The following is a 72,089-nucleotide window of genomic DNA, read 5'->3' on the forward strand; positions in this document are numbered from 1 at the left end:
TTGTATGGAATCAGAAGAGACCCCGAATCACTAAGGAACTATTGAAAAACAAAAATAAAACTGGCAGCATCACATTACCTGATTTCAAGCTTTACTACAAAGCTGTGATCACCAAGACAGCATGGTACTGGCATAAAAACAGACACATAGACCAGTGGAACAGAGTAGAGAGCCCAAATATGGACCCTCAACTCTATGGTCAAATAATCTTTGACAAAACAGGAAAAAATATACAGTGGAAAAAAGACAGTCTCTTAAATAAATGGTGCTGGGAAAACTGGACAGCTATATGTAGAAGAATGAAACTCGACCATTCTCTTACACCATACACAAAAATAAACTCAAAATGGAAAAAAGACCTCAACGTGAGACAGGAATCCATTAGAATCCTAGAGGAGAATATAAGCAGTAACCTCTTCGATATCAGCCACAGCAACTTCTTTCAAGATATGTCTCCAAAGGCAAAGGAAACAAAAGCAAAGATGAACTTTTGGGACTTCATCAAAATCAAAAGCTTCTGCACAGCAAAGGAAACAGTCAACAAAACAAAGAAGCAACCCACATAATGGGAGAAGATATCTGCAAATGACAGTACAGACAAAAGGTTGATATCCAGGATCTATAAAGAACTCCTCAAACTCAACACACACAAAACAGACAATCATATAAAAAAATGGGCAGAAGACATGAACAGACACTTCTCCAATGAAGACATACAAATGGCTATCAGACACATGAAAAAATGTTCATCATCACTAGCCATCAGGGAGATTCAAACTAAAACCACATTGAGATATCACCTTACACCAGTTAGAATACCAAAATTAGCAAGACAGGAAACAACATGTGTTGTTGGAGAAAGGGGATGTGGAGAAAGGGGAACCCTCTTACACTGTTGGTAGGAATGCAAGTTGGTGCAGCCACTTTAGAGAACAGTGTGGAGATTCCTCAAGAGATTAAAAATAGAGCTTCCCTATGGCCCTGCAATTGCACTACTGGGTATTTACCCCAAAGATACAGATGTAGTGAAAAGAAGGGCCATCTGTTCCCCAATGTTTATAGCAGCAATGGCCACGGTCACCAAACTGTGGGAAGAACCAAGATGCCCTTCAACGGACGAATGGATAAGGAAGATGTGGTCCATATACACTATGGAGTATTATGCCTCCATCAGAAAGGATGAATACACATCTTTTGTAGCAACACGGATGGGACTGGAAGAGATTATGCTGAGTGAAATAAGTCAAACAGAGAGAGTCAATTATCATATGGTTTCACTTATTTGTGGAGCATAACAAATAGCGTGGAGGACAAGGGGAGTTAGAGAGGAGAAGGGAGTTGAGGGAAATTGGAAGGGGAGGTGAACCATGAGAGACTATGGACTCTGAAAAACAATCTGAGGGTTTTGAAGGGGTGGGGGGTGGGAGTTTGGGGTAACCAGGTGGTGGGTATTGGAGAGAGCACGGATTTCATGGAGCACTGGGTGTGGTGCAAAAAACAATGAATACTGTTACGCTGAAAATAGATTAAAAATTTTTTTAAAAATGGAATATTATTGAACCAAAAAGAAAAAAAGAAATCTTGTCATTTGTAATATAACAGATGAATTTAGAGAATATTGTGCTAAGCAAAATAAGTCAGTCAGAGAAAGACAAATAGCACATGATTTCACCCTTAGGTGAATTTAAGAAACAAAACAAATGAGTAAAGAAAAAAGAAAGAAAGAAACCAAGAGACAGACCCCTGCCTAAAGAGAACAAACTGATCGTTACCAGGGAAGGAGGTGAGGATGGGTGAAACAGGTGGTGGGGATTAAAGAGCACACTTGTCCTGAGCTGTGTAACATATAGAATTGCTGAGTCACTATATTGTACACCTGAAATTAATATATGACTGTACTCTAACTATGATAAAAATAAAATAAAAAGCTTAGTTTTAAAAAATGTAAGAGGCTCAAAATACACAAAATTTAAAGATCATGTAAAAAAGTAACCTTCTAGGAGGAAAACATGGAGCATGTAGTTTTATTGAAGCCAAGAAGGCAGTGACAGCCGTGTCCAAGGAAGCTAAGTGTCCAGGTTCAATGGTGGAACAGAATGATAACTGGAATCGGCCACATGCAGAGTGAAGCTAGGAAATCTACAAATGTTGGAGTGGATCAAAGAACAAATCCTAGTGAACAATGGAAACTTTAAAACTGAAGACATTTGAATAGCAAAAGACACCATTAAACTTTGATGAGGAAAGAGAGTGGTTGCTGTACTTACAAGCATATATGAGCTCAAGGTGCTTTTTACTTAGTACTGACCTAATACTGGCTAAGGTTTATGAAGGGCTTCCTATATGCCAGATGCCGTGCTAAGTGCTTTTCCACGCAGTGACACATATGAATATCACAATGAGCCTGTGAGTTAGGTACTACTATTTCTATTTTATATCTGAGGAAGAGTTTGTCACTTGTCCATGACACAGAACACATGAGGACAAAATTAGCCTTTTTAATCAAAGAGGCTCTTTTTCTGTAAAAACAGAACAGAGAACAAGTTGGGTCCAGAGGCAAGTATGGACTAAGAAAAATGTGAGCTTTGGTTCATGAAATTGCCACTTCTCTAAGGGGGACATCACTTACACTGGTCTCCTCACTGGGCTGTCACAGGAGTAGTTCAAGGAGCTACTCACAGGAGTTCAAGTCTTGGACATTCCAACTTCTGTAGCTCTGCTGACAAAGTTCCTGATCTCATCTGCTTTAAAATTTGAGCACTTTCTACACTTGTTTTTAGTTGCAAACTCCAAAGAGCCTTGGACTGCCAGGCTCACAAGGACCCCTCTCTGCTGGGAAGCCTCCACACTTAGCGCCCTAACATAGCCCTGTGTCACTGCACAGTCTATGGCTCTCCTTTACTAGCTTTATGAGTGTCGAGTTCTTTTTTCCACTGAACATATTAATGCTTCTTCAGAATAAGCAAAAATTATTATTTTTATTAGAAGTTATCGTGAATCTAATATGCAAAGAATATATTTGTTTTCTGAAATAACCTGCATCTACTGAAATTTATTTTATAGCTACGGTGACTTTATTTTCAGTATAAAATTGGCATAGGCAGCTAACACATAGCGGTATATTTGGAAGGATAATGGACATAATCAAGGTTGCACGGTTTTCATATTTCTATTTATACCTGCATGTCAGCTAAAGTAACGCAAACTTTACTTCCAGAACATGATTATAAGCATTGTGTAATTATGGTCTCTACATAAAACAAAGTATAATTTTCATATCCAAAATGTACTGTATTGTATTTTTTTCTGCCTATTGACTTCCTAAATCTAAGTGTTTTTATTTATCCCTTCTCTCTGAAACATATTTAAATTCACTTTTTACAAGAAGCTAACATTTTTTTAGAAAAATAGAACAAAGAAAAACGTAAAGAATGCAAATAAGCTACCCAAAACTATTATTTGTTTTCAGACTCAGTTTAACACAGTTGTGATATTCTTCAGATTCTGGGCAGTAAGGAAAGCATGATGATTTATATGATGAAGTATTTTTTCTTAGGAATTAAATTTGGAAAAGAAAGAAGATGAAATGGACTTTTTATTTTTCATTATTTTCCTAAATATGAAAATTCAGCCTTCTAGAAAGGCACGATTTTCACTCAATCTAGATCAAATTAATTTACTCCTCCTACTTGGGGGAGAACTCTATATTGATTTGGTGTGTGAGCTTCCTTTCTTCATTACATGTGCCCAGCCTGGAAACGCAGAGACCATGACGATGGAGCAGAGACAGTAAGTAGGTAGGAGGGTAATTTTAATGCCTGTCCCCTTCCAAAAAATCGTAACAAATATTACGTCTTCATTTAGAGTAATTCCCACAGGTTTCTTTTTTCAAACTGAGGTTCCTAGAATACTGAGGACCATGCTGCAAGTGGTTTGGTAGAAAATAAATAAGCCTCTGAATTTCTCATTTGAGAGGCATCTGATGAAGCCCCAGCTCATCTGAGGGCCTCTCCTTTCCTTCTCTGGGGAGAACAGCAGGCAGCGATCGCTGCGGAAAAAGTACAAGCTGTGCTATCACCCGCAGCCATTCAGGACAGGAGCTCTGAAGAGCATTTAATCGCCCAGCTGATTAAAAGTCATGAGGCCTTCACCTACCAAGAGATGGTGTGTTCTTGAAAAGGGAGAACGCGATGCGTTTGACGATGGTCATGACACTGGAGGAGTAGTTAGAGCCCTCATTCCTCCCCTCAGAAAAGCCTGGGGAAGCCTCTCCGGGGCTCTGGGTGTGCTCTCCCCAGTCTCCTCACCAGCAGGACTCCATTAGGGCAAGGCTGCTCTTCTCAACCACCACCAAGAACAGAAAACATGTCCGTTACTCTACCGAGATGATGTGGAAATACCATAAAGGAAAAATCCAGCTGGCAGAAAATATCCTTAATCCAAGACTCCTTTTCAGACTACTTTTCAAACAAGGGCAGTGTTGTTCATCAGCTACTGACACAGTCCCTGCTGCCCAGATGTAAATCCTACCACCGCTGTCTGGTTCTGGGGACACCTGAGCAAGGTATCGTTTTTCTTGGTGAGTTTATCTTTAAAACAAGATAAAATAGAAACCTATCCCATAGGTACATTGGAGATCTGTATGGTTGGCCAATGTCAAAACAGAATGGTATCTAGCAAAATGTAAGCGTTCAGTTACTGAGAGTAACATTCATATATGGAAAGGATTCATCAATGGGGAAAGCCATTCTTGACTTCTAGAAGTATGCGTCATTTCAAAGAAAGGGAATGTGTTACCTGATATGATTTTGGACATGTTAAGTCTGGAAATGCTTTAGTTTACCAAGGCTCCATCTTATTCAGCTTTGATTAATTTGCTAACACCATAGCCTGGCCTTTTACAAGTGAAAGCAGATTTCCCACTTTTCCTGTGGTATCTTACGCATATCTAAGAATAATAGAATTTCCTTGTGGCCTAAAGATGTTGCTGGTATTTGCAGCACAGAGGTAGGGAAGAAAATAACCCAGATGGTTGTTAGAGATATACTTAGGGCTCAGCTTCATTTAATTTACTAAGTCACCAAGTGTTTTCCTGCTACAGATTAGTTTGTTTGCCCTTGTAATTTTCACTTATTAGTGTGAAGAATATGTCATTAGTGGAAAGGATGATTTATGATGATAATAGGCAGAGTAATTAATATGCATACATAGTATAAAGTAAATATTTGAGGCATTCTTACCATCTCAATCAACCTTACAGAAACAAAGCATAATAGTCATTTAATTAGTTTCATCCATGACTCTGATTATAGCCACATGATACACTGTAACAAAAAAGTCCAAGTGTTCACTTTAGAATTGGGGAAAATATTAAGTCTAAAACTTGCTAACTTGCTCAAGAAGGTGACTTCTGTTTTCGACTGTGTCTTATTGCTTATTATGATAAATATGACAAATGAAAGAAGCTTGCTACCCCACTGAATTCTTTCAAAGTTTTCTACAAGTTACAAGAGAATGCAGAAGGCTTTGTCAACTGAAATGTTTAGCTCAGCAATTTAAAATCGTTTGTGCTGGCTTGTAGATTACAGTGCTAGCTTTGAAAGGAGAGAAGTAGTGTTCTGTTTTCCAGCAGCTCTTCAGTTTTTAGATGCCAAATTTAAACAAATTTCAAATTGCCCCATGAGAGTTTAGGATTAGTTCTAGGTAAGAACTTCCCTGAGAATTAGATGGTTAAGTAGGAGACATTCTTCCTATATTCATTGTTTAATGTTCCCACCCATTCCCTTTCTTGCTTTTTCTTTAAGCCCCCCCCCCCCAGAGTGTCCCCCACCCCATGGAGATCTGTTCTCTATCATCAGAGAGTCCCCTTCCAGACTTGGAGTCCCACATGTGGCTGTTGTGTCCCCCCCTGCATGTAGCTCACCATCTCCCCCTAACCCATCCTGTTCCTCCTCCTCCTCCTGTGCCTGAGGGTGTGGACCCTCCCACTCACCAAGTGCACCCTGGAAGCATCTCTCCTCAGAGTCACTTTCCCAGCCTGTTCCATGCTGCAGCACACACAACCCTTTAGAACTCACACTCCATTATAAATGGTAACCAGAGAGGAAACAGAAGGTCCCCAGGTCTCCAGGATCCCCTCCTCTCAGGGCAATGGCTATTCTGACTTCTAACACAACAGACAACTTTGTGTGATTTTTAGACTAGATATAAATAGAATCATGAAATTTGTGTATTCTTTGTGTTTTGATATTCTTCTCTCCACATTACATGTGTGAGATCCATCCATGTTGTTCAGCATGGTTTGTTTCTTCATTGGAACATGGTATTATTGTAAGACTATGCCATTTATGGACAATTGCTTTCTTTCTTATTTGGCTGCGATTAGTGCTAAGAAAATAATTATGTATTTCAGTGAACATACATATGCACTTCTTTTAGATATCCTGGTATCTTAAGAATTGCTGGTTCATAAAGAATATATATTTCAGACAACCCCAATGTAGCAACTTTTTCTGCCAACAGGTCCTGTCCCTATGCTTTAATAAGCCACCATTTCATACCAAAGATATCTCAAGAATTCTTTCTCGGTCATTGGCTCCGGACTCCACCCCACTGACCGTTAGTTATATTCTAAAACTTCATCATTTGGCAGCTGAACATGGGGCTCTGAGTCCTTACACCTGGATGCTGAGCTTTGGTGCAAAATTGGATGGATCCACTCTTTGTTTATTACTTCTTGGTTTACCTTTGAATTTGGCAGAGCACAACTTGAAGCAAGGCTTAAAAGAGTACGTGACCACCAAGCTAGCACTACAAGAAATATTAAGGTGTAGGGGGGTATTTCTATAAAAGAATAAAGAACCCAAGAGTGACAGAGAGGAGAAATTTACAGAGACAATCTATAGAAACAAGGACTTCACAGGCAACATGATGTCAATAAAAACATATTTTTCAATAATCACTCTCAATGTGAACGGCATAAATGCTCCGATAAAACAGCACAGGGTTGCAGACTGGACCAAACGACAGGACCCATCATATGTTGTCTACAAAAGACACATTTGGAACCTAAAGATATATACAGACTGAAAGTGAAGGGATGAAGTACTATCTTCCATGCCAATGGGCCTCAAAAGAAAGCTGGGGTAATGATTCTCATATCAGATAAATGAGATTTTAAGCTAAAGACTGTAGTCAGAGATACAGAAGGACACTAAATCATACTTAAAGGGTCTATCCACCAAGAAGATCTAAAAATTTAAATATTTATGCCCCCAATATGGGAGTAGCTAACTACATAAGTCAGCTGTTAATAAAAATAAAGAGTCATATTGATATGAATACATTAATTGTAAAGGACCTTAACACACCACTAATAGATCATCTAAGCAGAAAATCAATAAAGAAACAAGAACTCTGAATGAAACATTGGACCAGATGGGCCTCACAGAAATATACAGAACATTCCACCCTAAAACAACAGAATATTCATTCTTCTCAAGTGCACATGGAACATTCTCCAGAATATACTGGGTCACAAATCAGGGATCAACTGATACCAAAAGATTGAGATTATTCCCTGTATATTCTCAGATCACAGTGCTTTGAAACTGGAGCTCAACCAAGGAAAAGTTTGGAAGGAATTCAAATACCTGGAAGCTAAAGACCACCTTGCTTAAGAATGCTTGGATCAACCAGGAAATCAAAGAAGGACTTAAAAAATTCATGGATACCAATGAGAATGAAGACACATTTGTTCAAAACCTATGGGATATGGCAAAGGCAGTCCTAAGGGGGGGAATACATAGCCATCCAAGCCTCACTCAAAAAAAAAATTGAAAAATCCCAGAACACCAGCTCTCTTTACATCTTAAAGAACTGGAAAGTCAACAACAAATTAACAAAACCTCATGCACAAGAAGGGGAAAAATCAATATTAGAGCAGACATCATTGAATTAGAAACTAGAGATACAGTAGAATACATCAACAAAACTAGAAGCTGGTTCTTTGAAAGAATGATAAGATCAACAAACTACTGGCCAAACTAATCCAAAAGAAAAGAGAGAGGACCCAAATTAATAAAATTATGAATGAAAGGGGGGAGATCATGACTAACATGAAGGAAATAGGAACAACCATCAGAAATTATTATCAACAGTTATATGGCAATAGGTTAAGTAACCTAGAAGAAATGAATGCATTCTTGGAAACCTATAAACTTCCAAGACTGAACCAGGAACCTGAATAGACTAATATATAGTAATGAATTGAAGTAGTGATCAAAATCCTCCCAAAAACAAAAGACCAAGACCAAGATCTGACCGTTTCCTTGGGGAATTCTACCAAACATTCAAAGAAAAATAATACCTATTCCCCTGAAGCTGCTTCAAAAAATAGGAACAGAAGGAAAACTTCCAGACTCTTTTTATGAAGCCAGCATTACCCTAATCCCCAAACCAGGCAAAGACCCCATCAAAAAGGAGAATTTCAGACCAATATCCCTGATGAAGATGGAGGCCAAGATTCTCAACAAGATTCTAGCTAATAGGATCCAACAGTACATTAAAAAGATTCACCACAGAGGGCATCTGGGTGGCTTAGTGGGTTAAAGCCTCTGCCTTCAGCTCAGGTCATGATCTCAGGGTCCTGGGATCGAGCCCCACATCGGACTCTCTGCTCAGCAGGGAGCCTGCTTCCTCCCCTCTCTCTCTCTCTTTCTGTCTACTTCTGATCTCTGACAAATAAATAAATAAATAATCTTAAAAAAAACCAAAACCCACCAAAAAAAAAAAAAAAAAAAGATTCGCCACCATGACCAGGTGGGGTTTATCCCTGGGTTGCAAGGTGGTTCAAGGTGGTTCAACATTTGCAAATCACTCAATGTGACAGAACAAATCAATAAGAGAAGAGAGAAGAACCACATGGCCTTCTCAATTGATGCAGAAAAAGAATTTGTCAGAATACAGCATCCATTCCTGATTTAAATGATTCAAAGTATACAGATAGAGGGAGCATTCCTAAACTTCATAATATCTATCTATGAAAAAGCCACAGCAAATATCATTCTCAATGAGGAAAAGCTGACAACCTTCCCTTTGAGATCAGGAACACGACAAAGATGCCCACTCTCGCTACTGTTCAACATAGTACTAAAAGTCCTAGCAAAAGCAATCAGACAACAAAAAGAAATAAAAGGCATCCAAATTGACAATGAAGAAGTCAAACTCCCTCTCTTCACAGGTGACATGATACTTTATATGGAAAACCCAAAGACTCCACCTCCAAGCTACTAGAACTCATACAGCAAGTCAGTAATGTGGCAGGATACAAAATCAATGTGCAGAAGTCAGTTGCTTTCTTATACACTGACAATGAAAATATAGAAAGGGAAATGAGAGAATTGATTTCATATACTATAGCACCAAAAACCATAAGGTGCCTGGGAATAAACCTAACCAAAGAGGTAAAGGATCTGTACTCAACGAACTACAAAACACTCATGAAAGAAATTGAAGACACAAAAAGATGGAAAAGCATTCCATGCTCATGGATCAGGAGAACAAACATTGTTAAAATGTCTATACTGCCTAGAGCCATCTATACTTTCAATGCCATCCCGATCAAAATTCCACCAGCATATTTCAAAGAGCTGGGCCAAACAATCCTAAAATTTGTATGGAACCAGAAAAGACCCTGAATTGCTAAGGAAATGTTGAAGAAGAAAAACAAAACTGGGGCATCGCGTTGCCTGATTTCAAGCTTTACTACAAAGCTGTGATCACCAAGACAGCATGGTAGTGGCACAGAAACAAACACACAGACCAGTGAAACAGAGTAGACAGCCCAGTTATGGACCCACAACTCTATGGTCAAATAATCTTTGACAAAGGAGGAAAAATATATAGTGGAAAAAGATAGTCTCTTTGAAAAATGGTGGTGGGAAAATTGGACAGGTATATGTGGAAGAATGAAACATGACCATTCTCTTACACCACGCACACATATAAACTCAAAATGGATAAAAGACCTCAACATGAGGCAGGAATCTATCAAAATCCTGGAGAACCTAGGTAGTAACCTCTTCAACATTGGCCACAGCAATTTCTTTCAACACATGTCTCCAAAGGTGAAGGAAACGAAAGCAAAAATGAACTTTTGGGACTTCATCACGAACAAAAGCTTCTGCACAGCAAAGGAAACAGTCGACAAAACAAAGAGGCAAACCATGGAATGGGAGAAGATATTCACAAATGACACTACAGGCAAAGGGATAATATCCAAGATCTATAAAGAACCCCTAAAACTCAATACCCCCAAAACAGATAATCATGTCAAAAAATGGGCAGAAGACATGAACAGACACGTCTCCAAAGGAGGCATATAAATAGCTAACAGACACATGAAAAAATGTTCATCATTATTAGCCATCAGGAAGATTCAAATCAAAACCACACTGAGATACCACCCTATACCAGTTAGAATGTCCAATTCTACTTCTCTTCTTTTAGACTTTCAGGTGATTATCTCATAATATTTCACTGACAACCATTAAATTGGGCCTATTTCAATGTATTAATTGACTCTTAGGTATTTTCCTTTGTGAAATGTGTATTCAATTTTTTAAAATTTTTTATTTTGAAACATTTGTCTTTTTCAGACCGATTTTTAGGAATTATGTATTCATTTAAGTCATTGAATATGCATTTTTCAAATATTTCCTTCAACTGTGTGATTTCGATTTTTATTTACTCAATGGTAACTTTCAACAGTTCTTAATTTTAAGGCAATCTAATTTATATTTTTCCCATTATAGTATGTTTTGAGTTCTACTTAAGAAAATGTTGTTATCTGAAGGACATGAAGATATTTTCCCATGTGCACCTCTAAAATTTTTATTACATCTACCCTTCAAAATAAATCAATGCTCAGTGTAGATTTTTTTCTTTTTTTGTGGTGTGAAGGTGGATTAATGTTCATTTTTCAGGAGGGTCATGAATTAAATGACCATTTTAGTGGGTCTGATTCAGACTCTATTTCATGTGTATATTTATCTGCCCTTGACCCACAGCACACTGTTTTAATTACTATAGCTTTATAATCAGCCTTGACATATGGTAGGGCAGGTACTCTTGTTTTGGTCTTTTCAGAGTCCTCTTGAATGTTTTTGGACTTTTGTATCTATAGGTTCTTTAGGATGAGTTTATAGATTTCCACCAAAAAGGGGGGTTAGGGAAGAAAACAGTGCTGAGATTGGGGTTGGGATTGGTTTGAATCTTTAGATAATTTAGAGAAAATTGATGTCTTTATAATACTGAAGCTTCTAATCTATGGACATTGCAACATCCTTTCTTTACTTAGATTTTCTTCAATTTCTTTCAATTACAATTGCAGTGTTTTTAGATTTGGACTTTCTGTATAAAGTATTTTGATGTTTTCCCAAATAGCATCACTTTTAAAATTAGACTATTTCTTTGTTACTGACAAATGTTTTCTTTTTCTTTCTTTTCTTTTTTTTTTTTTGACTTTGTATCTAACTCCTTGTAAATTTTATCAATTCTACTTTAAGAAACCTCAAATTCTAATTGTTTTTCTCTCCAAACTTTCAGTGATTGCAAAAGGCTTTACTCGTCTCTATCATTAGTCACAATCACCTGCTGTGGCCAAACTCGAAGTTTTAGTTTCTTGCCCTGTGCCAAGACTTATCATTTGCCCCAGGGAAAGAACTACCCCAAGCTCATCTCTCTGAGTCACATAGTCCCTTAGAATCTCAACACCTTAAAATCTTCTTTGCTTCAGCAGCCCTGATTTAAATAGATTATTTTTGTACCATTTTTTTTTTTTTAATTTTGGTGAGACTATCAGTCTGACACCATTTACTCTTCTAGTTAGAGTCAGAAACCCTGCTTTGCCAAATCTTGATATGTGTGTGTGTGTGTGTGTGTGTGTGTGTGTGTGTGTGTGTTATCATTTGCTTGATACTGGTATGGTAATTTCCATCAGATTCAATTTTGAGCATACTGGGCCATTCAACGTGAGATGAAATAGGCAAATATACTGCTGACTACTGCCAAAAAAGAAAAAAAAAAATAAAGTAAAACATGAAACATAAAGAAACACAAAGAAAAATTATAGCTGCATGTTTCAATGATCATCTGAGACTCAGGAGCATATGAGAGGGTAAGGTCAAAGCATTAGATAGATTTGCTCAAAAACAGCCCTGAAGACGAACAAATTGCAGAGTATTAAATGGATGCATTTCATAGTCCCTTTGAGTGGTTGTTATCCTGTAGTCAAGACTGTATTGTAGCTGATGCTGACTCACTAGTTTTGTTTTGGGCTTTTTTAATCTACACAGTGCCAGAAAAATCTCGCAATCTAAAACTGTGCTGAAACAAAAATGGGTTGCCTCTATTTTTTTTTTTGTCTTATGAAATTATACCAACATTATGGAACATTAGTCCTGCAAGGGATAATAAAGGTCACAAGCTCTGTATCCCTTTTATGGATATAATGAAATTCAGAACAAAGAACATTAAATAATTTATTAAATATCATATATTATTTAGTGGTAGAATCAGAGCTGCAACCAAATTTTCTGATTCCTGGCTCACGATATTAGCCTTCTACAATGAAGATTCACTTCAAATAACAATGTGACATGTAACAACACCATTTTTAGGTTATGTACACCTATTTTCCCCCTTTGGTTTAAATCTAAACTCTGACTGTTCACCAGGACTTAGTCTGCCTCCTTCATGTTTTCTGTTCACTCATTTCATTTTTGTGTATATAAAAAAGTTAAAAGCAGAGAACTTAATTCTTTAGGTAGATGGTGGGAACTGCTATGGAAGAATACTTCAGAAAGAAAAAAGTTGGTGAACTTTGTGTAGACTCCCTGGTGTGTAAGTGCAGAGGGGAAATGCCACAGGAAAAAAACAATTGCAACCATAGTCCTATTTGTAAATTCTGCTCTGAGATGCAGCATGAGTAGGCAATATTTAGACTGCCTCTCCTTCATTGCTTTTCCTTCTAAAACATAAATACATACATGTTTGTAGCAAAATATTATGTTGAGATTTTTATCAGCTAAAATGTATTAACGGTGTCATTATTTAATGAGAAAATAAATCAGAGTACAAGATTTCCACCAAAGTAAAATACTCTTACATGTGCCAAAAATCCTTTTTTGTGAGTTTTCAAATTGCTACAATATCATATTTGAAATCCACATGACACAACTATATTCTAGTTAAAAAACAAAGTTATCTTGTTATATAAATGATATTGTACTACCTTAGACTGCACTTTACTGGGCCATGTTATTTATAATAAGATTCATTTGGTGAAAGAAAAAAACTGAAGTCAGGGGAAAAAAGGTAATGTAGCTTGAAGCATCAATCAGATTATTTATAATAAAGTTAGGATGGTCTTAAATCAAGCTGGAAAATGAATTGTCATTTTAGTGAATCTTGAACTCTGTTCAATGTTATAGTCATGTGATTTTTCATACTAAATGGACTATGATATGATTGTCTTCTGAAATATTGAATGAGGGTAGGAATCAGAAATATTTTTCAAGTTAGATAGATATCTGTATTGTTGATTAGGGAGACAGATATAGATTATATAAAACAGTATTAATGGTATTCACAAATATCTAGGTATTTCTTACTGTGGTATTAAAATCAAAGATACCTTATTATTACTAGTCCTATAACAAGCTGATGGATTGTTATAATTTAAAAGCTGGAGTTATTATAACAAGTTATTTTCTGTTTATGTTCTCTGCCTTTCCTTGATTTTGAAAATACTTTAATCATCTAGTACTTTAGCTAAATAACATTCTTATAACACTGTTCAATTTTCATTATTTCTATTTCAGATGGCAATCTGCTTAGGATTATTTTTGTTAACGTTTGCTTTTGCTTAATTACTGAACTACCTATGTATAAGGCCAAATGTAAGGATACTGAAAAATGACACCCCCTAAAAAATACACCATATTGTGCAGAAATGCTATATCATAGGTTTTCTTATGAAAACAGAGTTTTCAGATTTTAATAATCACAAAAGTTATAGGAAATCTACCTTGCATTAGTTTACAACCGGACACTTTTACATAACTCATATTATGGTTTTGGACCTTAAATAAGTTGATGATATCTGGAACACTTTATTGGTATGTAAAAGGCTAGTCACTTTGATTCTGATGTAGGTTCTGATAGGTTGAAACAGTCTTGCAAAGTACAGAAAGGCAAATTATACACACACATACATACACCTAGTATAATGGAAGGAGTTTATGTTTCAGATTTGGACAGACCAAGTATTAGCAACTATTTTAGCCATTTCCCAATCCTGTAGACTCAAATTATGACTATTTTCCCTCCTAGGGTTGGTACTGTGCTCTGAATTGTCACTGCATTCTAGATAGTTCACCAATTGTGCTATGTAAATATACCTGTATTTTTTTTTTTACAACATATTAATAACCTAACATGAAGTCTCAGAACAGAATACCTTGACACCTGTCTAAGCATACAATAAATCTCTACAAAACTAACTTAACTGAGTTAAGGATGCAACTAGTATCATGGAGTACCTAGTCCCAGCTAGAACTATACTTTCTAAAGTCATCTTACTGTACATTTATAGAAAACGTTTCATGTCGCTGTTATTTTTATTTTGGTTATGTAGTGAGGATCATAAGTGCTAAAATCCTAAGAAAATTCACACTCTGAAAACTGGTTGGAAAGGTACAAATAGCTGGTCTAGCTGAATCCAAAGTACATGTTCTTTCCATTATATTATACTAATTAGTATTTGAATAGCATGTTCCAGTTCTCGGTATGAAGATGCTTTTTGGCTATAGTGCTTTACGTTCTCTGAAAAGTATCCCCATGGGGTAGATTATTTTGCATTTTCTGAGAAAAAGAAAGAATCAATATTTACTGAACACCTATATGTGGATGATGGTATAAATATATATGATGTCTAAACTGATGTATGCATCTGAGTTAGCTATGCAGATATCTGTATCCGATACTCAAAGTGAGTACTGAATGTATAGATGCTGATGCTTCATAATTTCATTCCTAATGATTTTCTTCTTCCACTTACTCAAGACTTAACTGATTCCTGATGTTGACTTGGTGAAGAGAATTTTAGAAGTGTAAGAACATATGCTTGGTCTTAAGCAACTACAGTTTAGAGGAGAACTATATTTACAAACAGTCACTATAAAAAGTGGTCTCTTTCCTTTCATGCTTCCAATTTACTTTCCTTCATTTTTTCTAACATATGCTTCCCATAATTAAAAAAAAGTTGGCAGAATTTTAAAAAATTGGTTTTCCACTGTCATACAATCATAGCATCTCACAGATATAAAAATGGCATGGAATAAAATCTAGATTATTTTACACACGAAATATTATCAAGTATATTATTTGATATATTGTTTTTCTCAAATAATTCTGGCATCAACTGATCCCTTTGGATACTGTTTAGTATCTCTTCTTACCTAGAGTTACCTTGAAAAAATTAACAAAAGAAAACTGCATCAGTGTGGCATGGCTCTTTTTACCTATCGCATGGCATGTTATTTCTTATAGAACAATGCCCAACACTTAGGAAGCCTTCCGAACTATTTATTGAATGACGGATCAGAGTAGACTGAATTCAATCCCTAGATATTTTATACGTTAGCCTCTGAGTCTACATTTTTTGGACTGTTACCAAAACTTCTGAAACACAAAGGCCAGACTCAAGAAGTACAAGCAACTGGTTTTGTCTCCAGCTTCTCTTAGATAAACTTACTCTTTAAACATCATTGTTGCTACAAAATATTGAGGAAACAGAAGTAATATTGAGGCATATGGTGTTTATCTGTATTACCCCCAGAAGTTGTTAGTTTCCAGGCTGGGAGTTAATATCTGACTTTGAGCATGGGTTGGCCTCTACCAGAGCGCAGATGGTTTTAAGAGAAGTTTATTCCAACAAGTGATCAGCTCTTTAGTTATACCTCCAGGATGTCATGGTGTTTGAGCTAAGTTTTATATTGCAGAGAAGTATAGGTAAAGGTTTTTAAAGGATTATAAGGTTGCCAAAACCCTATTAAAACTAAGATATTTTAAATTGTCAACATTCCAGAGAAATGGTCATTTAAGCATGTTGCAGGAGGATGAATGGATAGATGGATACTTAGATCAATAGATGACAGATGACAGACAGATACATAAAAATAAAGTACACACTAAAGACAACTTCAGTGGTTTGAGACTGGACTATATTTTGTAAAAGTTCTAGCAGATAGAAGCTTCAAAAATCTTTTGACAATTCTCTTTCAACTACATCTACCAGTCTTGATGAGTTTTCACAGAAAATAAAGGCAGAATATGAACGAATATATAAATTTCTTGTCAACTTACTTTTATTGAAAAGAAAAGCAAAATGGTAATTAATAGATTGCAAGACAGTCTAAGGTATTTCTCCATATCTTCCTTTACAAGACTTTGGAATTAAATAAAAAAGAAAGAAAGAAAGAAAGAAAGAAAGAAAGAAAGAAAGAAAGAAAGAAGGAAAGAATCCTAAAACTGAGAACAAGAAATCCCTTACTTTGTCTAGAATACTCTCTGCTCCTCCCATTCACTCGATTGGGTTGGTTAACTACTGCATCATAGGATAGAGCTGAGATCATAAATGGGCAGATAATTATGGAGTTTATCTCAAATGAGCAATTATTTATTCAGCATCGACTGTATGAGAACTGGGTATGGAAAGAGCCAATCTTTCAGTTCTTGGAGAACCTGAAAACACTGCATTTTTCCTAAATTCTTATGTTTCTTTTCCGTAGGAAGACGAATAAGGATTAGGTGGTTATTTTTAAATTAAGTAAGTTATCTGGTATACAGTTTCAGCAGTCATAGGTAGTAGCTCTGACATTTGAATGTTACATGGCAAGGGTTTAGTATAAACCTGATATAATTTCCTATTTTCACCAGGACACTGATATTTTCCCAGGAAAATCCTCCTGCATAGTTATCACAAACAGGGATTGTTTCTTTTTCCTCTAATACATGAAAACTTGCAGCAGCAATTAACTCTTTCGGCAAATTATCCTAGAGCTGAACATACTACATATTCTCAGAGCTTACCTATACATTTGAGTTTCAGGTAAATTTTAATTTCACCCTTTTAGCTTTTGTTTCCACTTAAAAATATGTTTATAGTAGATCACTGTATAGCTCAGGGAAGGAGTCTTAAGACAGTAGCACCAGAAACATCACACATTAAAGAGAAGTGATTTACCATACCCATGAATGCATTTTCTAGCATGCTGTGTGCGAGTTGACTTTTATCGGGTAATTATGTTGAATCTTCTCCTAAACCTTTTGTTCCCCGGGCAGCACCATCTTCTGCGTAAACCATCATCAGTATGCCTTTCTCATACATCATCCATGTGACAGCTTCAATGGTGTGCTGAAGCAACAGCTCATCAGAGCAGCAGTGCTCTGTGATGATTTATCACAGTAACATATCATCAGAGGGAGGCAGCCGAGTAATATATGGCCCGAAGCATTCAGGAGTGTTATGCAGGAACATATTTAGCTGCACAAGACGATCCAAGAAAACCCGGAAACTTCACTTTAGCAGACATGGGTCCTAACCCACATAGGGGGAATATTTTCAGGCAACGGCTCTCATTTACATACAGTTGGACACCCGCTTATAGCTGGCTGTCCCAATATTTTCAGGATGTTCTTATAAACTCCTTAAAATACAATTCAGACTGAAAGTTATAAGAAAATGTGTGGTTATTGAAGGTGATATAGAAGAGCAGATATTGCTCTATATTACAGGTACTCTGAAGTTTGTCCCTATAGCATTTTTTAGAAGGATGTGCAGCTTTAAAAGAAAATTCTTACTCTGGAAAGTCGCACTCTCAAAAGAAGTAAGCATAGTCAATAAGTGAATATTCCAGCAGCACCTGGGTGGCTCAGTGGGTTAAAGCCTTCTGCTCAGGTCATGACCCCACGGTCCTGGGATCGAGTCCCACATTGGGCTCTCTGCTCTGCAGGGAGCCTGCTTCCTCCTATCTCTCCCTCTGCCTGCCTCTCTGCCTACTTGTGATCTCTGTCTGTCAAATAAATAAATAAAATCTTTTAAAAAAATAAAAATAAATGAATATTCCAACTTAAAAATTAATGCAAAGCAAAGCAGTCTGGAATTTAAAAAATGGAATGCTTATAAAATTCAAGTGTTAAGAAAACAAATCACTATTTTAACATGGTTTACAATGACACGGTCATGTGATTTTTGGGGAAAGGGTTTGGTGAAATTCGTAGATCTCAAGTGTCTTTATATATAAACTGAGATACTAAGTAAATTTTCAAGCTTGCAGAAAAATACAACCTTTTATTTTCATGAATATTTGAAATTATAAGATTAAAATCTTCATTGGGGACATTGATTTTATTCATTTTCATGGATGATTCAATTTGCAATGTTCCTAGTCATAATTTTTTATATATGATGTCTGACAGCCTCAGTTACATCTGAGGTGATTAGCAGAACATTAAAATAGGTCCTCTTTGGGAAGCACAACATCCTTTCTGCTAATGAGTTCTACTTTTGGAAGGGCAGACATGTTCTTGCCCTGATTTTGATGTGGACGCATGTCCTACTTCCTGGAGGTGCTACTTGGTTAGAAATATCTCTTGGCAAACCTCCCAACACAGCATTTGTCAAGACCTTATCAATCCTTAGTTCCAATTGGATGAGAAATATTTCCTGAGTGAGTTATTTCTTCTTCATGCAATAGGAAGCTGTTGTCACCAATTTTATGGGGCAGTAAAGAAGAGGTTTTAAAGAGACTAAATCGTACATTTTGCTGCCAGTTTGTATTTTTGATGTCCTCAATATATGGTACCTTATTTTATGAGTTTAGATATAACATTCCCCCAAATTCTTCCCGGCCAAGCTGTGCTCCTATCGAATTATTTTTGTGCCACCTCAATAGCACTTATCCTTATATAATACATCATTGTAATTTATCTAGTTATGTGTATGACTTTCCTCACAGGCCTTGAACTCTTTGAGAAGAATTACGTTTTATCAATCTGTGTATTCTCAAGGGTAGCATGTAAGTGGCCAATTGATAGCAGCTGAAATTTAGCCATCCCTCACTTTTGAAAATTCATTTGACACAACTTTGCTTTTACAAAAGACCCACATTAGTACCTGTTTTCTCCAGCCCAAAGAAATCCAAAGAGGATTTTCTATTTTAGAAGGTGAAAAGTGGAAACAAGCTTTCCACATTTGTTCAGCAAAGAGCCCTGATAAGAGGCAAGACACACCCTGAGCTGTGAGAGCAGCGCCCCCTGGTACCAACCCTGGGAACTGCACTCAGCTTCTCAGCTTCAAGTCGCCAGAGCTTCAAACTGGTGTGAGCATGTGTGCTTTATCTCAATTTATTTTGTGCATCCGTGCCTAAAGATACCAGGAAAACCTAAGAAAGGTTATGGGAGCCGGGGGGAGGCTGAGAATGTTAAAATATATAAAAACTTGTGATAATCGTTTCTTTGTTTTATGCCCTACGGCTCACAAAAGTTTCTATAAATTGCTTTACTCTTGTATAGTGAGGGAATCCTATAATTTTATTGTTACTTATGGTGACTTAAACATATAAATTACTATTCACGTGAATGCACTTCTATTTGTGTAGGTCTTAAATTTATTTTGCTTATCTCCTATATACATATCTATCTATCGATATATAGATAGATAGATACACATATACACATACATACATATATATCGTTTGGTTGATATACATTAACCGAATTAGTTCACAAACATTAATTGAAAACACACTATTTGTCAGGGTTGCTGTCATCAGTCAGGCTAGGAAGAGCACAATTAGTTAAGTATCTACTTTCAACATAGTATGCTAAACATTGTCAGAGTAACAGCCATAATAACGATTAGTCATAGTAGCAAAAATACCATTACAAACAGTAATTACTAAAGTAATAATAAGTAACGAAAAGACAAATTTGTGCTTATAAAGCGGAATGCACTCTGCTTAATGGTTTAGATTCGTTGCTGAATTACACACTCACACTTACTCTGAGGCGGATGTCATTACTGTCCCAACTTTACAGACACTGAAGCTAGTTTATTTATTTTTTAAGATTTTGTTTATCTGAGAGAGAGAGAGAGGACAGGGGGGAGTAGAAGGAGCAGCAGACTCCCTGAAGAGCAGGGACTTGATCCCAGGACCCTGAGATCATGACCCGAACTGAAGGCAGGCACTTAATGAATGAGCCACCTAGGCACACTGATGATAGTTTAAAGACGGTGGGTCACTTCATCAAAGATACACGGTTACTAGGCGGTGAAGCAAAGATTCATTCCCAGGTGAGCCTGATGTGAACCTAAGCTCTACCTCTAAAGTGTGTTATTAAAAATGCACAGATGCTCTGAGGATAGCAGGATGGGGTCGGGGGGCTCCACAAGCTAAGACTTCCAGAAGGGATTTCCGGAGGACCTCACCTAAGCTGAGTCTTGGACTTTATCCCCTGGTTGTGAAGATGTTATAAAGTTTTAAAGAGGTATAATATTATCAGATTTGTAACCCCCCCCCCCAACTCTGGTAACAGAATTTATTTAGGACAGTAAGAATAGAGAGAATAGAGAAGAGTGATTTTGGACTTTGATATCCATCAGTATCACCTGGGAGACTTGTAAAGCAGAGTGCCGGAAACCATCCCTAGCGATTCTGGAGATCTGAAGAGGGCCCCAGAATTTCCATTTCTTACATTTTCTGGTGATGCTCCTGCCTGCTGGTCTGGAGGCCACACTTTGAGAAGCTCCATCCCAGATTACCATAATAGTTCAGGATAGTAATGCCAGACTTGAATGTAGGACACCAATAAGACTGCAGAAGAGGGGGAGATCTTGAGAAGCATTTAGACTTAAAAAGTTTAATTTCCAGGAATGAGGCAATAACTGCACTTAAATTAAAAAAAAAAAAAAACTCTGATAACATTCTCACATCTTCATGGAGAGGAAGAAATCAAAGGGTCCGTTTTTGAAAGACTGAAGAAGTCATTTTGGGGAGGATTTTGAAACTCGACATGGTTCAGAGACAATTCTCCATGGGTCTCTCATGTTTCTGCCCTTCCAATAGCAGCTCTCATACTAGGTAATCTTTTTAAGGGTATAAGTGGACCAAATATGGATATAGTGTCTCCTTGTACCTCAGCCTAACACCATTCACCATGGGTACAGCATCTACCAGGGACACTTCATATTGCCTCATGGAACTTGAAGGGGAAAAATACATAATTTAATCTATATCTTCATTTTGAAGCTTATTAAAATAACAAATGTTGAGATTTCAACATAAGTCTAACTTAGGCCATTAAAATTTTCTTCATTTTGACCTTCTATTACGTGCTGCTAACTTTTTTCATACGAATATTGTATTCATGTTGTTGGCATTATGTAGATAAACTCAGCACATTTCCTTTCTTCTCTACCTTAAACTGACACCATGTGAGGTTTTGTATAGCTTCTTACATATATAAACTTTTTAATGGCCTTGAAATATGTCACTTTATTTAATTTTATATGATCTTTCAAATCTTGAGATTTTAAGATGACAGGCTCTTGATTGTGTCCCACAAGAGAAACAACAGAGAGTCGGCACTAGTCCAGAATACCAAAAGATATCACGTCCATACATGAGTCAGGCTGTTTTTGAAACATGCATCTAGTTCAAAGAAAACTAGGTATTTTTATTATAATCAGAAAAAAACCGAGTTCTAGTTCTAGGGTTTTGCTTGGCTGAGTCACAGAACAACTCTGCATCAGTTTATTTTTAAATGAACTATAATTGGGGCACCTGGGTGGCTCAGTGGGTTAAAGCCTCTGCCTTCAGCTCGGGTCGTGATCCCAGGGTCCTGGGATCGAGCCCCGCAACGGGCTCTCTGCTCAGCGGGGAACCGGCTTCCTCCTCTCTCTCTGCCTGCCTCTCTGCCTACTTGTGATCTCTGTCAAATAAATAAATAAAATATTTTTAAAAATAAAATAAATGAACTATAATTAAATCTTCACACACAAGTGCATTCCATAAGAAACAAAAACAGAAACAAAAACGGGGAGGGCAAGGACAATGAACATATTATTTTGGTAAGTGCCAGAGAATTGAATGTAGTGAATAACCAGAATTTCAGGGTAGTTTAATCGAATTGTTTCTCTCAAAATTAATAACCTCTCAATATCCTGTTTTGCAATGGATTAATTAATTTATTCATCTATTTTAAAAGTTTTCATCTAGTTCCTATTAAGCCTTGTGTCAGTTACTAGGCCAAAGCTGGGTATACAACATTAAGCATATCAAATCCAATCCTAGTTCTACAGATTGACTACAGTCTAGTGGAAGGTAAACATCAATCATATAAGCTTTCTTTTTTTTTTTATTTTTAAAGATTTTTATTTATCTATTTGATAGAGAGAGATAACAAGTAGGCAGAGAGTCAGGGGGAAGCAGGCTCCCCGCTGAGCAGAGAGCCCGATGCGGGGCTCGATCCCAGAACCCCGAGATCATGACCTGAGCCGAAGGCAGAGGCTCAAACCACTGAGCCACCCAGGCGCCCCTCATATAAGCTTTCTGATAAATGGATCATAGAGAGGCTTCTTATGGAACCTTAAGATGTTCTACTAATAACTGTTTCTGTTCATTACAAGAAATACCATTAATTACAAATATTCTCAGTGATATATTTTTATTTTTCACAGATATCACGTGTGTTCAAGTAATTTGATTTTTTGATAGACAACTGACGTTATTAGAAATAGCGTCAACTGTTCATTTTATTTTCAGATATAATTCACATATTTTGGCACAGGTACATCATTTTTATTGTGGAACTTCATGATTTGAAGACAAGTGCTGTGTATTGTTCCATTCTTACATTGTCTAACATGATTTAGATGTGTGATGAATAATTTATAGAACTCATGTTATATAGGAGTGCATAACTAAGAAATGGCAATTCAATCAATACGCAATTATTGAGAATATACACAAGTGCATGCACACTGAAACATATGTGCACATGCTGAATTATACTATTGAACTTAATACTTGTCATGTAATAGTGTTATTCTATTTTATAAATTAAATAGAATAAGCTTAATTTTGAAATTATCATGACTTATCACCTGATTCATTTAACATTATAAGAAGTAATCATATACCATTTTTTAGAAAAATATTTGGCCAATTGCAAGCCATCCTATATTGTAATGGGTATTATCCGTGGAATTTGCTTTTTATTTTAGCATTTCTGTTATGTCTAAGAAAAAGAGATCAAAATTTACTTGACAAGTGTTTTTTTGTTTAAGATTTATTTACTTAAGAGAGAAAGAGAAAGAAAAAGAAAGAAAGAGAGCAGGGCAGAAGGGCAGAGGGAGAGTCTTCAGCAGACTCTGCACCGAGCACAGAGCTAGATGTGGGTTCCATCTCATGTCCTTGAGATCATGACCTGAGCTGAAACCAAGAATTGAAGGCTTGACTGACTATACCACCCAGGCTTCCTGACAAGTGTTACTTAAAAAAAAAAAAAAAAAATCTTGGGTTAAAAAAAAAATAGCCCTTCATTTGATAATTGTAATATACTTAATAAAATAAAATTATAGAAAAGAGACTTGAAAGTTATATTAGAGAGCATCACAATGTACATTACTCTTGTGGTTATAGATGATTACCAATAATGTTAAAACTTCTGTTTAGTTAAAATCAATGTATATGTGGTACAGTCAGAGTGGATAACTCTATTGATTTCCTACTGACCTCATAACAAACCAGCTCCAATTTTTGGCTTAAAGTAACAGAAATATATTATTTTCTATTTCTCCAGATTAGAAGTCTGATACTGCCCTTATTAGGCTAAAATCAAGTTTTCAGCAGGGCTGAGTATCTCTGTGGATTCTCTGGGGGAGAATCCATTTCCTGTCCTTTTCAGTTTTTAAGGTCCCTTTCCTCCATCTTAAGAGCCAACAACATATCATCTCTGATCATTTCCTCCCAGTGACACCTCTCCCTGATGCTCCTGTTCTGTCTTTTATTCCATATGAGGACCCTTCCTCACATCTGGGGCTCAGCCGGGTAGTCCAGGATAATCTCCCTATCCCATGTTCCATACCCTTAATCACACCTGCAAAGTCCCTTTAGCCATGTAATGTTAACATAGTTACAGGTCCAGAAAATTAGGACATGGACATCTTCAAGAGTGGAAGCAGTATTTAAATCTCCAGCATCTTCATGACATGCATTTCATTAAAATGAATTTAGTTTAACACAGTCACTAATTAAATCAACAAACATCTGTTAAGAATTATTATAGTCAAGTACTATACTAGGAAATGCAAAAAGGTAAAAATAAATTATACCACTTCAGTGGAGGAAAATATAGCAGGAACCATTAGTAAACCAACAACTATAATGGGATGTCATAATATGTGAGCATATAAATCAGACTCGGTTGAATAGAGATGAGTGGAGGTGTAGAAAGTTCAGGACTCTTTCGAAAGAGCTGGTGCTTGGGTTTGTCCTGAAGAGCATGTGAGAGCTAATTTGGTAAAGAAAGAAAAGAACTCTTGAAATGTGAAACCTCCTTTAAATGATTTAGTCCCCAGGGGTTTAAAATGAGCATTAGAGTATCGACTGAGCATCTGGCTCTTGGTTTCAGCTCAGGTCATAATCTCAGGGTCGTGGGATCAAGCCCTGCATCAGGCTCTGCACTCAATGAGGAGCCTGCTGAAGATTCTCTCTCTCCCTCTCCTTTTGCTCACTCCTCCAAAATAAATCTTTTTAAGGAAATAAGAACTAAACAAAATGAGCATTGGAGTTCTATCTTAATAATATTCATCATTAGATTCATGACCTTGCTTTTGTGAGAAAGATAACTTGACACTTTTCAACTACCAATGAAATGTGCAGTGTGTAAACTTAATTTTCTACATATATTTTACCCATTTTTTGAATAAAATATTCGGTTATTTCCTTTTTAGAAAATTCTGTTCCGTTTTAAGACAGACAGTGCTGCAACTAAGAAGGAAACGTGGCTAGAAATAATCACTTTCATAGACAAAGTTATAGATTATAACAAACCTAACGCTTACAATCCTTATAAAGAAATGTTTCATTTTGAATATATTTTGTTTACAAAACAAAGCTTCTATTTATATCATTAATGTTGAATAAAGAAAAATGGTGATGCAATTTAGGGAGCAGAAAAGAAATAATAAATTATTTTCAGTTTTGAAAAGGGAGTCAAACAAATTCTCAGCTGCGTATGTGACATATGAATGAGAGCCCAAGGTCAGGCAAACATGTCTTGGTTTCTCCAGCCTCATGCTCTGACTGGATCACGGATTCAGTAAATATCAAGCATCCTATCATGCTTCAATACATGAGCATCAGAAGAGAAGATCTGACTACAGCATTTCCTTCTTAATTAGATTGCCTACGGTGACTCAACATTGTCATCAAAAACTTTCTAGTTATTTCAAGGACTTAGACCCCAGGGAGGTCATGACTTCCTGGGACTTAGAGAGAAGCCCATTATTAATGTAAGAATATAATTTGCCTGAAGATTGTATAGTTTATTATAAAAAGAGAAGTTTCTTTACAGCCTTTAATTTGATAATGAGATTTTAGCTATCAGCAATGTGAAGAAGATGAGGGAATTGAGTGATGAGGCCAGTGGTCCTACCTTATTAGCAGTAAAATTGTCTGGTCCCCATATCCATTAAAAGAGACTAGCAGATGAGGAGAGGAGCTAAGACTATCTAATATGTAACACGGGATCGAAAAGGTGATCTCCTCCATGCTATTCTTTATGCTCCACCAGTAAGTGAAACTATATGATAATGGACTCTCTCTGCTTGACTTGAGGACATTGGGAGATGGAGGGAGAAGTGAGATGGGGGATACCAGAGGGGGAGACAAACCATGAGAGACTACGGACTCTGAGAAACAAACCGAGGGTTTTGGAGAGTGGGGGTGGGAGGTGGGGTGAGCCTGGTGGTAGGTATTACGGAGGGAATATATTGCATGGAGCACTGGGTGTGACACCCAAACAATGAATTCTGGAACACTGAAAAAAAATTAAATTTAATTAAAAAAAAAAAAAAAAAAGGTGATCTCATTCCAACATTTGAATATCACTACTTATACCTTTTAAAAGCAAACTCATAATAATTGAGGAGTTACTGATGTATAAATTGAACACTAACTGATTATACAGTTTGTAGATTTTTCAGGACATTTATTTTATGTTTTTTTCCCCTTTAAATACTGAACGTGCACTCACGCTTTCCTTTGCGTTCATTAGAATCTCAATTAGAAACACAGCTATTTATTACAAGTTATGACAAAAGATTATGGCAGATGGGGAGTGGGTAGTAAAAATTCTGTCATTTCAACTTTCCTATTTCCCTTAGGATTTTTTTGAGCTTTCTTTTTTCTTCAAGAGTTCCCATAAGAAACGCTACTTCAAAAATGCAGTCTCTTCATTTCCCTCTAAAATCTTTTCAGACCTTTTTAAATAGTATCTCTGGTTAGGAGACAGAGGAACTAGTGTACATTCCAACACGAATTTCTGAGTTTTACCTCGTTCCTTCTATGCTGTGATTTTCTTTTTTCTTTTGTTAATTTCATGAATGACCGTTAAAAAGAAAACATTAAATTCTCAAATGGTGCCCAAGAATTATTAAAGCATTTAAAGATGCATTTTTAGACCTGGCTGGTGCTTTACGCCCATGGCAATCTTGGCTAATGAGGCCATTTACATTCATGAAATCAAAAGATGGTCTGCAGAAAGTCACGAGATACATTTTTACACGTTTAAATACATTAGTGGTATTATCTGGACATTATTGAACTTCAAGGCCAGGAGCCTCAATTATTTGAGAAGCATATTTTAAAAAGCCAAATTTGGGCGCCTGGGTGGCTCAGTGGGTTAAGCCGCTGCCTTCGGCTCAGGTCATGATCTCAGGGTCCTGGGATCGAGTCCCGCATCGGGCTCTCTGCTCAGCAGGGAGCCTGCTTCCTCCTCTCTCTCTGCCTGCCTGTCTGCCTACTTGTAATCTCTCTCTGTCAAATAAATAAATAAAATCTTTAAAAAAAAAAAAATAAAAAGCCAAATTCTCGTTACAAAGAATTTAAATTTTTTAAAGTTTGTATTGCCAGGATACCATTTACAATGGGTGCTAATGATCATTCATATTAAAAAATAGAGCAAAGGTATTTCTCATGAGATGGACCATTAAAGCTTATTTTCATAATTTTCAGTTGCTGTAATGTTATAATAGAGTTTCATAGTGTTTAAAACATTCTCTGCTCCCAGTGAGGTTAGCCAGCTGAATTAGCTGTTTCAAGATATTAAGGTGGCGTTTGAATAATTAAAGTAGGAAGTTACTTAATAATATCCCAGATTCTTTCTTCAACATCCAGTGGCCGCTTGAGCAAGAGGAAAATGTAACAATATTTTACAAGTGATTTCTCTTTTTAATTTTTGTCTTTGCATTTCAGAGATATCAATAAAAATAGTATCCTTTTAGGTCAAGAGCAAGGTGGAAATTATAATTTTCCAAGTTATGTTTCACTTCCTCTTGCACCCTGGCCACACTACTAGTGTCTCTAGCCTGAGAAAATACAGAGGTGAACCAGCCTTATTTCCTTTTAATAATTTGTGTATACACACATCCTCACACACACTTCTTAAAATGATAATACAGTTCAAGTTTTTATTATGTAATCTTTAGAAAGGAACATCCTGCTTGACCCAGAGGATGGCTTTTTTTCCCCAAACCAGAGACCTTATCTTGAATATGCTCATAGCAACTCATAGAAAACAATACCAATATTTATGCTTTTAAGCTTTTCTCTAGGAGAATGTTTAAATAAGTTTGATATACATACATGATTAACCAAATGCTTTTAGTACACTGCAAAAATTTTGTATTGAAATAAAATGTATTTTTTCAGAGATTGGTATTGGAATAGATTTTTTTTTTCTTGAGTAAATAACTCAATAAAAATCCTTTGGCATTTGAATTTTAGTAGATTAGGGACAGAATCAATAATATGTGACATATTTCTAAATGGTAAAGTAAAAACTTTTAATGGCTTCTTTTCATAAGATACCTTAGATAATTTCATTTTATAACACGATAACGTATTTAAATTGTAATTTTTATAACATACTAAACTGTTTTCTTCTCTAATTTTATCTCTTGACAAAGTACTCTATGGATGTGTATTTTTATTAGGTATTTATTTTGAACCCCTACCTTGCTTGATACTTAACTAGTTGCTGAACTCACTATCACAAAGTTTTTATTTAGTATATATGTCAAATATTTTTTAGTATTTCATATGACCTTCAATCACAATAACATTCTACCTTCAATGAATAATGTGTTCTATCTACATATGAGATATACCTTTCTTTAGATAACATTAATTTAGGATATGGAGTTATATTTTAGCTTCATTTCCATATCTGAATTTTCTAATTATACATTTGGAAGGTTATGAGTGATACTCTAGTTTTTCAATTTTTTTTTTAAATGTATTTATTTGACAGTGAGAGAGAGAGAGAGAGACAGAAAGAGTATAAGCAGGGGGGGAGCAGCAGGCAGAGGGAGAAGGAGAAGCTGGTTCCCCACTAAGCAGGGAAACCGATGTGGGGCTCCATTCCAGGACCCTGGGATCATGACCCGAGCCAAAGGTGCCTCTAATTTTGCAATTTTTAAATAATAACATAAAATTGGTCATTTTAATTGATCAGGTTTGTAAATTAGAGCCAGCCTTACTATAGAACTCGTCATTCACTTTTCATACGTCCAAGCGATAAAAACTGTTAATGTTGATAATTTCTTTCATCTTCTTTTAGCAAATAAATTCTTAAGTTTTAAGTTTTGCCTTATTTGTACAAAATTTACCCATTGAAACCTTGAAAATTATTCATTTTCTGCCAAAACCGGGGGAAAAAAATTCAAGAGGACATAAATTAACCTATGATATTTGAAGGCAGGCAGGCAGGCAAGGCAGACAGGGGAACAAGGTGGGTGAGGGACACAATAAGGGAACGAGGGCAGAAGGGGAAAGAAGGGAAAAGATGGAAAAAGAAGAAGAGAGAGGAAGAAACAGCAACAGATCAGCACTGCCAGCTTCTCGGGTTCCTTTAAGTTCTCAGAATTAAGAGCACAGTTAATGGTACACTTGCAAGAAAATAGACTCAGTTTCAGCCCTTTTCTACTTATAGCCTAAGGGAAGAAGAACACAAGAATCAGGGATTGAGTCCAATTACTATTCAATCACAATTCTAATAAGAGTTACAATGGAGTATAATCAGGGAGGGGGTGGGATTTAACCCAAATACTCAGGTTAAGAAAGTCTTCCATGGGCAGTAATGTTTGAGCTAGAATATTAGAGATGCACAGAAGAGTAGGCTTCTTAGATTCCAGATGGAGTTCACAAATGACATGTGGCATCTGCATAGATCAGGCATTAAAAGGAGAACACAGGGTCTGGAGCACTAGAGCACATGGGAGTATAATATCCATGAAACTACCAACTTCGATGAGACCAGAACATGAAAGGTCGAGCAGGCCATGTTACGGAAGTCGATATTTATTTTTACAGCATGGGACTTCACTGACTTTTTAAAAAATAATCTGCAGGGGCGCCTGGGCGGCTCAGTGGATTAAGCCTCTGCCTTCGGCTTAGGTCACGATCTCAGGGTCCTGGGATCGAGCCCCACATCAGACTCTCTGCTCAGCAGGGAGCTTGCTTGCTTCCCCCTCTCTGCCTGCCTCTCTGTCTGCTTGTGATTTCTCTCTTTGTCAAATAAGTAAAATAAAATCTTAAAAAAAAGAATCTACATTTGAATTTGTAAAATGTGCTCTATCTTCAGAGTAGAAAACAGACTGGTGCATGAGGGATGGCGCTCTCCGTGTACGTGCTTCTTCTGTGGGGCTCACCTATAGCTCTTGTTACCATAATGATAACAATAACCAAAATGCTGTTTACTGAGATCTTAAAGGGCAAGTTTATATGGTTAAGAACTGTTTTGTTTTAATTTTATAATAGGAAGAAAATAAAGCTTAGAAAATTTAGGCAAATTATGAAGAGTAAACACAATTCGTAAGTCTAGTAACTAAACATTGAACCTAATTCTTCAATTCAGAATCCCAGTTTTCATCTTTTTTTTTTTTTTTTTTTTAAGATTTTATTTATTTGGGAAGAGAGTGAGCGAGAGAACACACAGAAGGGGGCAGAGGGAGAGGGAAAGCAGACTCCCTGCTGAGCAAGGAGTTCAATGAGGGGCTCAATCCCGGGACCCTGAGATCATGACCTGAGCCAAAGGCAGATCCTTAACCAACTGAGCCACCCAGGCATCTCAAGAATCCCCAAACATCATATTTCTTTGTAACTTGCTCTGATCAGCTGGCTTGGGGTCAGGGGGACCTCTCTGAGTAGCCTGAGGAGGGTTGCTGCTCTTCTGGGAGAGGGAACACCTCTTTGCTATACTGGTTGGATGCAGCTTCTTTGAACTTCTTTTCTTCTGAAACAACTCAGGTTAAGAATTTTTCATATTTCTCTACCCCTTATATCTGCTCGGATTATGAAAGTTAAGAGTTCTTCCCCTCTGGTAGCTACTAGTTATTCCATATTACCAAAGTCAATGGCAAATCTCAGCTCACATTTTGTGTGTTCCCTCAGCAACATTTAACACATCCCCCCCTTCTTGGAACATTTCACATGTTCAGCACATCACACTCTACACTTTTAGATCATTTGTCAATCTTTCTCATTCTCCATGACTGAATCTTCCATTTCTTTCCCAAAATAAAGCATTATAAGGCCCCAAGTCTTGGTCTTTACATGAGCACTGAGTCTTTAAGTGAAATCTTTCAGTCTTATTGCTTAAACAACATTGGTTCAGTGAATCACACACAGGTAAATCCCCAGCCTTCACTTCTTTCAGAACTCTAGAGTCATACATCCAGTTTTCTACTCAACGTCTCCATTTGGACAACTCTAATTCAGTATTCCCACACTTGACTCTTCCTCACTTCAAATCTGTTTCTCCTCTAGTTTTGTTTTTTGGTTGGAGCTGTTTTGTTTTCATCAGAAGATGAATGTTTAGATCAAAACATGAAATTTTCCTCAATTTAAAAAAAAATCACACTACATATACAACTCATCAGCAAAGACAGTTGAATTTATAACCAAAAGTATATTGAATTTGACCACCTCTCACCACTTTAATCTTTATTGTCTAGTCTCATATGACATATAGAAATGATGGAATACCAATACATCCTTTTATTTCAATTGACCTAATCCCTCTAATAGAAACCTCTGCCCCCTAAGAGCTGCCTCTACCACAAGTCATGACCATTTACTATTGAGTTTTCACTCAGCTATCAAAGTGAACCTCTTAAAATATACATAAAATCATGGGGCTCCCATCTCTCTAATCTCCACTGGCTACTCAAACTGTACAGAACAAAATCCAAATTCTTTTCATAGACTCAGTATCATACATTGTCTGGCCTCTGATTATTACTATGGTATCATATCTTATGTTATGTATCTTATTACATGTATCCTTTACCTTGGACTTTTATTACTTATTCCCTTGCCTACAACATTTTCTTTCCTCTTGATGTTCTCATGGTTCACTATCTCATTTGTTCCATTCGTGCCTCTGCTCCAATGTTATCTCCTCAGAATGCTTTTTCTGTTCAGCCTTTATATAGCATATGATAGATAATCTTAGCTTAACATTTTATTCATCACTTACTCATAGCATTATAATGTATACTTTAATGTATGTTTATTTATCTAGTATCTGCCCCTCTGACTAGAATGTAGTTCTCCACTGAAAAAGACTTAGCCTCTTTCTCCCTAATATTTCCAACATCTAGAAAAGCATCTGACACACCCGAAGTGTTCATTAAATATTTGTTCAGTGAATTATTAATGAGTCGGTCTGTGTCCAACAGAGCTAATAGGTACATATCTCTAAACTCTTCTTTGAAGTCTGTCTTGGGGCTAGAGTTTCTCTCATAGGAGTTAACCAGTCTCTTTCACCTTCACCCAGTACCTCTCTGACATAATGGGCAAGTGCTTGAAGGCTGGAGTATATAGTCCCGGCCTGAAGCCCCAGCTCTTTGACTGTGACTCCAAGTAAGGTCTATACATTTCACCTTCCTCAACTGTAGTTTGGCACATGTACCTGCTTCACATGGCTGAATATCAGTTAAATGGGAAATTCTTAAAGTACTAAGCTTGACACACTGTAAAAAGTCAAAAGTGGTAATTTTTTTTAATCTCTTAGAATATCTTTTCAGATTAAGCAAACTAATTTAGTCCATTCCTGTTTTGTCAATTTTTTAAAAAAAAATTCTATTTATTTAAGAGAGAGAGAGAGTGTGTGCCCAAGCAGGGGAGGAGCAGAAGAATAGGAAGAAGCAAACTCCGTGCCGAGCAGGGAGCCTGATGCGGGGCTCAATCCCCGGGCCCTGGGCTCATGACCTGAGAAGAGGGCAGACGCCTAACTGACTGAGCCCCCTGGGCCCCTGTTTTGTTAGACCTTTAGAACACCTTATTCTTTTTTTCTTTTTTCTGATAAACAGAGATCACAAGTAGGCAGAGAGGCAGGCAGGAGCAGGGGGAAGCAGGCTCCCTGCCAAGCAGAAAGCCCAATGTGGGCCTTGATTCCAGGACCCTGAGATCATGACCTGAGCTGAAGGCAGAGGCTTTAAGCCAGTGATCCACCCAGGCGCCCCCAAACACCTTATTCTTAAGTGTAATGCTAGATCATGCTGTGAAAACAAACCCATATATTTTAACGATATGCTGAACCACTCCCATTGGACTAACCATAATATGTTGTTCTATAGTTTGTCTTATGTTTTGTATCTGTTATATGCCTGAGCATATAAATCATACTTCCTTTCAGTTTTATGTAGTTAATTAATTACATTCTAGCAGAGAAAGACTGGTCATTTACAGGTAATCTCTTGTCCTAAATCATCATATGTTGAATTTTGGGAGAAGGTAATCTCTCTGTTAAAATATTCTTTTACTCTTTGTTAAAAATTTGTAATATCCCATTTCCATTTTCACTGAAATGATTCAAATTAACCAAAGAAACATGCTTTAAAATAATGTAGATCATAAAACTGTACGTGCAGAGCAGATGCCTAATAGAATGCTTATAATTACATTTTATGTTAGATCTGTGGCCAATCACATGTAGTCTTCAGTTTAATAGAGTCAATCCCAAGCAGAACAAGAGGTCTAAATGAGCCACTGAGATGTGCTGTACTTTGTAAGATATCTCTTTAGTTGACAGAGGTTTCATTCATTGAATCATATAAATGGATTTTCTACTTACTCCTCAGATATCTCAGAAAATTGATGCTTGAATGGTCAATAATATAAAAAGGGGGCTTTTTAAATAGAAAGAATGGGTAACTGAGTCATATATATCATATATATCTCTCATATATAATAAATGATAAGTGATAAATGATCAGTTCCATCAAGAATGTAAACATAACAATCTAAAATTTTCAGAGACGTTCCTGAAGTTAAAGTCTATCTTCTTGTTCATTTGGGGATTCAGAAATAAATATATAACATTTTAAGTATAAAAAGGCATCTACTTTCTATAGTTAAAGGATGATAAATTTATTAATATTTATTCACAACATTATTATGTTGGGTGGTGATATAGTAGAGATCTTGGTAAAGATCTCATTTCTAGTAAGTATGTAAGTAGGTCTTTTTTTTTTTTTTTTTTTGTAAGTAGGTCTTAATGAAGTTTATTTTACTTCACTTACATGAAGAGAGTCCACATTTTCAATGCATAGCTATCCATTTAGACATGTTTCTAAACGCAAGCTGGTCCTTGAAATGAATGTTACAGCTTTTTCTCTTGATTTTCAGTTCAGCAGAGTGTGTCCTGATGGTCGTTCTAATTTACTATTGAGCATAAATTAAATATGTATTAATCAGTTTACATGCAAACACACTCAAATATTTCGATGCAGTGGCCTTCGATGTTTATATTTAAACAACCATCTCTTTAGCAATCCCTGATCGTTCCCCCACCGCAGGGAGCAATAAAACCATACAGATGGCTTAGTTTTATATATGGGCTTTAAATAAGCCATGTGTCTTTCTTTTCTTTAAAAAAAAAAAATCAGCTAGAATTTATTGATTGCTCTTTATGTGCCTAGGGGCAAGACTAAATTTTTACATTGAGAACTGTGAAAATAACTTTTCTGCTTATAGGAGTGAGATAACTTCCTCTTATATTCTATAACTCAATCCTTCCAATTGATGAGCTCAATATTGGTTAAAGTATAATAGGACTCAAAAGACTTTTAATTGTTCCCAGTAAAGAATTAGAATATATGACCAGTTTGGAAAATGAAGAGGTTGTGGAATTGGTCATCTATCCACCAGACTTTGAAGGATCCTTATTACCTCTGTTGCTTCGTTTGGAGGACTGGGATACTGAGATTCCACGTGTAGGGGGCATCTCACTGGAAAACCACTTCCGTGCAAATTTGGATGCATTTTTTTTTCTTCCAGATGAAATTACAGGTGTTCCCCCACTTTTCAAAATTGCACATTACTCTACTTCAGTTTTATAAGACCCAAGATAGTACCTGTGTTTGTAATCTGAAAGAAATCTGAAGACTAGGTAAAAGGACAAAAAGCAAAAATAGCCCTCGGCCTGTTTGGCAGGAAGCCCACACAGAGACTTTGCTCACCTGAGCAGGGAGAGCAGCACAGCCCAGCTCCCTCCCTGGGAATTACACTTGGCATCTCAGCCTCCAGCCACCAGATTAGAACTGTGTCTGTGAGCATCTGCGCTTTATCTCAAACTTTAGTGCATCCATTAGCAAGAGGTGTCTTAAGATAGCAAGCATTCTCTGTATAAGTTAATGCTACTTGGATTTTTGCTTTCTGCCCTTTCAGCTTATGAAAGGTTTCAAAGAACACATTACTTTCAGATAGTGGGGGAAGCCTATACTGAGTTGTGGAAATTAAGTCTAAGCTAAAGTTTCAGGTTTACTATGTGATCTTGCACAAAAAGAAAAGCAATTGAAAGTAGCTGAAGAAAGAAATGTATCATGTATTCTCTGTCTAGGTAAGAGTCTAGACAATCTGCTAGACATTGACAAACTGGAGATCCATGTTATATTATGACAATATGTTCAATTAAACTGCCCCTGCAGTAATTTGGGTGGCCTACTCGGTAACATTGATGGCCTCGCAGGAACATCAGTGGTGACAGGTCAGCCTGAACCCCAAAGGATAACACACAAGTTTAAAGCTTAGAACTGGATGTTGGCTTCTTTGACTACCTTTATGATGGTGTTGAAAGACCTGAGTTTAGAAAACTTCTGGCCAGATTGAAAGCCAAGGGGGGAAAAATGGGAATATTAAGAGCCCTGGTAATGAAGGCCTTAAAGTTGGAAACCCCAAAACAAAATAGATGATACTTTTAAAAACTTTAGAAGACAAAACCTAGCCTAATTACTCAGTTGAATAAAGTGATTCTGGGAAGATGTTATAAACAGAATGTTATAACCAATGAAATTACCCAGTTTAATGAAACAACTTAAAGAAAGTGTCAGAATTATAAGCTTGGGGTAGGCTTGAGACAGAGACAGAGTACCAAAATCCAAAGAAAAAAAAATGAAGCACATTTTCCAAATTTATAAAAAAAAAAAAAATCTGGAAATTATTAATGGCAGATGAAAACAAATAATCTTGTAAAACTCAAAGTCAATGTATATTTTGAGAGAACTGAATTGTCAAAAAACCCACAAGCCTGGATTTTTTTTAAATCTGAAACTTTATACATCCTTTAGGAACCCATCCTGGAAGGAGATGGTTAAAATAGATGTATAGCTTCCTCAGAAGGGCTTAATCCCAAATGTCTACTTCAGATGTTGAATAAATCACAAAAGATCGGAAGTAATGTACACAGCACAGAAAGCTGTTATAGAGAAAACCAGGCAAGAATAGGGCAATATTAATAGTTAACCCCCCCCCCCCCTGACCACAGCAGGAAAACTTGTCAATCCATTAATTTAAGGATTGTAATGATGTTGTGGAAAAGTAACTACTGTTTTATTCAATACTCTTGGTTTCTGAAAATAGAACTATGTATTATATATAGATCCTAAACTAAAGCTCAGGATTTGATGACTGGGAGTGACTTTGTGCTCTCGCTCTCCAAAAAGAGTAATTGTACTCTCTTTGCAGGACATTAACAAAAGGGTGCCTTATATCCACAGATTCAGCAAGGGATCACCAAATCATGTGGTTTTCTATATTTCTCAGACTCCCTGGTGATTAGATATGAACAATATACCAGGGTTCTGGCCAATGGGATATAAGTGAAGGTGAAGGAAAGCACTTTACAACATAGTTCTCAAACTTATCTTTCAGAATCCTGCTGTTCCCTCTGATGTAGCCAGATACACATATGGCTACATATGTGTCTGTATATGTGTATAGCCATATGTGTATTGCTACACACCCCAGGGGGAATCTACACAAGACTCAAAATCCTATCCCGTCCTAATTGAACAGAAACGTGAGCAAGAAATAATATTTTATTAGTTTACTGTATCAGTGCACGAATTTGGGTGCATTTAATTACCAAACGCAGGCTAGACTTTCTCTTGGATTCCATTGTTGCCCTTGAAATAACTTTATACTCTCGTTTCTTTTTAAATAGTCTGTGTTGGAGGTGGTTGTTCATTTTAAAGATATTTTCTACTTGGCTTTCTGAGGTTTTATTTCTATTAGTTTTCATTGAATATATTGCAATTCTTGCATCTGAGAATTGATGTCTTTAATCTGCACATTCTATGACTCAAATACGGTTTGTCTCGTTTTTGTTCCCCTTTCCCTGAGAATCCTTTAAAACACATGTTAGTTCCACACCATGCGTTCTCTCCCGATCTCTCCTCTCTCTGCCACTTTGTAGACTCTCTCTGACTTGTCTTTCAATGTATCAGTTGTCTTCAGTCCTGTTTAATTTGCTACTTCATTTATCCTTTGATTTCTTAATTTGTTACTATATTTGTGTCTTCTAGAAATTGTTTTTTTCTTCAAATGTGTCTCTTTGATTTTAGAGCTTCTAGATCATTGCTGAGGTTTTCAAGTTTGACTATAGCTTTTTTTTTTTTTTTTTTTTTTTTTTTTTGGTCATTTTGTCATATATCTTTTTGTTCTGATTATCTCTGATTTTACATTAGGCATTATTTTTAAGAAAAACAGATTCAAATAACAGGAGTCCTCAGTAATATTCTATTCCTCAAAAGAATACTTTCGTTTACTTTTTACTGCACTCCCTTGAGTGCTGATGGTACAGGACTTTGAACTTCACTGATAAATCATAAAGGCAAAGTATAGTCCAGAGAGACTAGCTCTTTTGACCCTCTAACTACCAGGGCATAGCCTTTTAGGAGGTCAGCCCAAGGGTAGGCTTGATTACCTAGTTTCCTGCTCTTATGGGCTAGTTGATGGTTACTTGATTTCTAAGCTCTGATGCAATGAAATGATGTGGCTTCATCTCTTGGGAAAAAATTGTTGAAGTCACAAAAGCAAGCAAAGGATGTAGCAAGTATGCTGAGACATAACACACTTAATTATTATTTCCCACTATTATTTAGTGAGGAGAAACTGAATCTAACATCATATTCAGCCACACCACAATTAAATCTCTATCTTAATTTTGTGTGTTTATATGGTTACTATTTATGGGGGTGAATATTTAATTTTAAACTATGCCTTTCTGTTAAATTTTAAAAGACGAGTTATATACATATATATATATATTTCTACACATACATTTAAGTACTTCATCAATCTAAATTGGTATGTGCAAAGGAAGATGGTGCCTTGTTAAGGCAGATGAGGTAAGAAGCAGGCCTCACACTATGGTGATAAAATAGGACTACTTTCCTTTGACGATCTAAAATCATCTACGTCACTCATTTCAGCTAAACTTTACTTCCTCTCCCTGATTTCTGTTTTTATACTTTCATAGTTCTCTTCCCTTTTAGGCTCTCAGTTTCTTCCTTCCGTCTACCAAAATTTACTTGCTTAGAGGAAGTAATCAGAATAATTTTTAATGTAAAATCTGGCCAATGAATACTTTACAGTTATAAATTTATCTCTAAGGAAGAAAATAATTTTCCATTCTTAATCATTTAAGGTTTTATACATTACATTGGTATCATAGTTGTGGACATGGAAACGAGGAGGTAAAAGTGTTGGGCACTTTTTTACAACCCATAAAATAGTCCAGTGATCACCTGTTTCAGCTAATTTTAAACCTAAAAAGTCAGAATTAAGTTACAAAAATTTCATTATCAGTAAAAGTCGCCACTAGGCAGCAGAGGAACTGAAGAAATACAGCCTTTTCTGGTAGTGCTTACTATCAACTGCCTAAGCTTTCCTCCTTTCAAGAATTTATTTAGGAGAGATTGTCAGCTTTACTCTGGGATCTTCTTCTCTAACCAAAGAGAAATTTGAAATATTGAAAATAATTGTCATTTTGAAAGGCAAAATGTTAAATTTGTATCCAGAGGGCATTACAGCTGTTAAAAATGTTGATCTAGCATCTGCATGGACGGCAAGCAATAGTTTACATTTTCAACTCAAATGCATGGAAAGAAAATCAAACAAGAAGTGTATTCATAAGTCGTGTAAAAGCATAGAACTTGTGTCCTGCCTGGCAGAGAGAATAATTTTAAAAGTCCCCAGAAGTGTTAACTGAATGTAATGTCAAACTGTCAACATCCGCTTTCAAAAAATAAATTCTCTCTAATACCTTGTGTATTTTTTCACACCTTCTATTCCCCTGTTACCAATTAGTTAATACTCACTTTGACAGAGAGATGATGATTCTCAATAATCTAGGACTTCAGATGTAGCATGAATAACTTTAATAATGCTCTTACAGGAGAAATCTCTCATAAAGCCTCACTATATCAAATCCTAATTTAGAGAAATGCGGCAACAAGCTGCAAAGTGCTCTCAAGTTAATGTGCAAATGTTTATTGGATTCTCATTTCTCGTCAGTTTCATGTTTCACTGATGTTTCTATCCTCTCCTAGGGACACATTTCCTAAAGGAATTTATATTGTTTTTATTGATCGCCATAGAAAATTAAAGTTATATTCAGAAAGAATAAAATACATCATTCTTGAATTACTAAACAGCCTGTGCTATGATACACATGAGAAGCATAGTTATCAGAAAACGAGGTCACATTTTAATGTGTCTGAAAGAAGTATTTATATGAAGAAGTTGGGGATGTGACCAGGGAATAATAAAAATTATATACGAGTCAAGTAAACAAGCTAAAGAACTTTCAGACAAAAGAGCAAGACAACTGTGTCTTAGGTAGCAGGTAAGAAAAAATGAAGACTGTATCAGAGAACTTGGATGATTCTAAAGTATTACACTATAGTAAATGAACTACAGAGCACTCATGAAAGAAACTGAAAAAGACACAAAAGATGGAAAAGCATTCCATGCTCATGGATCAGAAGAACAAACATTGTTAAAATGTCTATACTACCTAAAGCAATCTGTACTTTCAATGCCATCCTGACCAAAATTCCACCAGCATTTTTCAAAGTGCTGGAACAAACAATCCTAAAGTTAGTATGGAGCTAGAAGAGGCCCCGAATTGCTAAGGAAATGTTGAAGAAAAACAAAACTGGGAACATCACATTGCCTGATTTCAAGCTTTCTTACAGAGATGTGATCACCAAAACATCATGGTACTGGCACAAAAACAGACACATAGACCAGGGGAACAGAACAGAAAGCCTAGATAAAGACCCTCAACTCTATGGTCAAATAATCTTCGACAAAGTAGGAAAAAATATACAGTGGGGAAAAAAAAAGAGAACAGTTTCTTCAATAAATGGTGCTGGAAAAATTGGACAAAAAAATTGGAAAAAATTGGAAAAATTGGACAGCTATGTGTAGAAGAATGAAATATGACCATTTTCTTACACCATACACAAAGATAAACTCGAAATGAATAAAAGACCTCAACATGAGGCAGGAATCTATCAAAACCCTGGAGGAGAACCTACGCAGTAACCTCTTTGACCTTGGCCACAACAACTTCTTTCAAGACATGTCTCCAAAGGCAAAGGAAACAAAAGCGAAAATGAACTTTTGGGACTTCATCAAGATCAAAAGCTTCTGCACAGCAAAGGAAACAGTCAACAAAACAAAGAGGCAACTCACAGAATGGGAGAAGATATTTGCAAATGACACTACAGGCAAAGGGATGATATCCAATATCTATAAAGAACTCCTCAAACTCAACACCCAAAAAACAGATAATTATGTCAAAAAATGGGCAGAAGACATGAACAGATACTTCTCCAAAGAAGGCATATAAATGGCTAACAGACACATTTAAAAATGTTCATCATCATTAGCCATCTGGGATCAAATCAAAACCACATTGAGATACTACCTTCACCAGTTAGAATGGCCAAAATTATTAAGACAGTAAACAAGTGTTGGAGAGGATGTGGAGAAAGGGGAACTCTCTTGCACTGTTGGCGGGAATGCAAGTTGGTGCAGCCACTTTGGAAAACAGTGTGGAGATCCCTTAAATAGTTAGAAATAGAGCTACCCTATGACCCTACAATTGCACTCCTGGGTATTTACCCTGAAGATACAGATGTAGTGAAAAGAAGGGCCATCTTGGGGCAGCTGGGTGGCTCAGTGGGTTAAAGCCTCTACCTTTGGCTCAGGTCATGATCTCAGAGTCCTGGGATCGAGCCCCGCCTTGGGTTCTCTGCTCAGAAGGGGGCCTGGTTCCTCCTCTCTCTTTCTCTCTGCCTGCCTCTCTGCACAGTTTAAAAAAAAAAAAAAAAAAGAAGGGCCATCTGTACCCCAATGTTTATAGCAGCAATGGTCACAGTTGCCAAGCGGTGAAGGAGCCTTCAATGGACAAATGGATAAAGAAGATATGGTCCATATATACAATGGAGTATTATGCTTCCATCAGAAAGGATGACTACCCAGCTTCTGTATCAATATGGACAGTACTGGAAGAGATTATGCTGAGTGAAATAAGTCAAGCAGAGAGAGACAATTATCACATGGTTTCACTTAACTTGTGGAGCATAAGGAATAATACAGAGGACATTGGGAGATGGAGAGAAGAAATGGGTTGGGGGAAATCGGAGGGGGAGACAAACCATGAGAGACTGTGGATTCTGAGAAACAAACTGAGGGTTTTGGAGGGGAAGGGGAGGGGGTTTGGGTGAGCCTGCTAGTGGGTATTAAGGAGGGCACATATTGCATGGAGCACTGGGCGTGGTACATAAACAATTAATTTCGGAACACTGAAAAGAAATAAAATTAAATGAAAAAAAATTGCTATTGTCTGAGTCGAATTTTAGCAAAACCCCAAGTTTATGATATTTTACTTTTGTAATACTCTACCTTCCCTTCCACTGGCTTCTCTTCTCCTTCACTGACCTCTAGGTCACCACGCTCCAGGTCACTACGCTACTCCTGGGACCCTCAAGACACTGGTTGTGGAGCACCCGTGTCTGCCTCTTTTCTGTCTTTCCTCCCTTCCCTACATTTTCTTCCAGCAAAATCTTATTAAGTTCCAGAGTCCACTACTTTCCCCATTTGTCATGGCCATGATAGCTTCTTATATAAAATGAGGCTCTCCTTAGTTCATGATAAATACATAGCAAATGCTGGGAAGAAATACACAAATTATTTCTCTCAATTCTTTACTTTTCATGCAGGCACAGCTGGCTGAGGGATCCTTATTAAAACTGAAGACAAATCATAATTCCCCAATGGATTTCTATCTTAATCAGATTCAAAACTAAAGTCCTTGCAATATTAAGATGATCTACAAGCGCCAACACAATCTGCAGTTAGACAGTGAGTCTCCTCCGCCCATCCTGCTTGGACTCTCTGACTCTTCATCCTTTTCCTCATTTCCAGCAACACTGCTTTCCTCGGTGTCCCTAACATTTGGGGACCGTTCTTGTTCAGAGCCTCTGCACTTGCCCTTCCTTGTTCCTGCAATACTATTTATCAGTGACCTACATGGGTGAGCCCCTGACCTTCTTTAGGCTTTGTCCTAAATGTCATCTTTTTAAAAGAGCCCTTTCATGGTCAAGCTACAGAATTACATTGCCTGGTTTCCTTTCTCCATTTCTTTCCCCACTTAGATCTCACTGCTGTCTAGTATGCTAGATGACTTATTGTTCTTGTTTTTCTCTATCTTCTCATTAGAAAATAAACATCATGACAGTAGAGATTTTTGCCTGTTTTGCATAAAACAGTGTCTAAATGACACTTGAAACATAATATACAAATGAAAATGCTCACAGCAAATAAATGGATATATCCCATAAGGTGGGCATTCAAAACTAAACCTGTATGGACTGAAGCACAAAAAAGATTGCTCAGGTCCAAAAATTGAATCTATGTCTTTCTGACTTTCATAGCAAAGCCATATAACAGTTTTTAAATCAGTGGAATTTTGTCATTTAACACTGGCTTTCTTACAGCAATTTTTCATCAAAAGCATTCTGTGTTATAGTTAAAGTTTCAGTTGCCATGCCAAATTGTTAAAAATCATTTTGATCTTTTTCCCCAAATCTCACAAATAGAGGACACTTTTCTAATGAAACCAGGGCTAAGATTTGTTTATATCATCAAGATATTAAGAGTCCATATAAAGGCCCAACATGGAATAAACTCTCTTTTATTCTGTCCTTATACATAAAAAGCCAAACAACCTGAAAATCAAGGAACTTTCTTGGAACTATCTAAAAGTTGAGGTCACAGGACAAGCCACTCCCCTGAAAACTGGAGAAACAATAAATTCAGAGTGTCACAGCCCAGATCAGCTTACCTAGAGCAGAAACTGCTGGACCATAAACTGATAGGAATGGTTAAATGCTAATTTTGGTAAATCGTTAGATGCTAAGTGTGAACCAGCAGGAGAACAGAACCTCAGAGTCACAGTTTTCAATCAGGCCCCACATTTTTACAGATTTTACTTTTAAGGAACCCCACTAAGTTCTCATAAGAGATAAGAAAGATCCTCTGGTGCTGTGGCAGGGGAAGACAAATAGTTACCATCATGAAATACACCAAGAGTCTTCACCATAACAATGCCTGCTCTCTAAGGGGAAACATTTTGCCAGTCTTATATCATATCAGGGGAGAGGGCATTTCTCTGACTCCACTGCTCTCTAGCCTTCCTGCCTCATATAAGGGTGAAAAAAAAAATCTAAGGTACAGCTATAAAGGTAACAACTGAGGAACTTAGACCAAGTGAAATACTGAGATTTAGTCTTAATTTTGTAAGAGAAGTAATCCTACATCTTTTTAGCACATCAACAGGACTATAGGATAATAAGAATGGATTATAGTTTTAAAAGCTGTAAAATACAGATTCTATTTAAGGACTTTTTAGAGAGACCCAAAGAGAGACAAAAACAAGAACATAAGAAGAAATTGAAGCCTCTGACCTGACAACTATAGCAAACATTAAACACAGCCCAGCTCTACAAGATCAACATAAAACTCACACTAATGGCTTATAACCACATTTACTACTGCCCTATGCACCATGTTTATCTTTCAACAACAACACATAACTTTAAGGCAGGCTATAAAACGCAAGAACACAGTCTTAAGAGACAAAGTAAGCATGAGAACCAGATTCAGATATGGCACAGATTTTGGAATTCCTATACAGGAAACTTCAAATAACTATGGTTAATATACTAAGGCACTAATAGAAAAAGTATACAGCATGCAAGGACAGGTTGGCCACACAGAGCAGAGAGGTGAAAACTAGGAATCAAGAGGAATTGCTGAAAATCACACACACTGTACAGGCATGAAGAATGCCTTTGATGAGCTCGTCACTAAATTATATCCAGCCAAGGAAAGAATCAGTGAACATGAAGAAACATCAACAGAGACTTTCAGAACTGAAATGCAAAGCTAGCAAAAATTGGAAAACACACACACAAAACAAAACAAAAAACAAACATGAACTATAGCATAATCCAAAAAGAGGTAACACATGCATAACTGGAATAGTGGAAGAAGAAAGAGGATAGAGCAGAAAAAAAAATATTTGAAGTAATAATGGTAGAAAATATTCCCAAATCAATGACAGACACCAACCCATAGATCCAGAAGGTATAGAGTAAGCAAAGCAGAATAAATGTAAAAGAATGTGCACACAGGTATTTCATATTCAAACTGCGAAAACCAATGAGACAATGATTTCTGCAGAAAACAGGAGAAAAAAAGTCACCTGACCTATGCAGAAACAGTTACAAGTATTACAGTAGATCCTTTGTCAGAAACCATGTTAGCAAGAAGAAAGTGAAGTATTTAAAGTATTTAAAGAAAATAATAAATCCCTAAAATCTTATATTAAGTGAAATTACCCTTTAAAAGTGAAAGAGAGATAGAAATTCCCCAGAAAAAAAAACACGAATTGAGGGAATTCATCACTGCACAACTGCCTTGTAAGAACTGCTAAAAGATATCTAAGCAGAAGAAAAATAAGGTAGTTCAGAAACTTGGATCTCCGCTTAGGATAAGTATTATTGATAGAAAATAAAATAAAATACTTTTTAAAAAATTCTTAATTGATCTAACAAATGACAGTGTGTAAAATACTAGTAACAATATATGGGATGTTAATAGCATGTGGATGGCTGGAATAAATAGCAGCAATATTATAAAAAGAGAAATTGGGAATATTATGTTATAAATGATGCAGACTACAGTTGAGGCAGATACTGTTATTTGAAAGTGGACTTTGATTCATGAACAATACGCATTGCAAACTTGAGGGAGCTACTAAAAAGTTAAAAAAAAAAATGTGTAGTTGCTATGCTCAGAGAGGAATCACATAAAACACTCAAAACCAGTGAAGGCAGAATAAAAAAGAGGAGACCCAAAATACAACAAATAGAAAGAGTTACAAACATGGTGGGTAGCAATCCACTATATGAATAGTCACTATAAATGTGAATCTTTAAAGACTAATTAAGATGACATATGTCAGAGTGGACAAAACAAGAAATGAGACCCAGCTATATATGGCTTTCAAGGAAACCACTTCATTATACAAAGAACCCATTTAAGGGATTCCATTTAGTTCTCTACAAATGCCATTGAGTCCAGCTTAAGTGCCAGGCCAAACATTGTGCTAGCATCAGTGATAAAATAGGATGAAAATGTACCACTGTCCTTTCGAAGATCTCATGGTTCTCAACCCGTGATCAAGGTATGTTATGGACTGAATGTTTGTGTACCTGCCAAATTTATATGTTGAAACCTTAACCCCCAATTTGACACTCTTTGGAGATGGAGGCTGTGAAGCAGTAATAAAGGTTAAACAAGGCCATATGGGTATGGTCCTAATCTAACAGGGCTGGTGCCCTTAGAAAAGAAAGAGAGTTCTCATTTTCTGCTCTGTGAGGACATGGCAGGAAGGCAGCCGATCTGCACATCAGGAAGAGAGCCCTCAACTAGACACCACATTGCCTTGTCACCTTATCTTGGACTTCCCAGTTGCAAAAACTGTGAGCTTACTGACTTGCCCTACTTGCCAAATAACCCCAGCTGTAAACCATCCTATCTGTAGCTTGTCTATTCTTTCCCATAATTATCTACCCGTGACAAAACCACTCTGCCAGACACTGATCTGAGAATCTGGGGAGCTTTCCCCATTGTAATAGAATAAGTAAAATTAATCTTGTTTTTCCAGTTTTTATCACTGACTGTACCATATTGAACATGGACTGACCTGTTTTGTTTTTTTTTTAAACAATAAGGGCAGTTCATAATATAAAGAAATACATGCCATCTAAGGCTCAATGCACGTTTAAGGTACATTTATATGTACCTTACATATAAGGCACATCTTCATTAATTCTTTACTTTTTGTTGAATTATATCTAGGAATATTTTAAAAATGAGACTATAGCTCATTTGTATTGTTAATTGTATTATCATTTGTATAGCTCATTTGTATTATTATATGTATTATTATTATTATTATTATTATTATTATTATTATGTGGGTAATTAGATAATGCTCAGTTTTTTCACAGGCAATACTGTAATGTTTACTTGTAAATGTCTCCATAGCATATGTATTAGTTTCTGCTACTTTGCAATAAAAATATCTTACTTCAAGTGCTTTGCATGAGATTACCCATTTTACCTTAATATTTTTGTATTTTATATTTTACACAAAAGATTATGCAATTTAAGCAAAAAGAAACTATTTTCAGTTAGTGGGATAATGCATTTTCAATTGTTATATAACACCAAATTGCTTTCCAAACTGGCTGACCCATTTTATTTGTTCACCAGCAGTGCTGAAGGTCCCTATCCTCACATCCTCATCAATAACTGATAATGTCAGACTTTTGAATTTTGCAAGGATGAGTGAGAAATAATATGTTTCTATTTAATTTATTCTGACTTGTGGAGATTTTCCTTTTGCTTTCTTTTGTAGATTGTTTAATATTGTTCTTAGCCAATTTTCTTACTTACTTGTTTAAGTTTTTCCTCGTTGATTTATAGGCACTTTGTAAATATTCCAACACATTAATGTTTTCTCCAAAAAGATAGGCAGTATTTATCATTTTGTTTCTTTGTTTACATCAAAGGCTTTTAATTTGGTTGTTTTCAAGTAGATTACTGTTCAGTTTTTAAATTCTGATATTGATGTCTTAAGAAAATTGTATTTTCCAAGTTCATAAATATAATTTGTTAGGATTTAGGTATGGTGCTAAATTATATCTCTTTGGCCTACCTCTGAGCTCAGAACAAATTAATAAAAATAAATAAATACGATTTGGAAAGAGGACGGTTGCCAGGATAATCCACTTACAGGTATAGTTCGTGTGTCCTTGGGTTTTCACAGGAGCACAAATTCCTACCTTAAGGTAGCCACCAGATGGAGTGTTTGAGACTGTAGCACAAATAACTCATGCTAATTAGGCTTTAATTATAGGCAAAGAAGGCAAAAGAGAGCAGGGTTGGGTACTAACCCAAATAGTATTTTTGCCAAATAGAAGAGAAAGCATAATTGAATTATCCTGCCATAATTTTCTTTCTAAAATACGTCTTTTCTTTTTTTTTTTTTACAATATTGAACAAATTTCCTTTCTTAATTTGCTAAGATTTTATCCAAGAATGGATACATGGATGAATTTTATTTTTATTAAGCATTGAAATGCAAATATGTTTTCATTTATTCTACCAGTGTGGGAACTTAGAGTATTTGATTCCTGAATGGTAAACCAAATTTGAATCTCCAGGAGAAATCTAACTTGGTACTGATGTTCGAGTTCATGAATTTGTTCTCCTATTTTAAAATGCTATCATATATATTTTTTTCAATTATTATTGAAGTTTGAATTATTATTCAAGTTTCAATTATTGCATCATTTAAGTTAAAAATCCCAATTCATATTTTTCATAGTATGGAGTTCTCTGATGTGATTCCATTTCATTTCATCTAATTTCTGGTTTATATAAACCACACGCATTTTAGGAACTGTGCCTGATCATTCTGATTCATGGGCACATCCCATGGTTGGCCATTTGCCATGTTTCTTGTCCTGCATAAAGCTTTATTTCCTAGTAAGGATGGTAATGCTGGATTGAATGCTGGACATTATATATGAAAATTATTCTGGAAAGTGGTGCTAGAACTAAATTGTATTAGACTTAATAAATCAAGGATGTATATTGTAATCTGTAGTGTAATCATTAAAAGAATAGCAAAAGATGTAAAACTAACAAGTTAGGGTGAGGTCACAAAATGGAATATTAAAAATACTTAAATATTTCTAAGCAAGTTCTCTCCCAATGTCAATTATAGAACGAGGAAGAAGCAAGAACTGTTCACCTAGTCTTGATAAGATTTTAAAAAGAATGAATGCTCTAGTTCTCAACATTCTAATATTTTAAACTTCAGTGAATGAAGTAATTACTTTTTTTTCATTTCCCTATGTATTTATAACAGAATATCTAATGTTTTGACAAAGTGTATAAAGGTCACTGAATAGCCATTTATGCCCCATTGACCATTAAGATCATTTTGCGGTTTTAGGTCATAAGACCATGAGACAGTCCCGAACTACCATGCAGAATGGGGTCTAATCTGAATAAATAAAAATTTGCCAAACTTGCCACCAAAAATGAAAATGATTATGAGACAGAAGAGTTTCAAGTCCATCTGTTTCTACTATTTGCTCTATGAGGTAAGTATGTGAGTTAAGCATGACCACTGCGTGGATTTGATTCAATGAGAAAACATATATGTTTATCATCACGTTAAACTATTTCTCAAAAGAACCTAGTGACTCCATTAAATACTAGATTAGTAGCCATGCCTTCAAAAATATGAAAAAGGTGGTAATTTAGAAAGACTTTCAGCCTAGACAGTAAATTCCTGTAGTGGTTTTAAATTCTAAACTATAATTTGATGCTTTGGTGACAATTCAAGCATATACTAATGCTACTAAACACTAGTTTATTTATAGGCATATTTATAATGAACACGTCTGAAAGATTAGGTTGGGGCAATCCTGTGGAAAGTCTTCAGTGCCATTTTAGGAATGTGTATTTATGTTGGAAAAAAAATACTGGAATTATTACCAATGCTACTTTTTTTTTTTTTAAAGATTTTATTTATTTATTTGACAGACAGAGATCACAAGTAGGCAGAGAGGCAGGCAGAGAGAAAGGAGGAAGCAGGCTCCCCACTGAGCAGAGAGTCAGATACGGGGCTCTATCCCAGGACCCTGGGATCATGACCTGAGCCAAAGGCAGAGGCTTTAACCCACTGAGCCACCCAGGCGCCCCCACCAATGCTACTTGTGAGAATGTTAATAGCTGATACTTTATAGGACTTACTTTGAGTCAGGAACTCTTTTAAGCACTCTAAACCTATTCATTTTATTCTCACCTTTACCAGGTATTACTATGCTTATACCCATAGTACAGATGGGGAAACTGAGGCATATATAGGCTAAATAATTTGATGAACTAGACACAGCTAGAAAGTGGCAGTGCTGGAAATTAAACCCGGGCTGTCTGGTGCATAGCATGGGGCATGCTATCTCTTCTTGTATCATTTCATACATTACACATCATAAATTATGCCATCACTCCATATCCCTCTCTAGGACCCTCTTCTTGGTCATCTTCGGAAGGTGCTTTATGAGTCAACATTATAAAAGAAATTATTATGGCTGAAAAATAATAGTATTTTCTGTGAGTTTGGAGATTATATTAAAATATCATATCAAAACTACTGATCTGGTAAGACAGATGTATAATAATACAATGAGGAGAAGATAATTCTTAGATCTAAATTTTTAAATAATTATGTCAAGTAAAAATATTAGTGCTTTAAATATTTTCAACATATAAATGAACAGAATTACATAATTTTTGCATTTTTATTTGTTCTATTTTCAATCACCTATTTTATCCATTTTTCTACTGGCCATTCTTATTTTTGCTTATTTTCTTCCTGTCTCTCGATTAAGTGCTTGTCATTGAAAATATAATTCAAAAACAAGAGGAAAGTTATATTACCTTTTTGTTAGACTTAGAATCTACTTATCCATAGTTTATTTTATAATTTTGCCATGAGGATCAATGTGCAATTTTCTATCATTTCTAAAACAATGAAATACTCATATTTATTTTTTGTTTATAATACTAATGAAGAGTCTGGTGTAATACTTCTCCATGGGTGGTAGCAATGGAATCAGCTTCAGCATACAATAGATTATTTAAGAGTAATTATAAAAACGAACTTATTTAATTATGAAACAAATAAGTATCTTTTTGATATATCTTTTATATAGTGTTTAGTCTCTTCAGTGATCATGCAACTTTAGCTTCAGTTTGGAATGTACTATTATAACTTTTATGAATCAAAATAAGGTATTATTTAAGAATAAATAGGCATGAAATAAAATAGAAAGAATCACAACAAAGATGATGGTGATTCACTGTGGCATGGGAGTTCTGTAAAGGACAGAGTTTGAAATGGGACTTCAGCTATTCCTGTACATATTTTAAATTTTAAATCCTAAAGCATAAAGTCTGCTAAATATGGCTGACATGGGTATGTGTTTGTTACACGATTTTTTTTTTCTCAATCATTTCCTCGCTGTTTTACAGCCTATTCCCCACTCAGAACTCTTGAAAAAAATAAATAAATACAAAAACTGTACTGTCAGCAGTGGACATCTATAATACAGAGGTTATTGGATAAGCAGACGGTTTTCATTTTTATGTTATTTCCCTTTCCATATACGTAGGGATCAAAGATCTCTAACAAGAACATTAGGTATCAAAGGATTTATTTTAAATGGTAACCTGATCATTGTTTTAAATGCTACACCTCTCTTCCTAGGTTATGCTTATAAGGCATATAACTTAGCATATTGTTTTTCTGTTCCTAAAAGTTTGAAAAGTATAGTCTGTAGTGGTGAATCTTGTGTATCAACTTGGCTAGGCCATGAAATCCAGATCATAGGTCAAATATCAGTCAGGATATGGCTATAAAGTCAATTTTTAGATGAACTTAACATTTAAAGCAAACATTTTAGTCAAAAGATTACTTTCCATCATGAGGATGGGACTCAGCCCATCAATCGAAAGCCTTAACTGAAAACAGGGAGAATGTGAGGAAGAGACAGCCTCCAGATTGCATTCAGACTTGTGCTGGGGTGTCACCTCCGCCCTGGGTTTCCAGCCTGCCCTCCTGCCCTGCAGAATGTGGACTTGCCAACCTTCACAATCCTGAGTCAATTACTTAAAATAAAATCCTGCCCATAGATAAATAGATGCATAGATTTAGACAGATAGACACCCACATATTCTATTAGCTCTTCTCTGACAAACCCTGGCTAATACGTGGTTTCGTTAAATTTTTGACATTTACATTTTAAAACATTTAAAGCACTGGAATTTGGCCATTACTTGCCTTAAGATTCATCCCACTGCATTATTTTGAATGCAGCTCCATAGACAGAATTAAGCTTCTAAAATACGTTCTTTCCTAGGCGTTATGTCCCAACTTACTGAAAAGCATATAACACATGGGAAAAATGTGTAACAATTACCAAATTCAGACTAACATAAAAATATATATATATATATATACATTGATTCTAAATCATCTCTACTTTCTACAGTCCCGGTAAGCAAACTGAAACGCCCACCCACTCTAAAGTAAAACCCGTATTAGATTGGCTGGTGGTGGGTGATTCAAGCATTGGCAAACAAGAGAGATGCAGAAATGTATTTAAGAGGGCAGACTTCCCCTTTAATTTTCAGACAGATTTGTTTTTCAAAAGATCCTAGCTTGTCATCTATTTCCATTCATTGAGTACACATCACATTTTCTATCTAAACAAGTATCGTAATCATTCAATATGAAAAAATGAGACACTCCCACTGCCTTCCAAAATTAGAAAAAATGAAGCCCTAGAGTAAAACCCTGCTGCCTAATCACACATTCTCTGATAGATGGGCCAGTGTCATTCCTGGATTACAGATGGTAATGAGCCGTTTAGAATAGCTCACTTGAACGGAAGACTCACAACAGGCTAATTTTTTTTTAGCCTGTGTTAAAGGTTACTGGATTGTGCAGTAATCGGATTTTTTTTTTCCATTATACACCATTTAGATTTTTCAAAATACAGGAAATATTGTATGTTATGCCTATACATATTTAAAGACAATCCAGGAAGATTATGCTTCCATTTTCATTTATGATACACTTTATTTTTTTCAGAAACAAAAAGGTGAGGAGCTAGCCTAGTATAGAGGTTCAAATTGGACAGATTTAAGAACTTACACATGGACTTTTTTCTTTCTTATTTTTGGCTACTCTCCTGTCCTTAGTCTTTTCTTCCTACTCTTCCCAGACTGTTCTCTTGTCTGTCTCACCCTTCCTTTTTCATTGCTAAGACATTGTTAATTCTGGCAGAGAACAAATAGCCTCCGTGTCATTTTTTTTAAGCCAATGTTCTATAATTTTACTTATGTGTGCTCAAGTATTCATCCCCCACAAGCAATTACAAGTGTCATGTCAGTACAAAGTAATTACATGATTTTACAGATTATCTGATAATTATCCCTTACATTACTAAGTATTTTCAATTATTAACATGTAGTATTTTTGGAATGTATAATACTAAAGCATTTGAATACATTTTTGAAAGAGAAAGAAATCTATATTGCAAAGCATTTGTACTTTATTTTCTCCATTTGCACAGGAAAAAGCCCTAAGTACATGGACAACTAATAGGATTTTCTGAAGATAAAACGACTGCTCAGTGAAAGTAAATGGCCTTGGTTTTCTCAAAGAAAAGTAGTATTAGCCACAGTCAGAAAACATGACTTCATTTTTATTGATCGATTCATTTTACAAATATTTATCAGATGTTTACCATTTGCTGGGAACAGTATTAAGTGCTGGGGAGACTCTGGGAAACAAAAATGAACTTGATTCCTGCTCTCATTATTATTTCAACTTGGCAGAAAAAAATAAAGATTGATCAATAATCACAAAATCAAAGTTGTGACTTTGATCTATACTACGAAGGGGTGGTACATGATATCAGATATAACTTGGAGATCTCACCTAGTCTATGTTGAAAGAAAAAGGAGAAAATTAGTCACTGATCCAATATTTGAAGGATGAAAAGGAAATAAATGTGCACAGGGAATCCCAGGCAAAGACTCTGGTTCTGGAGAAAATGAAAGAAAGACATATGGCAGGCTCATAAAAAGGGAGGTTGGATCTAACAGAAGATGCAAGATGCAAGAGAGATGTGCCCATTGTGGGGCATACTGAAGATTATGATCATGCACGAAAGACTAACAGAGCATCTTTTCAGGATTTGGAGCATGTTAGCAATAGGATCAGATTTAAAAGGATCTAGGCAGAGATCTAGGAATGAATTTAAAAAGCTATCCCAGCACTTCAGGTAAGATATAGTAAATTGGGATTAAGGATATAATGGTAGAGAAGGAAACATGAAATTTATCTGAGAGATATTTAAGAAGATGGGACTTAGAGAATTGGAAAAGGAGAAGTGCCAGGAATAATATTTCTTGTATTTCTAACATGTACAACTGAAAACATAGAACAGAGCAAGACTGAGTTTTCAGTCTTTACTTCAGTCATTACTTGTGTAACTGTTTTTCAGTATTTTCAATTTGAGGGTACTTGCCTTCTCAAGCAGTTAGGTCAAATAAGTAGTTGAATTGTAAATGTATATTCTGGGCCATATTTTGACTCCCAATAGGTGTTTATTGGATGAAGAAAGGATAGTATGTGTGAATTACTCAAGCTTAATATGAAGCCAAGTCTCAAGTTTTGATCTCATGATCTATTTTGATGTTTCATTTCTGTGAGGAACTCTTAAGATACTATCACTTAGGCTATTGATAGTTATCTCCATCTTGTGGTTTCTCAGGATAATAGATGCTTTTGGTGACTAACCTAAGCCCATAGGCCTTTGAGAACATAGCTGCTAATGGCTCACAGAGCTGCCTTCTACAAAGTATTTCCCTTGATCAACTGAAGCCACCTCATCTGACGGGTCTCCCACACCTTGCATGCTGCAGTCACTGACTAACTTTGATGGGAACAGATTAGGCTAGCTTCTTTACCTCAAGCTGGGACAACTTTGTAGTGTAATTTATACCCCAGAGTTAATACATTTGAGGTCTGGGCCAGCCTACGGCAAGACAAAACCTGAATCTCATTCTAGCTCAGTCATTTCTGATTTTCTCATTCCTTTTCATCTTCTTTACTAGAAGAGCAAACTTCATTTCACAATATTGTGTTACAAGCGTCCTCAAACGGAGTGGTACTCTAACAACAGCTTGTATTTTGTTTCCTAACTGAAGTTTGAGAAGGTTTGGTGGGGGCAGTTTTATTTTTTCTATTCATCAGTGATTTGGATGGCTAAAATCTCCTGAAGGCTGATTCACACTGATGCTGGCTAAACTCAAAGAGCTGCAAGCCAGAATAGAGATGTCCTTTAGACAGCTCTTGCCTTCCCTGTGGTCCTTCAGCACGATTCCTTCAGCATGGTGAGGTCAAAGTAGGCCGACCTCTAACATGTTGGCTCAACACTCTGAAGACATGAGTCACAGCAGGAGGAGCCAAACTTCTCATGGCTTAGCCTCAGAAGTTACGCTTCTACCACATTGTCTTGGTTGGACCAGTCACAAGTCCATCAATCATCATAGTATACCAAAGAAGCTTTTCCCGTTATAAGACTTAATCTAATACTTAAGATTTGAAAAGTGAAATTACATTATATAATAATGATGAAATACAACAAAATTTAGTAGTATTGATCTCAAATAGATGAAAAATATTGTTTAGGGGGAAAAAGGAGTGAAGGTAAAGGACTTTTATTTTTCAAGCATTAAATTGAAGACAATACGTGGAAGCAAATTGTCACATGGGGAACAATTTCATACCAATATGGAGTAAGAGGAGAAGGAAAATGTTTCTTAAAAGCCCTAGAGCAATGCTAATTTGGGGTCAAAGCACGCAAGTTTCAGTAATTATAGAAGAATATGAAGAGGGAGCACCTGGGTGGCTCAGGTGGTTAATCATCTGCCTTTAGCTCAGGTCATGATCTCAGGATTCTGGGATCCAGTCCCTCATCTGGCTTCCTGCTCAGCAGGGAGCCTATTTCTCCCTCTCCTCTGCCACCCTCCCCCCACCAATACTCTCTCTTTTTCAAATAAATAAATGAATACATACATACATACATACATACATAAATCTAAAAAAAAAAAGAAGATGATGATGAAGAAGGAAAGATGAATGGTTGTGTTGATAAATCACAAGAGAGGCTGAAAATCAAAAGAGAAAGGCAATGCACTGCAGACTGACTCCTTTTCTCTAAGGCTTGTCATGGGGTTTATTTGAGAGTAGGACTGAGCCAGAAGTGGAGGGCTCCATTGGTCTAGATTATCAAATTTATTTATGGAAGTACTAAGCACTGATGTTGGTTTGGATGTTTCATCATTTGAATTTATAAATGAGTTATTTATGAATTATCATCTGAGCCATATTTTGCTTTCTTGTATTTCACCGTTGTAAACCAAGTTATTTTCATACCAATGCACATGTAAGTAATCTTTCAGTTTTGCAATCTGGAGCAACACAAGTTGTTGATGTTAATTACTCCTCTGCCACCTGTGTTTCCAGTAAAAGGCTTTCCCAATTGACTTAGATTTAACTCTTTAGAGTTTAAACTTTTAGGTTTAGAACTTTTGAGATTTTTTTTTATATGTGAATAACTTTGTGAGCCATAAATAAAATATTCATTCATTCAAATGAAATTATTCTCAGTGCTCACTATGAGTTGTACCTACTGTTGAGTATAAAAATGAATGTAATTGATTCACACAAATGGACAAGGAGACTGACATCTGTCCCTGTTAATGAGTAGAACCTGAGATCAGAAAAATTAAGTTGCTTTTAATGGGTCAAAGAGATGATAAATTATACAAAAAGAGGTTTTAACATAATACTTATTATACTGCTGTTGCCATTTGAATTGAACAAATGTTCAAGAATCCTTGAAAAAAATGATTTGGAAATTCTAAACAATATTGCTGAGGAAAAATAATTGGTTTTAATTGGGGTCTCCTAATATTTTGAGTAGTTATTTCCTTTCCCAAAGAATATATTGTATATACATGTAATACATATATAAAATAAAATGTCTTATATATATATATACACACACACGTGTATATGCTATATATATGTATATGTGTATATGTATATCTATACACACACACACATATATATATATGAAATTTTTTTAATTTTTTATGTTCCTGAATAAGAATTTAGTGTTTATAAGCAAAATCATAACTTCAGGTTAATTTCTAATCAATTTTTAAAGTTGTTTCACCTTCACTTGAATTGATAATTAATAGTGACTCTTTATATTTTAATTCCAATTTGTTTGCCCTTCATACATTGTGAATCAATTATAATGTTATACCAAGCATTTAAATAAAGTATTAGAAGAAGCATGAAATTAACTCTTGTGAAACGTAATAAATCTGTGATTCAGAAATAATCATTCCCTAATTATTGTTTTGTAAATGCATATTAAACATGCAACATTATTTTGCTTTGTTCTTTCACTGACCTAGAAGTTTATTCAATTCTCTAACCCAATACTTTATTTGTTTCAAGGAAACTTTCTGAACTAGAATTACTAGGTGATATTAACAAAAAGAACCATACAATATCATAAAATAATCGTTTCTCATATATAATTTTTAGGTAAATACTGAATTGGATATAGAACAATAGCTTGAAAGTTGATACTGCACTATATCTATACTGCAGACCAACCAATTTCTTAGACAATTTTTGAAAAGTGTCTTTGTTTTCTGCAAGAAGAACATGTTCTTTAACTCATCTATGATGACATTTATAATGGATAACTCTTTTTTTTTTTTTAAGATTTTATTTATTTATCTCACAAGTAGGCAGAGAGGCAGGCAGAGAGAGAGGGGGAAGCAGGCTCCCTGCTGAGCAGAGAGCCCGATGCGGGGCTCCATCCCAGGACCCTGGGATCATGACCTGAGCAGAAGGCAGAGGCTTTAACCCACTGAGCACCCGAGGTGCTCCTATAATGGATCACTTAGTTATGTATTTTGCCTCATTTTATTCACGATATCCTAATCAAATCATGCCCATGAATTGTGAAGTAGGTTACTTGTTTCCTGTCTGTTGAAAATTCTTTTCCTAACATTTCCACTAAAACTTTTTCCAATTTCATAAAATATCACAAATATCCAAATGAGAACACTGGGTTTAGACTTTGGCTTTTGCAGTGTATCAACAGGGATCAGCCAGTCAGTCAACAAATATTTAGAGAGTGCCTAGTATAGGTTACTAGGTTTCCATTTTAGGTGCTGGAGTTACAGCCTTGAGCAAGTTAGCAGAAGGAGGGATGAGATACTAATGTAAATATAAACTCTCTGCAAACCTTAGCTGACCACTGAATTGTGTGTGAACAGGGAAGACTCCTAGGACACAAGGAAAACACAAGATGCTATTTTTGAAGGACAGAACTCAGTAAGACTTTCTTGTTTGTTTCTCTCTGAATTCGTTTATCAGCTCACATGCAACTTAAACAGCAGAAAATGGAAGACTTACTGGATTGGGGTCCCAGATGACACATACGGAAACAGACACCATGGCTGGAAATTTACCTGGGAGAGCCCCAGAGGAATGGGAGCTACAGAGAAAGTGCACAATTCAGAGTATAAACTGCCAAATTCTTCAGCACCAAACTGTGCAGGCCCGGGGAGACCACCAGGGAAGCTCCATATGTAAAGCATCAGCTGTAGGCTTTAAACCTGAGCAAAGATACTTCTGTACTGGGATATCCCAGTACAGCGTACATAGGACAGCTGCACAACGCCAGGGAAAAACAGAGCTGGCCTAAAATAACGACCCCTAGAACAAAACCCAGTAATCATTAGTTGGTCCCCACCTTTAAAGGAGTGGTTAATGTATGGAGGAAAATGAGAATTGGGGAATCAGAAGACAATAGAGAAATTAGGGGGAAAGATAATATGTGAATAGCTTAAAGTTGAGGCTTTGTTCCCCCAGAGGAGGAGAGCCAAAAAGTCTAAGATTTAGGGAGTACGGGGGAGGGGGGACAACAACTCTTCTACATGTCTTTTTGGTTCTCTTTCGTCTTCCAGACTTCCTCTGACTATGACAGGGGCTCCAAGGCGAGCCCTTGCTGAGGCTCAGGGTCTCCCAGAGAGACCACAGCCTCCTAGCTCCTGCTCCCTAGAAAGACATGTGCCTCTCTAGATTTTAGTTCAAATTCATTTGCATCCACAGTTCTTGGATATCTTTTAATATCATTGATATCATATAATATCAATTAAAAATAAGATTTTAAACTCATCTGATTTTGTTCATTGTTATAGGGTTTTGTCATAAACTTCTATAATCTAGAGACAAAAGTGCTATTTGTTACACTTTTTGTATATGTGTTACAATAAATTAAAGTTTTAAATAGAGTAAGTAGTAGCTACTTTAAGATTTAATAGTTTAATAATTGGGGTTTTCAGAATAACATGAATAAATTAATAATTTCACGGAGACAAATTTAATTACAAAAAATGTAACTGGGTGATGTTACTATCAGTGTCTATATCTCCAGGAGGCTCTGTCTGGCTCTATCCATTTTCTTTTTTTTTTAAGATTTTATTTATTTATTTGACAGAGATCACAAGTAGGCAGAGAAGCAGGCAGAGAGAGAGAGGAAGGGAAGCAGGTTCCCTGCTGAACAGAGAGCCCAACACGGGGCTCGATCTCAGGACCCTGAGACCATGACCTGAGCCAAAGGCAGAGGCTTAACCCACTGAGCTATCCAGGAGCTCTATCCATTTTCTTATCTGCTGTATTCTTTTACAATGATACAAGCATTGTTTATTTGGAGAAACTTACCTACTACTGTTACTGAAGGAAGGTAAAACTAAGAAGTTTTTGAAATTGATACCAAGTAATTGGAAAATGTTTATGTGAGAGAAATATATCAACTCTCATGGCAGTTTAGATCAATCAGTTAGATGGATAAACCTGTGGTTTATTCCTATGAGTCTAAATTTCATGAAGGAAATTATGAGTTACATTACCTGCAAATGTAAAGACTACTACATTTTTCAAAAATATCCTTTCTACTTCTCAAAGTTCTATTTGTAGTGATTACACACACACACACACACACACACACACACACACGAGAGTTTACACTTTGAAAAGATTTCTTTTACAGTTCTGTACCCTTTCTATGGAATTTCAACCAGATTATTTAGTTCTTTAACATTTTCCTGAATAACTTTTATGAACAGGCATATATATATATATACACACACACATATATATATATATTTTAATATAGATTCTAAATTCTTCAACATGGCCTTCCATTATTGGACTTCTAACTCAAGCTACAATCTTAACTCCTATACTCCTAACTTACTACATCCTATATACAGTTATTTTAGTTTTCCAAATTTCCTGTCTGCCTCAAATCCTTACGGTCTCTTTCCAGTGCTTGAGAAGTTCTTGTCTTCCTCTGTGCCTATTCGTGTGTGTCTTTTAGAACTCCATGGAAATGTCTTTCCTACCTTTCCATGTCAAGATCATTCTATTATACATTCACAAAACAAACTGTACTTGTTTGATTTGTTCTTGATAATATGCATCACCATTGGTATTATATAACTTTTGTGCATTTTTTTTACTTATTATCTTTCTTCTCCATTAGATCATGGTTTAAGAACAAGTATTTTATCTGTGTCTTCACAATTCCCCAGGCCTGAACATGATTTAGTATCCAGTAGGTATCAGCAAATACAGGCCTAAAGAACATCTAAATTCATCAACCTAATTTTTCTCTTACACTTGAGCAAACAAAATTATCTCTGGTATCACTCTAGATTTTAATTTCCATCTTTTCTTTAGCTGCTTAGGTATTTCAATGGATTTTTCTAAGTTCTCATTTTTAACCAATTCAAGATAGAAAGCATCACCAAGGATTCACTGGGTAACATATGCTTCACTAGAGCTTGTTATAATCTTTTTCTGTAATCCACTCATAAAAAATAATAATAAAATAAATGAGTCAAGATGCATTAATTTTCCTTTTCTCAATATGGATCTATAGAATAACTTGGATGTACTATTTTGTACTGATTGTATTAATGTCTGTGTTAATACCATTATAATTTATCTGATTGCTTCATATCCTGTGATCTTTGTTGTCACATAGTTGGAGACAGATAATTTGGGTATGATCATTTAAAAAAATAAATCACATGTATACAATTCTTTCTCCTGAGCATTATTTGATTTTCAAGTAAACCAACAAATCTTCACTAAAACGAAATTCAGATAGTCACTTTCAAATACTTTAAGTGAAAGTGTAAATCACTATTATGTTTCTGGAACATTTATGGTATGTATGAAGTGCCTTATACATATCCATTACTTCATGTACTAATTTAATTTCTAATAATCCATTCTATGGACATAACTGAATAAACTCACAGAGAAATATATATATTTTCATTGCAACACCTTAAATATTATGTAACTTGGAAAATGAAGTGAATGCCCATCAATATGGAAATGATTATATAAAATTTGTATATTTATACAGTATAATACAATGTAATGGTAAGCATTCATTTAATAACATTTATGATTCCATAATTTGAAGAATGATGTTGGCATAAGGCTAAGTGAAAGCTAATCCAAAATGATAGTTGCAATAAAATGCCAATTACCTATGGATGTTTAATTTATACACATAGATACAAACACATAGTACAATACAGGTGAAAAAATAAAATAGTTCATTATTAAAAATAAATGCATGCTGTGCATGAGTATACACATAATATTATATACACACACCTGGGGGAAAAAACAAATACATCCTACCAATTATGTTTTTCTCTGCATAGGAATTATGCATAATTTTTCTTCTCCAAGCTCTTCTATATTTTCTAAAGCTAATTCTATGAACTGAAGATTGCATGGTGAGCTTATATAATAAGATGGCATATTATTTTAAAATTTATCTTACTTATAACTCAAATTCAGCAATAAATGTGTTAGTGTGATTATTCCTAGTTTTGATGTTTAAAAAAAAATGTTAACTACTCTTTGCTTAGCTGTCCCAATGCACACAAATCTATTTTTTATACTTCAAAGATACATACCACACTAAAAGTTTTAAATAATTTCCTATTCTTTCTGAGATTTCCATCTTATTTTTCCTTCTCTCACAATGTGTTCAGAAATAAGTTTTAAAAAAGAATAACCTATCCAGATTGTATTTCTCATGTAAGAGGAAATGATGAGCAATCCATACATTGATTTTTATATGGGAGGTCTTCAAAGACTGCTGTGCTTCACTATCCTTTGAGAGTTATAATTTTCCTCAGAGTTTTTATACTGACAGAAAGATACATGAAAATTGAATTTTTATGTTAATGTTGCATTTTCTGAAGTGTAAATACCTTGATCTGCAAAGGTTTGGTGGATTCAAATTTTTTTTAAATCTCCTTTCATTAAGAACTTTAGTGAATGAAAGAAAACAATGTGTTGATTAGCAAATAAAAATAATCAGCATACAGAAATCGGAAGTGTCATTATATGTTCATATTAGAATAATCATCTTGTTAGTATTCTGCAGTTCACATCAGGGGATTGCTAGATCTGGAAAACTGTAGAATGACAGGTGGTAGTTCTGACTTTACAGAGGGTGGAAAACAGATAAACATTCTACTTTTAAATCATAAATCATGAGAATATAACTACAGTATAAAATTTGTTCTAGAACAAGCTACTAATGACACTGAACTGAGTTTCTCTGAGAATATTTTCCTTGCTTGACTTCTATGATACTGTTTTCTCTTTGTTTTCCCCCCATCTTTCTGGCAGTTCCTTTATGAATTCATCTTAGAAAGGGAGTCCATCATGGAGTAGGAAAAAGAAGGAAGGAATTATCACAAGCCATGTGAGGCTAAAATTAAACTATGTCCTGTAAACTACTCTAAGATAAGCCTTGTCACAATTTAAATTGCACAATATCAGAGTAGACTCCAATATTAGACTAGTCTCCAACAGTGGAATAGAATGAAACATTTAACGCTGGGGCTGTTGCCCTTGTTCCCATTCCCCTAGATCGCTTTTTACATTTGATTACGATAACCTCCAATATCTGTATTACACTTCGTTGCTATGATTGTCTCCCTCTAGACATGCATTCTTTGAAGTTGGGGGCTGTGAAATATTCATCATCACATTTGCACTGCTTAGCTATGTGAGCATGCAATGAATGGAGCTTTAAACTGACATCCTACTTTGTACCCATTTAGTGAACACTGAACACTTGCTCTGTATTATCTTCACACTAGTCAGCAATATTATACTGTAATTTGGAAAAATTCTTTAAAAAGTATGTTTTTAAAATTTTGATAACAATTCTTAAGTGAATGTTTGGGGAGATCATAAAAATAGAGTTGTAACCAGCTAATCTATATGGCAACTTTCTCATTTCAATGGGATCAACATCAACTTTTATTTTAAATGTAACGTGCTTCTAGATCAACTTCTGGCTACATGAGCTCTAGAATATTATAAATATTATCACTCTCATCCCTTCAACAACAAAAACAACAGCCCATCTTAAAATTTATAGTTTTTCTTTAACCCATCAAACACCTGGTGTCAGAGAGCACCAACTAATCAAAAATTTAAGGACAAATACAGCCATGATAATTTGCTTGCCTGGTTATGCCAAATGCTGGCAGACATGTGGTAGAAGTTATCTAACATTTTCAGTGGATTTGTGAAGGAAAAGTGTATGTTAGCCACAGAATAAAGAACTTTCAGTAACAGAAAATACTAGGAAAATTTATATTCATTCATAGGATTTTTTCTATAAAGTCAGCAGGTACTCACAAAAGTCATTGATAAGAATCCTGAGGAAACATTTTTAATGGTACAGGGCCAGTGGGGAGGAAGAACAGCCACAAGGAAAAATGGAACCTTTTCTCCACATTCTTCCAGCTGTTGTCCTATGTAGAAAAAGGCATACACTCTTGGAGAAATGGCAACATACAGTGTCATGCCTAGGAAATCAGTCAAAACCCATTTCAACTGGGAAAAAAGAAAGAAAAAGAAAATCTCCTATTTTTATGAGGGAGAACAAGAATACAAGTGGGACAAAACATACACAAAACATACATACAAAACCAACACTTGAGGTTGGGTTAAAGCACTGAGAATCCCACACTGCAAAGATCCAGAAACACAGTGATTATGCATGAATGAGGCTAATGAGAATAACCTAGAACTTGCCCTATCCTGTCTCTCACCATCAGGCTAAAATATGTTAGGTTGCAAATTATAGTTTAGTTGTAAGAGATGATGAAGAATGTGAAGACAGACTCTCTCTCAGATGCAGCCTAAGAGAAGACCTAAAGATGATGATGGACAAAGAAAAATTCAGGCAAAATAGTCCCCAAGCTAAGAACAAGATAACATTAAAGGTAAAGGCAATATGAAGCATATAGTGCACCAAGAATAAGAGTACCTATTCATAAACACGGAATACTTAACTATTTTAACTTAATGACTCACCCTAAAGTTCTGACAGAAGGAAAAGCATGCCAATTTCCAGGCTATCCTATGAAGGACATGTCCAATATGTCCTATGAAGATGTTTAGCATTCAGTAAAAAATTATCAGCTACGGAAAAAAACAAAAAACAATGCATGGTAGGGACCAAATAATCCAAAGAACCAGTTTCAGAATATTAGACACTTGTTAGGAAAATCAAACAGAAAATTTACAACAACTATGATTAATAGAGGCTCTGTTTTAGAAGGTAGACATGATGCAAGGTCTAATGGATAATTCCAGAAGAGAGATTGAACTATAAGGAAAATATGACCATTCCTGAAATGAAAAATTTTAAAAATATATTAAAAATACATTTAGCAAGATAACCAGTGGACTAAGGAAAGGATAAATGAATTTAACAGGAGAGTAACAAAAATGACTCAGAGCAAAGATCAAAGAGATCAAAGAACCAAGAAAAAAAATCCAAGAGATTTCAGATATGGTCAAATAGTCTAACAAATATGTAATAGGATCCTAAAAAAAAAAAAATAGTGAGCTAAAGAATGGACAAATATTTTAAAAAATGAGAGATATCAAATTAATTCCCAAATTAATGACAGATACCAAACCACAGATCCCCAAAACTCAGAGAAGAGGAGGAAGGATAAAGACAAAAAGAAATAAAACAAGTCTCTATCCCACCACCCAGTGACTCAGAACATATTCAAAATGCTAACATCAAAGAAAAAAACTTGAAGACACAGAGAAAAGACAAATAGGAAGAAATATAAGATTTGTAGCTGATATCATCATAAACTATGCACACACACACATGCACACACACACACACACACACACACACACACACACAGCAGGAAATAGTCCTCTTTGAAGTGAAAAAAAGAAAAAAAACCTGTTAACCTTGTTAACCCGGAATTTTATTCAAAGCATACATATAATATAAAAAGGAAGGACAAATAAAGACTTCCTTAATGAAAACAGAGGAATTCATTGCAAGCAGACCTGCTCTACAAGAAATATTAAAGTTCTTCCCATAGTAGGGATGTGATAAGAGAAAAACATGAATATATACAAATAAATGAATATTTCTAGAAAATCAATAAATGAGGATAAATACAAAATTCATTTTTCCATAGGTTTAATCTAAAACATGAATAACTTAAGAATAAAGAGAAATAATGTTGTGTGTTCATAGCAAATATAAAATTAAAAAATATTACTGTGTAGCATGAAAAACAGGAAGGAGATTTGAAGTATATAATTTTAAAGTCCTTACACATATGAGAAGTAAAATATCATTTGAAGATAGTTTCTGATTAAAAACGTATACTGTAATCACAATGTCAAACATTTAAAAAAAAGTCCCAAATTAGGAATAAAAATGAGAAAAAGAATACATGGAATAAAAAATCATGTCAGGATGATAGATTTTAACCACATATCAATCATTATCTTAATTGTAGATGTTCTAAATACATTGTTAAATGAGAGATATTATTAGATTAAAACAAGTAAGACCCAACTAAGAGCTGACTCCAAGAAACCCATTTTAAGTATGAAGAAACTTATAGTATAAAAGTAAAAAGGTGGAGAAAGGTATATCAGGCTCTTATTTATCAAAAGAATGCTGAAGTAGCTATATTGAAACTACAAAAAGGATATTTCAGAAGAATATTGACCAGTATGAAAAGTGTTATTATATAATGATGAAAGGAGTCAATTCTTCAAGAAAATAGAAGAAACCTAAATGTGTATACAACTAAAGGCTTAAAATATATGAAGTTAAGAACTATGAAAATCCAAAATTATTTTGGAGAATTTCAATATTCCTCTCTCAGTAATAGAAAACATAGGCAGGAAAAGATAATAGAGAATTTACAGATATTATTCATCTATTTGATCTAAACCACATTTTTCAATGACTTAACCTAACAAAACACATTTATTTCAAATGTGTATGTGGTATTCATAAAGATAGACTATATTTTAGCCCATAGAATATTAAATTAAAACTATATGAAGTATAGTCTGTAAGTATAATGAAATGAAAGATCTATGATAAAAATCATTTCCCAATTACAAATTAAAATATTTCTAAATCACCCAAGGTTCAAAAAAGTATCCCAAATGAAATTTAAAATATTTTGAAATAAATAAAAAAATATACATTTTATCAAGATTAGGACTTGAATTTATGAACAAGGGGGAAAAAAGGTAAATAAAATCCAAAATAATCATAAGATACAAAAATGACAATAAAATTAAAAAAATAAAAATAGAAAAATAATGAAAATTAGTGAAAGTAAAAGTTTGGCCTTTGAGAACTTTAAAATAAGAATTAAATTCTATCCAAACTAAATAAGAAAAAAAAGAGAGAGAGAGAGAAGAAACTAATTTCAATTTGGGAAGGAAAGAGGGAACATTATTGCAGTTAATATTAATATTTAAATGGTGGCAAGAGAATACTGTGAGTAAACAGTCCATAGTTGAAAAACTTAAATGAAATATACTGATTTTTTGAAAGACACAAGCAATCAAAGCTCACTCAAAAAGAAATGCAACATCTAAATAGTTTTGTAATCTGTTAGGAAAATTGACTTTGCAGATTCAGAGGAGTAAAGATGGCGGAAGAGTAGCAGGCTGAGATGACATCAGGTCACAGGAATTCAGTTAGATAGTTAATAAACCATTCTGAACACCTACAAATGAAGATAGACTGCTGGGGGAAAGGCCAGCTCCTGGCAAGTGGTGGAGCAATGGAGCACAAAATCAGAACTTTTAAAAGTCTGCTCCACTGAAGGACATCACTCTAGAAGTTAAGCAGGGGTGGAGCCCTCGTGGGAATAGCGTGGTCTCAGGTCACGGGGTCACAGAAGGATCCGGAGGTGTCTGAGTGTAGCAGAGCTTGCAGGTATTAGAGAGGGAAAGCCAGCTACAGAGAGGGAGCCAAGGAGTGAGCTCTCACTCGGTGGCACTGTCAGGCCACTGCTCTTTGAGCAGGGACCCCACAAGTGGCAGTTCCAGAGAAACCCCCCTGAAAGGGCAGAGTGGCAGGAATCTGCTGGGTTTAGAGACCCCAAATGGAGCTGTGTGCCAGAGACGACAATGCCTAGTCACAGGCCAGGTGAGCTCAGAGCATGGCTGGAGACCAGGGAGACGGGAGTGATTGAGCACTTTTCTCCAAGGGTGCACTGAGGGGTGGAGCCCTGAGCTCTTGGCTCCTTTGGGTCAGAGACTGGAAGGCTGCCATTTTCATTCCTATCCTCCAGAGCTCTACGGAGAGAGTTCAGGGAACAAAACACCCGAGAGTGAACTTGAGCATATTACTTATTCCAGCCCCTGGCAAGGGCAGTGATTCTGCCTTAGGCAAAGACACTTGAGAATCACTACAACAGGCCCCTAACCCAGAAGATCAGCAAGAACATCCAGCCAAGACCAAGCTCCCTCATCAAGGAGAACAGTGGAATTCCAGGGAGGGGAAAACAAAGCATGGCTTTCTCCGCATGAATTTTTAGTCTTGCAAAGTTAATTAAATTTTTTTAATTTTATTTTTTCTTATTCTAATTTTTTAACGTTTACTCTTTCCTCTTTTAACGTTTTTTAACTAGTTTATCTTAACAATACCTTTCTTTAAAAAAATATTTTTGAACCTTCATTATTATAGTCATATTTTATACCTCATTGTATCTAACTTTATTTTTTATATACATAACTTTTAAAAATTTTTGGTATACAACTCCTTCTAATTGATCAAAATATACACTAAATTTAGCACAGGGCTGTGTTCTAGACTCCAGCCTGAGCAAATTCTCTCCACTAGCTATTTCATTCTTTTCCATACCAATTTAACTCCTTTTTTAGATATTTTTTAAATTATCATCTTTACAGTCATATTCCAACCCTTCACTGTGTTTACCCTTATTATTGGAGATTATATATATTTTTTTTCTTTTTTTTTTTTTCTTTCTTTCTTTCTTAAAAATTTTGGGAGGTAGTTTCTTTTAAGAGACCAAAATATATCCAAAACCAAGTGGGTAGCTAGGACCTATTCACCAGTCATATATATATATATATATATATATATTTTAATTTTTTGAACTTCTTTTACACCCTTTGTTCTCCCCATGATTTTGGAGTCTCCTCTGATTTAGTAATGCACATTTTCCTGGGGTTTTTGCCACCATTTTAGTATTTTATTCTCTCCTTCATATATTCTTATCTGGATAAAAAGACAAGGTAGAAAAACTCACCACAAAAAAAAAAGAAAAAAAAAAAAAAGAACAAGAGGCAGTACTGAAGGCTAGGGACCTAATCAATATATTGGTAATATATCAGCCCTAGATTTCAGAATGATGATTCTCAAGGTGCTAGCTGGCTTGAAAAAGGCATGGAAGATATTAGAGAAACCCTGTCTGGAGAAATAAAAGCCCTTTCTAGAGAAATAAAAGAACTAAAATCTAACCAAGCTGAAATTTAAAAAAGCTATTAATGAGGTGCAATCAAAAATGGAGGCTCTTACTGCTAGGATAAATGAGGCAGAAGAGAGAATTAGTGATAAAGAAGACCAAATGACAGAGAATAAAGAAACTGAGCAAAAGAGAGACAACTACTGGACCATGAGGGGAGAATTCAAGAGATAAGTCATACTGTAAGATGAAACAGTATTAGGATAATTGGGATTTCAGAAGAAGAAGAAAGAGAGGCTGGGGCAGAAGGTATATTGAAGCAAATTATTGTAGAATATTTCCCTAATATGGGAAAGGAAACAAACATCAAATTCCAGGAGATGCAAGAAACCCCCTTCAAAATCGATAAGAACAGGTCCACACTGATCATTGAGTAGTAAAACTTACAAGTCTTAGTGACAAAGAGAAAATCCTGAAAGCATCCCAGGACAAAAAGTCTGTAACATACAATAGTAAGAAAATATTAGGTTGGAAGCAGACTTATCCACAGAGACCTGGCAGGCCAGAAAGTACTGGCATGATATATTCAGAGCGCTGAATGAGAAAAACATGCAGCCAAGAATACTATATCGAGCTAGGCTATCGTTGAAAATAGGAGAGATAAAAAGCTTCCAGGACAAACAAAAACTAAAAGAATTTGTAAACACCAAACCAGCACTATAGAAAATATTGAAAGGCATCCTCTAAGCAAAGAGAGAGCCAAAGGAGTAGACCAGAAAGGAACAGAGACAATATGCAGTAACAGTCACCTTACAGGCAATACAATGGCACTAAATTCAAGTCTCTCAATAGTTACCCTGAATGTAAATGGGCTAAATGCCTCAATCAAAAAACATAGGGTATCAGAATGGATAAAAAACCAAAACCCATCAATATATTGCCTACAAGAAACTCATTTTAGACCCAAAGACACCTCCAAATTTAAAGTAAGGGGGTGGAAAACAATTTACCATGCTAATGGACATCAGAAGAAAGCTCGGGTGGCAATCCTTATATCAGATCAATTAGATTTTAAGCCAAAGACTATAATAAGAGATGAGGAAGGACACTATATCATACTCAAAGGGTCTGTACAACAAGATAATCTAACAATTTTAACTATCTATGCCCCTAACATGGGAGCAATGATATAAACAAATTAATAACAAAATCAAAGAAACACATCAACAATAATACAATAATAGTAGGGAACTTTAACACCCACCTCACTGAAATGAACAGATCATCCAAGCCAAAGATCAACAAGGAAAGAGAGGCCTTAAATGATACACTGGACCAGATGGACACCACAGACATATTTAGAAATTCCATTCCAAAAAAACAGAATACACATTCTTCTCTAATGCTCATGGAACATTCTCCAGAATAGATCACATTCTGGGACACAAATCCAGTCTTAACCAGTTCCAAAAGATTAGGATCATTCCCTGCATATTTTTAGACCACAATGCTCTGAAGCTGGAACTCAAGCACAAAAGGAAATTTGGAAAGAACCCAAATACATGGGAGACTAAAGAGCATCCTTCTAAAGAATGAATGGTCAACCAGGAAATTAAAGAAGAATTGAAAAAATTCATGGAAACAAATGATAATGAAAATACAACAGTTCAAAATCTGTGGGACATAGCAAAGGCAGTCCTGAGAGGAAAATATATAGTGATACAAGCTTTTCTCAAGAAACAAGAAAGATTTCAAATACACAACCTAACCCTACACCTAAAGGAGCTGGAGAAAGGACAGCAAAGAAAGCCTAAACTCAGCAGGAGAAGAGAAATAATAAAGATCAGAGCAGAAATCAATGAAATAGAAACCAAAAATACGATAGAACAAATCAACGAAACTTGGAGCTGTTTCTTTGAAAGAATTAATAAGATTGATAAACCCCTGGCCAGACTTATCAAAAAGAAAAGAGAAAGGACCCAAATAAACAAATCATGAATGAAAGAGGAGATCACAACCAACACCAAAGAAATACAAACAATTATAAGAACATATTATAAGCAACTTTATGGCAGCAAATTTGACAACCTGGAAAGGATGGATACATTCCTGGATACATTTAAACTACCAAAACTGAACCAGAAGGAAATAGAAAACCTGAATAGACCCATAACTAGTAAAGAGATTGAAGTAGTCATCAAAAATCTCCCAACAAATAAGAGCCCAGGGCCAGATGGCTTCTCAGGGGAATTCTACCAAACATTTAAAGAAGAATTAATTCCTATTCTCCTGAAACTGTTCCAAAAATAAAAATGGAAGGAAAAGTGCCAGACTCATTTTGTGAGGACAGCATTACCTTGATCCCAAAACCAGACAAAGACTCCATCAAAAAAGAGAATTACAGACCACCATCCTTGATGAACACAGATGAGAAAATTTTCACCAAAATACTAGCCAATAGGATCCAAAAGTACATTAAAAGGATTATTCACCACGACCAAGTGAGGTTTATTCCTGGGCTGCAAGGTTGGTCCAACATCCACAAATCAATCAATGTGATACAATACATTAATAAAAGAACAATCAAGAACCATATGATACTCTCAATAGATGCTAAAAAAGCATTTGACAAGGTACAGCATCCTTTCTTGATCAAAACTCTTCAAAGTATAAGGATAGAGGGTACATACCTCAATATCATCAAAGCCATCTATGAAAAACCCACAGTGAATTTCATGCTCAATGGAGAAAAACTGAGAGCTTTCCCGCTAGGTCAGGAACACGCCAGGGATGTCTATTATCACCCCTGCTATTCAACATAGTATGAGAAGTCCTATCCTCAGGAATCAGACAACAAAAAGAAGTTAAGCACATCCAAATGGCAAAGAAGAAGTCAAACTATCACTCTGCAGGTGATACGATACTTTATGTGGAAAACCCAAAAGACTCCACTCCAAATCTGTTAGAACTTGTACAGGAATTCAGTAAAGTATCAGGATATAAAACCAATGTACAGAAATCAGTTGCATTTCTATACACCAACAACAAGACAGAAGAAAGAGAAATTAAGGAGTCAATCCCATTTACAATTGCAACAAAACCATAAAATATCTAGGAATAAACCTAACCAAAGAGGCAAAAAAATCTATACTCCGTAAACTAAAAAATACTCAAGAAAGAAATTGAGGAAGACACAAAGAAATGGAAAAATGTTCCATGCTCATGGATTGGAAGAACAAATATTGTGAAAATGTTTATGCTACATAAAGAAATCCACACATTTAATGCCATCCCAATATTTTGATAATACCATCAATGTTTTTCAAAGAAATGGAAGAAATAATCCTAAAATTTATATGGAACCAGAAAAGACCTCATGTAGCCAGAGGAATGTTGAAAAAGAAAGCCAAAGTTGGTGGCATCACAATTCCAGACTTCAAGCTCTTTTACAAAGCTGTCATCATCAAGACAGTATGGTATTGGCACAAAAACAGGACACATAGATCAATGGAACAGAATAGAGAGCCCAGAAATAGACCCTCAACTCTACGGTCAACTAATCTTTGACAAGGAAAGAATGTCCAGTAGAAAAAAGACAGCCTCTTCAACAAATGGTGTTGGGAAAATTGGACAGCCACATGCAGAAAAATAAAACTGGACCATTTCCTTAAACCACATACAAAAATAGGCTCAAAATCGATGAAGGACCTCAGTGTGAGAAAGAAATCCATCAAAATCCTTCGAGAGAACACAGGCAGCAACCTCTTTTACCACAGCCACAGCAACTTCTTCCTAGAAACATCATCAAAGACAAGGGAAGCACAGGAAAAAAGGAACTCTTGGGAATTCATCAAGATCAAAACCTTTTCCACAAAGGAAACAGTCTACAAAACCAAAAGATGACTGACAGAATGGGAGAAGATATTTACAAAAGACATATCAGATAAAGGGCTCATATCCAAAATCTATAAAGAGTTTAGCAAACTCAACACCCAAAGAACAAATAATCCAATCAAGAAATGGGCAGAGGACATGAACAGACATTTCTGCAAAGAAGACATCCCGATGGCCAACAGACACATGAAAAACTGCTCCACATCACTTGGCATCAGGGAAATACAAGTCAAAACCACAATGAGATACCACCTCACACCAGTCAGAATGGCTAAAATTAACAAGTCAGGAAACAACAGGTATTGGCAAGGGTCAGGAGAAAGGGGAACC

The sequence above is a fragment of the Mustela nigripes genome, chromosome 8, assembly GCF_022355385.1.
Source record: "Mustela nigripes isolate SB6536 chromosome 8, MUSNIG.SB6536, whole genome shotgun sequence".
Lineage (NCBI taxonomy): Eukaryota > Metazoa > Chordata > Mammalia > Carnivora > Mustelidae > Mustela > Mustela nigripes.